The sequence below is a fragment of the Coregonus lavaretus genome (genome assembly GCF_964263955.1).
Source record: "Coregonus lavaretus genome assembly, chromosome: 20".
Classification (NCBI taxonomy): Eukaryota; Metazoa; Chordata; class Actinopteri; order Salmoniformes; family Salmonidae; genus Coregonus; species Coregonus lavaretus.
Window position 1 is genome coordinate 39,042,588 of NC_140007.1, and position 72,089 is coordinate 39,114,676.

General features: G+C 45.7%; 1 protein-coding gene across 1 annotated transcript; it reads right to left on the reverse strand.

Moving 5' to 3' along the window:
- Positions 1-2,543: 2,543 nt before the first annotated feature.
- On the reverse strand, positions 2,544-54,941 carry znf385a (zinc finger protein 385A; the record flags this gene model as incomplete). The annotated part of the gene is made up of 8 exons (XM_084185050.1): positions 2,544-3,831; positions 4,277-4,369; positions 4,605-4,789; positions 12,306-12,671; positions 25,572-25,755; positions 38,233-38,343; positions 52,500-52,648; positions 54,857-54,941. The coding sequence occupies 8 exons, from the start codon at positions 54,939-54,941 to the stop codon at positions 3,559-3,561; spliced, it is 1,446 nt and encodes a 481-aa protein (XP_084041176.1). The 3' UTR covers positions 2,544-3,558.
- Between the last annotated feature and the right edge of the window lie 17,148 nt (positions 54,942-72,089).

Here is a 72,089-nt window from a genome sequence, read left to right on the forward strand (position 1 = left end):
TAACTCTCTCCGCTCAAATTGCTCATTGCATCGCAATATCCGAACAAAGGTAAGACATTAGAGCACATTGCTTCTCAATGGAAGGGCAGTGTATATCTTCGTTAAGGATATGTTCATTAGGGCACAACGTTTCAAAACGTTTTGCAACAGAAATAAATGCAAGTTCAGGTAGTACCTCCTCCCTGTTCAGCTCTAGTCCGGAGCGTTTTCCTCTGTTTTGTGCCTTTCAAACACGACCCAGTACTGTAGTGTTATAGTAGTGTTCAGCAGGCTTCTCTTCCTCTGGTTCTCCACTCAGTTCAGTTAGCCTAGGTGGGCAGCACAGTTTCAGTCTCAGTCTCTGCACTCAGTACCTTATTCCCCGCTAAATATTCCACCCTTCTCTCTTCCACCCTTCTCTCTTCCACCCTTCTCTCTCCTACCCTTCTCTCTTCCACCCTTCTCTCTCCCACCCTTCTCTCACCCACCCTTCTCTCTTCCACCCTTCTCTCTTCCACCCTTCTCCCTCCCACCCTTCTCTCTCCCACCCTTCTCTCTTCCACCCTTCTCTCTTCCACCCTTCTCTCTCCCACCCTTCTCTCTCCCACCCTTCTCTCTTCCACCCTTCACTCTTCCACCCTTCTCTCTCCCACCCTTCTCTCTCCCATCCTTCTCTCTTCCACCCTTCTCTCCCACCCTTCTCTCTTCCACCCTTCACTCTTCCACCCTTCTCTCTCCCACCCTTCTCTCTTCCACCCTTCTCTCTCCCACCCTTCTCTCTTCCACCCTTCTCTCTCCCACCCTTCTCTCTTCCACCCTTCTCTCTTCCACCATTCTCCCTGAGTGTAGTTAGCAGCCATTCCCTCCTAGATAGAAAAATATTATTTGTTTGTTTTCTCCATAATTTGCATATCACTACTTTATTCTTGTGTAACTATGAAAATTAACCAACCAGGAAACCAAACAAACAACATTATTTATCAGTCATGGTAAAATAATATAAATAATATGCATTGCATGGCTTTCTGTTTGAAGACAGGAATTCAAAAATAAAGGAGGGTCTGGGCAGGGTTTCCCAGGCCGGCCCTAAATACAGTATGTGTGACCTTGCTATGCTGGGAGGTGGTCACTTCAGTGTCATCACTTCAGTGTCAGCTCTCTCTCTCTCTCTCTCTCTCTCTCTCTCTCTCTCTCTCTCTCTCTCTCTCTCTCTCTCTCTCTCTCTCTCTCTCTCTCTCTCTCTCTCTCTCTCTCTCTCTCTCTCTCTCTCTCTCTCTCTCTCTCTCTCTCTCTCTCTCTCTCTCTCTCTCTCTCTCTCTCTCTCTCTCTCTATATATATATATATATATATATATATATATATATATATATATATATAGGGGTTAGCTATAGAGGTTAGCTGTGATCCCTATAGAGGTTAGCTGTGATCCCTATAGAGGTTAGCTGTGATCCCTATAGAGGTTAGCTGTGATCCCTATAGAGGTTAGCTGTGATCCCTATAGAGGTTAGCTGTGATCCTTATAGGGGTTAGCTGTGATCCCTATAGAGGTTAGCTGTGATCCCTATAGAGGTTAGCTGTGATCCCTATAGAGGTTAGCTGTGATCCTTATAGGGTTAGCTGTGATCCCTATAGAGGTTAGCTGTGATCCCTATAGAGGTTAGCTGTGATCCCTATAGAGGTTAGCTGTGATCCCTATAGAGGTTAGCTGTGATCCCTATAGAGGTTAGCTGTGATCCTTATAGAGGTTGACACATCCTCCCCTACCCTGTGGTGAGAGTTAGCTGTGATCCTTATAGAGGTTGACACATCCTCCCCTACCCTGTGGTGAGAGTTAGCTGTGATCCTTATAGAGGTTGACACATCCTCCCCTACCCTGTGGTGAGAGTTAGCTGTGATCCTTATAGAGGTTGACACATCCTCCCCTACCCTGTGGTGAGAGTTAGCTGTGATCCTTATAGAGGTTGACACATCCTCCCCTACCCTGTGGTGAGAGTTAGCTGTGATCCTTATAGAGGTTGACACATTTTCCCTGCAGCCATCTTCGTTGTTACAGTCTATTTTCAAACAGCAGTGTGTCTCTGCCTCCTCCACAGTGCACCAGGGTTAATATCCCTCCCCTCCTCTCACCTAGCACTGCCACAGGAACGACAGGAGGGCACAGTACCCTGCAGTCATCTCCTCTCTCTCTCCACGCTGCTTTCTCTCCTCCACAAACTTTTCCTATTTTCTCCTGTGCCCGACCCCCACGCTTCACACACCGGGAAGAGACTGTCACAAGCCTGTTGTCACCCACAGTAATAATCTAACAAGGACCTCTAGGGCCACAAATGGGAGAAGGACCAAGGGTCACCTCTAATCAATGGGAGAAGGACCTAGGGTCACCTCTAACCAATGGGAGAAGGACCTAGGGTCACCTGTAACCAATTGGAGAAGCACCCAGGGCCAGGGCCACCAATATGAAGAGAACCTAGGGTTCACCACCAATGAGGAACAATGTTGCTTGCTCGCTTTGTTTGTGCCCCTGAGAACAGAAAGAGGAATTTACAGGATCGTGGAGTATTGCCACACTTATACATGGCTAGACACGTTTATTATTATAGCGAAGAAGAGGACCTCTGAAAGCAGCTAGTCTACTGTACTGACATAATGCAGTGACATTATCCTCTCTGTACTGACATAATGCAGTGACATTATCCTCTCTGTACTGACATAATGCAGTGACATTATCCTCTCTGTACTGACATAATGCAGTAACATTATCCTCTCTGTACTGACATAATGCAGTGACATTATCCTCTCTGTACTGACATTATTCTCTCTGTAATGACATACTGCAGTAACATTATTCTGGTGGGTTTGGAGGTGCATAGTACAGTAAGAACACTTGAGACCAGAATGATGAGGAAACCATATGTATACTGTGGCCCAGCACATACTGTACTTAAACAGTTAGCTGCAGTGGAGGGGTGTGTGTGTGTGTGCTATTGTTTTATAAGATCCGTCAGTGTCATTAGTTTGTTCCGTAGTTATATGCAATGATGGATCTCACAGTGTGTGGGGAGAGAGAGGTGAGAGATGAACAGGCATACTGGAGTCCATCCAATGCATACTGAGTATCTCTCCTTCTATTGCTCTCTCTCTCTCTCTCTCTCTCTCTCTCTCTCTCTCTCTCTCTCTCTCTCTCTCTCTCTCTCTCTCTCTCTCTCTCTCTCTCTCTCTCTCACTCTCTCTCTCTCTCTCTCTCTCTCTCTCTCTCTCTCTCTCACTCTCTCTCTCTCTCTCTCTCTCTCTCTCTCTCTCTCTCTCTCTATCCACTCACAGTCACAAGTCTCTGAGATGGAAGGAGAGTTTTAGGTCCGGGAAAAAGGAAAACGAGGGACATCACTTCATCATATCCTTCTTTCAGGTGCTCTCTTCCCTTTCTTGTCTTCTCATCTAGATGTTTTAACTTTTTATTTGTTTACCGATGATTTGTTTGTTTACCCTATACATTTTTGTTTGTTGTTTATATAGATTATTTCTTCACAGTGTGCTTTTGTCGTGGCTGCTCCTGACTGGCCAAGGTGGAGGAGGTGGAGTCAGTAAGGAGAGAAGAGGATTGGCACGTGGGAGGTGCGCATGGGCCCGGGGGCGGGTCTTAGGATGGCATGGCTGAGAGGCGGGCCCTGTAATAGGTGATGGTGGTGGTGATGCGGGTGGTGCTGTGCTGAAGATGCTGCTGCGGCGCGAAGCTGAGCCAATTGGTGGTGCGAGGAAGCGGCTGCGGCCATCGCCGCGGCAACAGCCAGGGGACTGGGCAAGAGCCCCGCCCCCAAACATTTGGAGAGATCCTTAGAGAAGGTCAGAGAGGACTGAGGGGAGAGAGAGAGCCAGAAAGAAAGAAAGAGAGAGAGAGAGAGAGAGAGAGAGAGAGAGAGAGAGAGAGAGAGAGAGAGAGAGAGAGAGAGAGAGAGAGAGAGAAAGAGAGGGAGGGCGAGACAGATAAAAAGTTTAGAGGCATACGGTGAACACGTAGCGCAAAACAAATATAGAAATATCATTTCAGTTTGGACCTCTTCGATCTGTCATAACACAGAGGATTCTAATCAAACTGTATGTCCAGCACATTCCAAAATGGAACTTCAGGGCATTAGTAATGAATCTACCATTGAGTACTACTGATTACACAGACAACAGCCTCCTCACTATCAGTGGTTAAACTAGTTAATCTGAGCAAGCCCCGGCAAGGGATAATCATTGGTTAAGCTATCCTTGGCACGGTAGAGGTCAGGTAAGTGATCAGAAGTGAAAGTTTACCGTGAGGTCAGCTCCCCTGTGCTTCTTGTGTCGGCTGAGAAGAGGGTTGGGTTTCCCTGCCACTCCGTCCCGGTGCCTTCGACTAGATATGTGCTGCAAGGAGGGAGAGAACAGAGAGCGATAGATAGGGTTAGACTGCAGTCAGACGATCCAGGACCGACACAGTCATATGACGACTGCGGGTGCACCATATTTCTTTCACCTATCCAATCCTCTCAGTTAGTGCATAATCTCACGCATGCACTAACGCACGCACGCACGCACACACACACACACACACACACACACACACACACACACACACACACACGCACTCCATCTTCCTCACCTGTTTGAGTTGCAGTTCAGAGTTGACTCGCACGTTGCAGATCTCACAGTGGAAAGTGCGTTCCTGAGTGTTGGGGTCCAGTGGTCCCCCTCCCAGCTCCCCCAGGGGTTTGGGGCCCAGCCGAGGGTAAGCCTTGATGGGACCCAGCCCACTGCGAGCCTCCAGGATAGTTTTGTGTTTGGTACCTACGCAAACAAGTTTTCTTTAATTGACTGAAAGAAAATGGTGTCTAACTATCCCATGAGGGATGGGTCAAGGCACAAAATAAAAATGCATTAATTCCTTTATTCACACACACATGCACACACACACAAACCATCAGTCTTTAGTCCAGGATGACATCAGCCCAACACTAACATAAGCTTAAACTGTTCTATTACCTCATCTATCAGCCAGAGCTCATTGAACTGTTCTATAAACCCATCTATCAGCCAGTGCTCATTGAACTGTTCTCTAACTCCATCTATCAGCCAGAGCTCATTGAACTGATCTATAACCCCATCTATCAGCCAGAGCTCATTAAACTGTTCTATAACCCCATATATCAGTCAGAGCTCATTAAACTGTTCTATAACCCCATCTATCAGCCAGAGCTCATTGATCTGTTCTATAACCCCATCTATCAGCCAGAGCTCATTGAACTGTTCTATAACCCCATATATCAGCCAGAGCTCATTGAACTGTTCTATAACCCCATTTATCAGCCAGAGCTCATTAAACTGTTCTATAACCCCATTTATCAGCCAGAGCTCATTAAACTGTTCTATAACCCCATCTATCAGCCAGAGCTCATTGAACTGTTCTATAACCCCATATATCAGCCAGAGCTCATTGAACTGTTCTATAACCCCATTTATCAGCCAGAGCTCATTAAACTGTTCTATAACCCCATCTATAGGCCAGAGCTCATTGAACTGTTCTATAACCCCATATATCAGCCAGAGCTCATTGAACTGTTCTATAACCCCATATATCAGCCAGAGCTCATCACCGTGTGTATCTGGGCTCCATCCCCTCATAATGGTGGAGAATATGACAATTCCAAATATCAAGATGTGTGAACTAGCTGCTAGAGAGCTCTCTGTACTGTACCACCATCTGAACCACAGGAGGTTGGTGGCACCTTAATTGGGGAGGACGGGCTCGTGGTAATGGCTGGAGCGTAATGGTATCAAATACATCAACATGGTTTCCATGGGTGTGATTCCATTCCATTGGCTCTGTTCTGGCCATTACTATGAGCCGTCCTCCCCTCAGCAGCCTCCTGTGATCTGAACTATCCTCTAACTCAGCACTGGTAGGCAGCAGAGCAGAGCACACAAAGCACATGTACAGTTAGTGAAATGGGATGGTGTAGGGTGAAGTTACCCCTAGACGCTGACATTGAGTCAGTTAGTCATTTCCCCCACTAATGGTTAAGGTAAGTACGAAAAAAAAATAATTGAAAAAAAAAATGTATGCACTGGATAAGAGCGTCTGCTAAATGACTAAAATGTAAATGTAAATGTAAGGATTGGGGAAGCTGTTCCTAGATCAGGAGTAGAATGGGACTAGGAGAGTCGTGTAGTGTGATATATTAACCACTAGAGGGCCACAGTGATATGGTAACGCTGTAGTCTACAGTAGTATAGTTATGGCTGCAACATGACATGGATCTCTCCACTGTTAGTTGACATTGGCATAGAACTGAAATATGTCTATAGATCTCTCTGTTCTCTTAGGGTAGCCAATTGAATGATCTGGGTTAGGGTTAGCTTTTCTGAGAGGTCATATGGATGGTAGTAATAATGTCTTAAAGGTGTCAACATCTAGAACGACATCTGTAAAACTGAAGTCAACTCGGTGCATTGGTCAACTGCTTTTGGTCTTCAAAGAATGGAAGACTACAGTGCAGTATGTTCTGTGATCTGCCTCGTGTGGTGAAATACCACTGTTATTCTCTTGTTCAAATGGTTTACATTACACACACAGACAGCACTGACCACGTTGTGACAAAATAGTTCCTTTCTAACTCATTTCATGAATGGCCAATTCAATGGGGGTTTTCTGTGAGGTCATTATATTCAGACGGTAGTAATAACGTGTAAAATCTAGAGGTTATTAGTCATGACATCACAATACAAAGGTAAAATCAAACTCAACGACATCTAGTCTTCAAAGAGTGAAAGCGCTGTCTGTTTTATATGCTCTCTCATGTGCTGAAATATGAGTGTCATTCCTTGTTCAAGTGGTGTGCATTGGATAGACTGACAGCGCAAACGTTGTTGTGCCAAAATAGTTCCTTTCTAACTAGTGTGTTAGAGAAAGAGCAGTCTGCTCAGTGTGCTCAGCGTTCTCAGTCTGCTCAGTGTGCTCAGTCTAAAAATATGGTTCCTTTATAACTAATTGCATGTTTTGTTCTTGGCTGAAAAATTATAGTCATGTCCTACCCTCCGTCTCCCCCCTTATCCCATCTCCTCCCCCTGATCCCAAAACCTCAATCAGCCCAGTTTGCACTTGGTCTGACCGTGTCACGCCCTGACCTTGAGAGCCCTGTTTTCTCTAGTTTGTTTGGTCAGGGTGTGAATTCTAGAGTTTGTATTTCTATGTTGACCGGGTGTGGTTCCCAATCAGAGGCAGCTGTCGATCGTTGTCTCTGATTGGGGATCATACTTAGGCAGCCATTTTTGCCTACCTTAGTTGTGGGATCTTGTTTCTGTTTTGGCTTGTGTTAGTGTAGCCTGTTGAACTTCACATTTGTTTGTATTTTGTTGTTTTGATTCTGTATTCAGTTAATAAAGGAATATGTACGCATACCACGCTGCACCTTGGTCTGATCCGTCTATCAATGAGCGTGACAGACCGAGAGTTTTTTATACGTCCCAAATGGCACCCTATTTCCTATATCGTGCTCTACTTTTGAACAGAGCCCTATGGGCCCAGGTCAAAAGTAGTGCACTATATAGGGAATAGGGTGCCATTTGGGGCACATTCTTTGACTTGTTCTCCCAAATCCCTGATCTTTGAGCAGTGAGTTATAGGTTACAGCAGGAGAACGTGGGGGAGGTCGGGGAGGTCGGGGAGGTGGGGAAGGTGGGGGATAAAGAAGGAGGAGGAGGGAGGTCTGGAATGACTGATTTCACTTGTGGCCAATAATGTGCACTTGGAGTGTTTTTTTTGCTGTCTTTGTTCTATTCTGGGCAAACGATAGATTAACCCTGTCTGGGTGTTCTCGTCCTGCGAGCCGAGCTGCTTGACTCACTGTTACAATTAAACACTACACAAACAGACAGGAGACGTCTCCAAACATGAAGAGAGACAATACACAGCGAGGAACTGTTGCATAAACGTATGATTGCGGTTAAACCCATAACCTTTCTTGTCACCCCTTCTCTCTCTTTGTTCGTAGCACTGATAGTCACACTGTGCATGTCTCTGTCAGTCTGTTTCTCCGTCTGTTTATCTGTCTGTCTGTGCAACATATGCTTTTATTTTTCAGAGTATTGTTTTGGGAATGAGAGATATTGCTTCCAGATTGTGAGTTGATTTGGACTGTTAATCTTCCCAGATTGAACTGCAGGCACTGTAGCTGTCACAGATGTGTGAATGTCTCTGTTGATCTCTGTTTGTTTTATATCTGTCTGTGTAACATATGGTCTTTGTGTGTGTTTGCATGGATGTACATAATTAATTAGTGCTTGTGCTGTAAGAAGAGAAGAGAGTGCAATCAACAAACAATCTGATTTGATTCCTTTAATATCTGTGTTTCCTGTCCCTAGAGCTCAATCAAACATCTATTTTTTGTGTGTCCTGTCCCTAGGGCTCAATCAAACATCTAATCTTTATGTTTCCTGTCCTTAGGGCTCAATCAAACATCTAATCTCTGTGTCCTGTCCCTAGGGCTCAACCAAACATTTGATCTCTGTGTTTCCTGTCCCTATGGCTCAATCAAACATCTAATCTCTGTGTGTCCTGTCCCTAGGGCTCAACCAAACATCTAGTCACTGTGTGTCCTGTTCCTAGGGGCTCAACCAAACATTTAATTTCTGTGTGTCCTGTCCCTAGGGACTCAATCAAACATCTCATCTCTGTGTCCTGTCCTTAGGGTCTCAACCAAACATCTAATCTCTGTGTGTCCTGTTCCTAGGGGCTCAACCAAACATTTAATTTCTGTGTTTCCTGTCCCTAGGGCTCAATCAAACATATAATATCGGTGTTTCCTGTCCCTAGGGCTCAATCAAACATCTAATCTCTGTGTTTCCTGTCCCTAGGGCTCAATCAAACATCTAATATCTGTGTCCTGTCCTTATGGCTCAATCAAACAGCCATTACAAAAAGCCTTCCAAAGGTTACTGTAATGAAGTCCCTGATGATGTTTCCATTGATCGACACTTAGTTATACATTAAGAAGCTTTTCATGTTTGTCTATCATCATGTCTGGCTGGCTGGCAGTCCAAGGCCATTCCCATTCCCATAGCAGCACTGCCTTACTGCTGTGGTGTGGTAATGGTGATGTGGAATACAGGGACTGGTGTGTGTGCATGCATGCATGCGTTCATGTGTGTGTGCATGTGAGTGTGACATGTGTCTGACATGAAACAGAACATAGAGCGAGTTAAGGGAAAGTTAACAGCGTCCCCAAGCCACAGATTCTGAGTAGAAGGTTAGGTGGTTTGGGCTTACCCAAAAGAGTGACAGAGTAAGTATTAAGGAGAGCGTAGGGCTCCCGAGTGGCGCAGCGGTCTAAGGCACTGCATCTCAGTGCTTGAGGCGTCACTACAGACCCCCTGGTTCGATTCCAGGCTGTATCACAACCGGCCGTGATTGGGAGTCCCATAGGGCGGCGCACAATTGGCCCAGCGTCGTCTGGGTTTGGCCGGTGTAGGCCGTCATTGTAAATAAGAATTTGTTCTTAACTGACTTGCCTAATTAAATAAAGGTAAAAAAAAAAAAAGGGTTTGTTTTCTTTGAAAGTTTGATTGAGCCTGGAGCGCCAGACTGGCAAGGTTAGCACTTTTGAGACTATTTTATTAATTGCATTGCACCAGACAAGCTCAATGAAGCACAGCCAAAGTATCTGGAAGAAAACAAATATGATTGGAACCCAAGTCTGGCCTCAAAACAGCCTTGTGGTTCTACAGGCTTAAAGACACACTCCTCCAGTGGTGCAGCATTACAAGGACCAGCATTAACAGGACCAGCATTAACAGGACCAGCATTAATAGGAACGGCATTAAGAGGACCAGCATTGAGAGGACCAGCATTAACAGGACCAGCATTAAGAGGACCAGCATTAACAGGACCAGCATTAACAGGACCAGCATTAAGATGACCAGCATTGAGAGGACCAGCATTAACAGGACTAGCATTAAGAGGTCCACCATTAACATGACCAGCATTAACAGGACCAGCATTAACAGGACCAGCATTAAGAGGACCAGCATTAACAGGACCAGCATTGACAGGACCAGCATTAATAGGACCAGCATTAACAGGACCAGCATTGAGAGGACCAGCATTAACAGGACCAGCATTAACAGGACTAGCATTAAGAGGTCCACCATTAACATGACCAGTATTAACAGGACCAGCATTAACATGACCAGCATTAAGAGGACCAGCATTAACAGGACCAGCATTAACAGGACCAGCATTAAGAGGACCAGCATTAACAGGACCAGCATTAACAGGACCATCATTAACAGGACCAGCATTAAGAGGACCAGCATTAACAGGACCAGCATTAACAGGACCATCATTAACAGGACTAGCATTAAGAGGTCCACCATTAACATGACCAGCATTAACAGGACCAGCATTAACAGGACCAGCATTAAGAGGACCAGCATTAACAGGACCAGCATTAACAGGACCAGCATTAACAGGACCAGCATTAAGAGGACCAGCATTAACAGGACCAGCATTTACAGGACCAGCATTAACAGGACCAGCATTAAGAGGACCAGCATTAACAGGACCAGCATTAAGAGGACCAGCATTGAGAAGACCAGCATTAACAGGACCAGCATTAAGAGGACCAGCATTAACAGGACCAGCATTAACAGGACCAGCATTGAGAGGACCAGCATTAACAGGACCAGCATTAGCAGGACTAGCATTAAGAGGTCCACCATTAACATGACCAGTATTAACAGGACCAGCATTAACATGACCAGCATTAAGAGGACCAGCATTAACAGGACCAGCATTAACAGGACCAGCATTAACAGGACCAGCATTAACAGGACCATCATTAACAGGACCAGCATTAAGAGGACCAGCATGAACAGGACCAGCATTAACAGGACCAGCATTAAGAGGACCAGTATTAACAGGACCAGCATTAACAGGACCAGCATTAACAGCACTAGCATTAAGAGGTCCACCATTAACATGACCAGCATTAACAGGACCAGCATTAAGAGGACCAGCATTAACAGGACCAGCATTAACAGGACCAGCATTAAGAGGACCAGCATTGAGAGGACCAGCATTAACAGGACTTTCTCTGCTGCTTATTGATGCTAAAGGCCTGAAGCAACAATGAACAGCTTTCCGCTGCACCCGCTAACCACCACAAGATACATCATGAATTTTTGAGTGGGAGACTCCTATATTTATATAATTCTTATCAAGGTGTTTTGGTACTGTAGACAAGACAGGAGAAATACACTACTCCAGGGCATGTTGGATCAAAGACTACACTAAAACCAGGGGGGAAGTTTCTGGTTGAAGAGAATGTTATGCTTGGCTAGAGTCTTAACGCCTTTTATTCATTTTTCCATCAACACTACCTTTGTGTTACTGGAGCACCATCATCTGTGTTTGAACTTGAAACACAGACACCTTTTGGGTTGTGCTGGATCAAATAAAAATGGTGTTGTTCTTTTTAGGGTGATGCAGGAAAGGCAGATGGGTAGAGGAGAACAGCCCTGAGTTTAAATAGTTTGTTTTCTTTTTTCCCTCTCATCTGGCCCTCCAGAAAGGCTAAATATCAAACACTTAAAGTGTTTGAAAGAAAACAAACACTATTTCAGCCCAGGTCTGTTGATAAGGAATTCAACATTCATGTGTTTCACAATTTTTTTTACCAAATTAAAAAATGGTATGTAAATGGTATGTTAAAGAAGGGTCCAGAAACAATTTTAGTGATTTCACTTTGTTTTGAGAAACGTACCCCACACTTACCGCAACGTTATATTGCTTTTTTTTTTACTCAAGTGATATATTTTCGTGTGGAAGCATGCACGTGCTTTCTCGTTCCATTGTGGTGATAAGAGAAATGAGAAAGCACGCGAATGGTCGCACACAGAAATGCATTGCTCGAGTCCAACAAAATGGAATATAATGTTGTGGAATTACACAATTTCATGTGTACAACATCTAAAGACCTGCATCACCATACTGAGAGATTATGCAGTTTCTAAAATGACTTATTTGGATGTTATTGGAGCCTTTGTTAATGTTTTCCGTGGCCCCCATACTGCAGAACGAGCAATGAGGAAGTCTATGGTGGGTGGGGTAAATTTCTCAAAACCAAGTGAAATTGCAAAAAAGGTATCTTTACCCTTCTATAACATGCTATTTACATAAATTTTTTTAGATTTGGTTTAAAAATAGTGAACCAGTCCTTTAAGTACTGACTATTCCAAGGACTGCCAAGTGTCCTCTCCTAGATTAGTGACCTGAGAGGGCCACCATGCCATACACTAAGCTACGTACCTTTGTTGTGAGCCTCCAGCTGTGAGAGGGAGTTGACGGACACTTTGCACAGTGAGCAGTAGAGGAGCTTCTTGGCCTTGTCCTCCTCTGTCTCTGGGCCGGCTGGGGCCCCGGGAGCCACATGGGCCACTGGAACACCACTCTGCTCAGGGTTGGTGGTGTCGAAACCCAGGGGAGAGTCAGAGGATGGGGGGAGCAGTGGAGAAGGGGTGAGGGTGGGGGTGGTCAGCATGGGACACACGGAGGGGGCAAGGCGGGAGTCGGGGGTAGGAGGGGTGGAGAGGGGAGGCAGGGGGGGTAGGGGCCCAGGCGGGTCCATGAGAGGCCCCGCATTTAACTGTGGTGGCAGAGGGGGGCGTGGTTCATCTAGAAAGGGAGAGAGTAAAAACATCATGTTGACAAAACATCTAAACAGACTTGTTTTTCTGAGGAAAAGCGTGGAACTAAAACAATGAAGTGTTTACAATAGACTTTCGATGATGCCTTTCAAGTATGTATGCGGTGAAGCAAAGTCAAATCCAAATGTTTCATTTTAACATGTAACCAACCACATCCCAACCCAACCCCTTCAACTACAACCCACTGGCTGGTTCAGAGATCACGCAAACCACATTTTAAGCTCATTTTAACTCACTAAAGTAAAGGACTCCAAAAGCAAAACACTGGCCTGGCATTAGGGGGAAGGATTTTAGTAGTCAGTATGACCTTACAATTGTGAAGTGTTACTATAGCAATAACACATGGGGATTGGAGGAAGCAGGCCTGAAACCAGGGACAGAGCCAATGCCGTATATATAATGGTATACTGTATAAACACATGACATATGCAGTATATAGTGAACATATGTATGTCTGGGGACAACACTGTAACTTCAACAGACATGTTTTCTCTTTTGAAGTGTCATAGACCCCTGATCTCATCTTATTGAAATGTTTCAGAGGAGAGGGAAGAAATAAGAAACACATTCTCCTCAAACAACAGGCAGTGGATGGATGTTTTGCTACTCAGCCAACAGGCAGTGGATGGATGTTTTACTACTCAGCCAACAGGCAGTGGATGGATGATTTACTACTCAGACAACAGGCAGTGGATGGATGTTTGACTCCTCAGCCAACAGGCAGTGGATGGATGTTTTTTCACCTGTTATATTTGGCTGAGAATGAGATGGAACAGGGAAAATGTGTTTGTTTTGAATAGGGGTGCCACGGAAAACATCCCAAGCACAACAGACACATAGAGACACACAGACACACACAGATGCACACACTCACAAACACGCACACACACACACTTTCTCTCGCTGTCTCCCACACACACACGTACAGCTAGCACACACATGTTTGCGTTCAGCCACTCTCATTATGCAATGGCTCTGGTATTCACCCGACCAGGCACTGGGTGGTGCTCTGTAAAGACCCCTTAAATTTGGGTGGGTGGGGTAGATTTCTGCCTGTCCCAATCAGTGGGGGCACCAGACCCCGCCCTCCCACACACACAACCACCGACCACAGGACACGGGCGTCAGGCAGAGGGGGAGTCGGATGGGACAGAAAGCCCAGAGGGATTGTGGGTCTTAAAGGGGCTAGAGCGGAGTATTTCTGGGAAAAACACAAATATTGACTTTAACTACTCAATTTCCTGTTAAGGATTTCACATCCTCCTCCTCCTCCTCCTCCTCCTCCTCCTCCTCCTCTTCCTCCTCCTCTGCTGTTGTCAGTGTGTCAAATGACATGACCAGTGGTCCAGCCATGAGGGTTTTATATATCCGTCTTGCGAGGCAGTATTGTGGTAGGCCATTTGAGATTATGTCTGAGTCCGAAACCACACCCTATTCCATTTCCAATAGTGCTCTGCCGTAGTCAAAGGTAGTGCACATAGGGAATATGGTGCCAATCCGGATGCAGACTGTATGGAACCTGATCATTGGATGATTGTTTTGTTACTGTATCTCCCTAAAGAGGTAGCCTACCTACCTTCTACATATAAACTGCATCGTATTTGATTCAGACGGCCAAATAAAAAAAGCTATTGTCTCTTCCGATGTATCAAACGATAAAGCTGTTGTTGAGTGCTCTCAATTCCACTGGTTTCCCAGGCAAATAGACGTTCTACATTGGAGGATCTTCCAGCTGCTCTGCATGCTGCCTCTCTGCCTGCCTGTCTGCCAGCTGTCTGCCTCTCTGCCTGCCTGTCTGTCTGTCTGTCTCTCTGCCTGTCTGACTGCCTGTTTGCCTGCCTGCCTGCCTGCCTGTCTACTGTCTGTCTGTCTGTCTGCCTGCCTGCCTGCCTGCCTGCCTGCCTGCCTGCCTGCCTGCCTGTCTGTCTGTCTGTCTGTCTGTCTGTCTGTCTGTCTGTCTGTCTGTCTGTCTGTCTGTCTGTCTGTCTGTCTGTCTGTCTGTCTGTCTGTCTGTCTGTCTGTCTGTCCGTCTGTCCGTCTGCCCGTCTGCCTGTCTGCCTGTCTGTCTGTCTGTCTGTCTGTCTGTCTGTCTGTCTGTCTGTCTGCCTGTCTACTGTCTGTCTGCCTGCCTGCCTGCCTGCCTGCCTGCCTGCCTGCCTGCCTTCCCTGCCTGCCTGCCTGTCTGTCTGTCTGTCTGTCTGTCTGTCTGCCTGTCTACTGTCTGCCTGCCTGCCTGCCTGCCTTCCCTGCCTGCCTGTCTGTCTGCCTGTCTACTGCCTGCCTGCCTGCCTGCCTGTCTGTCTGCCTGTCTGCCTGTCTGTCTGCCTGTCTACTGCCTGCCTGCCTGCCTGCCTGCCTGCCTGTCTGTCTGTCTGTCTGCCTGTCTACTGCCTGCCTGCCTGCCTGCCTGCCTGTCTGTCTGCCTGTCTGCCTCCCTGCCTGGCGTAAAGTACATGTATGTCTAACAGATGTGTGTCAAAACCATATTTCTTATTCAGTCAGTCTCACTGGCTTTCAGAAGCTCATAAAGAGTTGCTGCATCAAAGAGCACGGGTGAGTGGTGTGATGAGTGGTGTGTGGAGGGGTGTGAGGTGATGGGTGAGTGGTGTGATGAGTGGTATGTGGAGGGGTGTGAGGTGATGGGTGAGTGGAGTGTGTGTGTGTGTGTGTGGAGTGGTGTGGTGTGATGAGTGGTGTGTGGAGGGGTGTGGGGTGATGGTTGAGTGGTGTGATGAGTGGTGTGTGGAGGGGTGTGAGGTGATGGGTGAGTGGTGTGATGAGTGGTATGTGGAGGGGTGTGAGGTGATGGGTGAGTGGAGTGTGTGTGTGTGTGGAGTGGTGTGGTGTGATGAGTGGTGTGTGGAGGGGTGTGGGGTGATGGTTGAGTGGTGTGATGAGTGGTGTGTGGAGGGGTGTGAGGTGATGGGTGAGTGGTGTGATGAGTGGTATGTGGAGGGGTGTGAGGTGATGGGTGAGTGGAGTGTGTGTGTGTGTGTGTGTGTGGAGTGGTGTGGTGTGATGAGTGGTGTGTGGAGGGGTGTGGGGTGATGGTTGAGTGGTGTGATGAGTGGTATGTGGAGGGGTGTGAGGTGATGGGTGAGTGGTGTGATGAGTGGTATGTGGAGGGGTGTGAGGTGATGGGTGAGTGGAGTGTGTGTGTGTGTGTGTGTGGAGTGGTGTGGTGTGGTGTGGTGTGGTGTGATGAGTGGTGTGTGGAGGGGTGTGGGGTGATGGTTGAGTGGTGTAATGAGTGGTATGTGGAGGGGTGTGAGGTGATGGGTGAGTGGTGTGATGAGGGGTGTGGGGTGATGGGTGAGTGGTGTGATGACTGGTGTGTGGAGGGGTGTGGGGCGCACACACAAACACACACACACACACACACACACACACACACACACACACACACACTCCATCACAGTAGGTCAGTGCCAGTTAACAGGTGGGTGTGCTGGGGTCGGGTGTACCCCCAGTGTGTGGCTAGGTGTTCATTTAGGTACAGTGAGGGAAAAAAGTATTTGATCCCCTGCTGATTTTGTACGTTTGCCCACTTACAAAGGAATGTAATGGTAGGTTTATTAGAACAGTGAGAGACAGAATAACAACAAAAAAATCCAGAAAACGCATGTCAAAAATGTTATAAATTGATTTGCATTTTAATGAGGGAAATAAGTATTTGACCCCCTCTCAATCAGAAAGATTTCTGGCTCCCAGAAGTCTTTTATACAGGTAACGAGCTGAGATTTGGAGCACACTCCTAAAGGGAGTGCTCCTAATCTCAGCTTGTTACCTGTATAAAAGACACCTGTCCACAGAAGCAATCAATCAATCAGATTTCAAACTCTCCACCATGGCCAAGACCAAAGAGCTCTCCAAGGATGTCAGGGACAAGATTGTAGACCTACACAAGGCTGGAATGGGCTACAAGACCATCGCCAAGCAGCTTGGTGAGAAGGTGACAACAGTTGGTGCGATTATTCGCAAATGGAAGAAACACAAAATACTGTCAATCTCCCTCGGCCTGGGGCTCCATGCATGGAGTTGCAATGATCATGAGAACCGTGAGGAATCAGCCCAGAACTACACGGGGGGATCTTGTCAATGATCTCAAGGCAGCTGGGACCATAGTCACCAAGAAAACAATTGGTAAGACACTACGCTGTGAAGGACTGAAATCCTGCAGCGCCCGCAAGGTCCCCCTGCTCAAGAAAGCACATATACATGCCCGTCTGAAGTTTGCCAATGAACATCTGAATGATTCAGAGGAGAACTGGGTGAAAGTGTTGTGGTCAGATGAGACCAAAATGGAGCTCTTTGGCATCAACTCAACTCGCCATGTTTGGAGGAGGAGGAATGCTGCCTATGACCCCAAGAACACCATCCCCACCGTCAAACATGGAGGTGGAAACATTATGCTTTGGGGGGGGGTTTCTGCTAAGGGGACAGGACAACTTCAGCGCATCAAAGGGACGATGGACGGGGCCATGTACCCAAAAAAATATTGGGTGAGAACCTCCTTCCCTCAGCCAGGGCATTGAAAATGGGTCATGGATCGGTATTCCAGCATGACAATGACCCAAAACACACGGCCAAGGCAACAAAGGAGTGGCTCAAGAAGAAGCACATTAAGGTCCTGGAGTGGCCTAGCCAGTCTCCAGACCTTAATCCCATAGAAAATCTGTGGAGGGTGCTGAAGGTTTGAGTTGCCAAACGTCAGCCTCGAAACCTTAATGACTTGAAGAAGATCTGCAAAGCGGAGTGGGACAAAATCCCTCCTGAGTCCTGAGATGTGTGCAAACCTGGTGGCCAACTACAAGAAACGTCTGACCTCTGTGATTGCCAACAAGGGTTTTGCCACCAAGTACTAAGTCATGTTTTGCAGAGGGGTCAAATACTTATTTCCCTCATTAAAATGCAAATCAATTTATAACATTTTTGACATGAGTTTTTCTGGATTTTTGTTGTTGTTATTCTGTCTCTCACTGTTCAAATAAACCTAACATTAAAATTATAGACTGATCATTTCTTTGTCAGTGGGCAAACTTACAAAATCAGCAGGGGATCAAATACTTTTTTCCCTCACTGTAGGTTATAGGGGAGGAAGGGGGCCCCATCCAGCCCTCCTCTCTCCTCTCCCTGGCTGTGTCGGGGTTATAGGGGTAGGGTACCCCCTATGTATGGTCAGACGTTGGTGTTACAGGGATAGGCAGGGAGCCTGTGTCCTCCCAGCCCTCTCCTCTTTGGCTGCTTTGTGTGGTCAGGTTTTGTGGTTACAGGGGGAGGCAGGAGTGGTGTGTATCCCCTGTGTACTCTAACCCTCCAGCCCTCTTGTCCCTGGCCATCCTAAATGATTAATGAGTTTAGAAACCCAACTCTGTTCTAATGAACACTCAGCATTATACATTATGCTGCAGGATGCCATCTCTCCTCTTCTCTCTCCGCCTGGCCTCTGTCCCATCTCTGACTCAGACAAACAACACACACACACACAAACACAAACACACACACACACACTAACGGCCAGGGAGATGGCTGAGGTTCCAGTGTCACGAGAAAGAGTCTTGGTTGGAAAAAGTCATTATTTCACATGTATCTGCTTTCACATTTAGATCATGGCAGGCTTGTTTAGGCTCTCCTTCCCTCTGGAAGTCTCTCAGAGCCTCTGCTTAGCTGCAGCGTGTCCAGAAGAGAGCCTGCAGAATAATTCTGGGCGGGTGGTACACCAGCTACCATGAAGCCCTCGAAACCCTCTGAATCATCCTTGGAGAGCAGATCTGCCTGACATTTGCTAAATACCTGCAGAACACCCAGTTTGCAAACTGGCTCCCCCCAACCAGACTGCAGATAACTGGACGGGCAACCCACAACCGCCACAAACTGAACACCCCCATGACACGTACAGGTGCTATCAGAACTGTCCCATTTCATACTTCACCAAACTGATCAATGCATTTTTTTTTGTCATTTAGCAGACGCTCTTATCCAGAGCTCTCTGCTCCATTTAGAGCTCTGGGATCAGCTCTCTACTCCATTTAGAGCTCTGGTATCAGCTCTCTACTCCATTTAGAGCTCTGGTATCAGCTCTCTACTCCATTTAGAGCCCTGGGTTCAGCTCTCTATTTCATTTAGAGCTCTGGTATCAGCTCTCTACTCCATTTAGAGCCCTGGGATCAGCTTTCTACTCCATTTAGAGCTCTGGGATCAGCTCCCTACTCCATTTAGAGCCCTGGGATCAGTGTAGAGCAAGTCACAAGAAAGAGAAATAAACACCCATCAGACCCCTTCAGAATGTCCAGTCCTTCCCTCATGACAACATAACCTTATGGTTCCAGCGGTGGGTCAAAGACACAAAATAGATACATTGCACTCGGAAAGTATGCAGACCCCTTGACTTTTTCCACATTTTGATATGTTACAGCCTTATTCTAAAATTTATTAAATAGTATTTTTCCTCATCAATCTATACACAATACCCCATAATGATGAAGCAAACACAGGTTTTAAGATATTTTTCCAAATGTATATCCCCCCAATAAACGGAAATATGACATTTATATAAGTATTCAGACCCTTTACTCAGTACTTTGTTGAAGCACCTTTGGCAGTGATTACAGCCTCAGCACAGAGTCTTCTTGTGTATGATGCTGCGAGCTCGGTACACCTGTATTTGGGGAGTTTCTCCCATTCATCTCTGCAGATCCTCTCAAGTTCTGTCAGGTTGGATGGGGAGCGTCGCTGCACAGCTATCTTCAGGTCTCTCCAGAGATGTTTGATCTGGTTCAAGTCCGGGCTCTGGCTGGACCACTCAAGGACATTCAGAGACTTGTCCCAAAGCCACTCCTGTGTTGTCTTGGCTGTGTGCTTAGGGTCGTTGTCCTTTTGGACAGTCTGAGGTCCTGGGCGCTCTGGAGCAGGTTTTCATCAAGGATCTCTCTGTACTTTGCTCTGTTCATATTTCCCTCGATCCTGAATAGTCTCCCAGTCCCTGCCGCTGAAAAACATCCCCACAGCATGATGCTGCCACCACCATGCTTCACCGTAGTGATGTTGCCAGGTTTCCTCCAGACATGACGCTTGGCATTCAGGCCAAAGAGTTCGATCTTGGTTTCATCAGACCAGAGAATCTTGTTTCTCATGGTCTGAGAGTCCTTTAGGTGCCTTTTGGCAAACTCCAAGCGGGCTGTCATTTGCCTTTTACTGAGGAGTGGCTTCCGTTTGTCCACTCTACCATAAAGGCCTGATTGGTGGAGTGCTGCAGAGATGGTTGTCCTTCTGGAAGGTTCTCCCATCTCCACAGAGGAACTCTGGAGCTCTGTCAGAGTGACCATCAGGTTATTGGTTACCTCCCTGAGTTTGGCCGGGCGGGCAGTTCTAGGAAGAGTCTTGGTGGTTCCAAACTTCTTCCATTTAAAAATGATGGAAGCCACTGTGTTCTTGGGGACCTTCAATGCTGCAATAATGTTTTGGTACCCTTCCCCAGGCCTGTGCCTCGACACAATCCTGTCTCGGAGCTCTATGGACAAATTCCTTCAACCTCATGGCTCTGACATGCACTGTCAATTGTGGGACCTTATATAGACCGGTGTGTGCCTTTCCAAATCATGTCCAATCAATTGACTGTACCACAGGTGGACTCCAATCAAGTTGTAGAAACACCTCAAGGATGATCAATGGAAACTGGATGCACCTGAGCTCAATTTCGAGTCTCATAGCAAAGGGTCTGAACACTTATGTAAATAAGGTATTTCTGTTTTTATATCCCTCAATCATGTGTAGTGCTTACTATAGAATTTTTTATATATTTGCTAAAATTTCCAAAAATCAGTTTTTGCTTTGTCATTATGGGGTATTGTGTGTAGATTGATGAGTTGAAAAAACGATTCAATCCATGTTATAATAAGGCTGTAACGTAACAAAATGTGGAAAAAGTCAAGGGGTCTGAATACTTTCCAAATGCACTGTATGAAAACACACTTAGGATGAAGAAAAGCAGCCAAATCAGGTATGTTAAGCTCCTCCCCCTCAGTAGTTCTGATACTGTATGACTAGGCTGAGAGCTGGACTGGGCTGTGAGCTGGACTGGGCTGAGGGCTGGACGCTGTGTGACTTAAGGACTGCAGGCTACAGATCACTCTGTGAGGCAGAGAGGCGGCCATACTGCCCTCATAAACATTTTTCATTATTGTGGCGACACGAAACTGTATTGTGCTGGCTCTGATATTTCATTTTCACATTGTCATTTCAAGTATGGTTCCAGCAACTATGGTGGAATGCGTAGGCAGGCCAGTCCAGTACAGCTCAGTTTGGCTCGGCTCCATTTGGCCCAGTAGTGTGGAAATGGTATTAGTGTTCGGGTGTAGGTGGGACAAAGCCACAAGAAATATAAAAAAAGACATGAGGGGAGAAGAAAGGCAGCCAGACACACAATCTTGAGGTTAGGAGTTATAACACTGAATAATGTATTCTGGTCTCTGTCTTTGTCAATGTCTATGTTATTCTTTCAGCTTTGTTTGATGACACCTGCTCAGTGTTTCTATAGTAACACTGTCCGGTAAACAGTGTTCGGTATTTAGTAGAACCTTTTCAAATGCAACCGTGACCAGATTGAAAATGTGCTCCTGTTCTTTAATTCCTACTTGTTTTTGATCCAGGGAGGGATGGAGAGACAGACAGACAGAGTAAGAGTTGTGACAGTGAGGGAATGGAAAGTTCCAGGTGGTGAGACAGAGGAGATGGGCAGAGACTGAAGCAGAAAGAGAGAGAGAGAGAGAGAGAGAGAAACAGCCACACCCTCCACAGTGCCCTCTGTCCCTAACAGCCAATCTGTCACACCAACAACACTAAATTACGTTAGATTAAACTATTAAACTGAGATCAACTGTGATCTTTCCATACCGATAGATGTCATCCGACAGCTAACCTGTCTTATTCTCCTCCACACATCATCTCTCTCTCTCTCTCTCTCTCTCTCTCTCTCTCTCTCTCTCTCTCTCTCTCTCTCTCTCTCTCTCTCTCGTCCCAGATCTGTTTGTGCTGTCTTTCCAACTCCACATGTGACAATGACGATAGGAATGACATAGGAGTTGGCAAGACAGCACAAACAGATCTGGGACCAGACTACTAAAACAGGACAGACATTCTAGAAGCCTTTCGTTCTGATGATGGCACAAAGCATTACTAGTACAGACGATTCCTTCAAAGAAGTCAGAGAACTCAAGAGCATCATTTCAGGTCCAACAACACACACTGTTGTCCCCAGATCGACCTGCTTGTTGGCAGGGAATCTTTTCCGTGATGCAATGTGCTACTCTTGTGTCTTCGTGGCAAAGGTACTACTCTGCCGTCTCTGTTCAAAGGTCCTGTTCCAATACTGTACTGCTCAAAATGAGTCCTTACTTTCTTCCTTGTTCCCTTCCTAAAAATAATCCCTTATCTGAAATGATAGGCGAAATCAAGGGGTTTCCATAACACAGCTATCACCAATTCAGTGTCATGTCAGATCAGTGGTCACTTCAAGCGAGAAAGGAAGGAATGTATTTCTAAAGTATTTAAACTTGGAGCTAAGTTCTGCAAGAATGTAGCTCCCCTTTCTAAGTCCTTAGTGAGTCTCAGCCTCTCTCTGGCATATTTGTCATTTCAGGGTCAGTGGGACAGCAATGACAGAGGAGATCTGGACCTGAATGGAGTCTGTGGTGCTGATGCTGTGCTATTGTGGTGGGAATGTGAGAGGAGCAGACTACAGCCTTTAGCTAAGGTCAGATCACACACAGAGACAGGAGCCATAGAGGACCAGAACAACATACTTGAAAACCAATGTGATTGTTATTTCTTTTTATTTGTGAAGAGCTATTCATATCTCCCTCAGCTCGTAGTGGTCAGTTCATTTCCCAATTGACTGATAAGACTAAATGTAGTAGATCATGGATGAATTAGGTTGATTTCCACTGCATTGACTTGCCCTGACCCACATGAAATAAATACTACAGTTTACTATAGGATACTACAATACTTACTATAGAATTCTATAGTAAACTGTAGTATACTGTATAATACTATGCTACACACTGTAGTATCCCTCAATCATGTGTAGTGCTTACTATATAATGTTGTTGTATACTGTAGAATAGTACAGCAAATACTACAGTATTATCCGCCAAAAAAAAAAACACTAGTAAATACTACAGCAATGTCCTCAAAACACTACAGTCTGCCAAAAACACTACACTTTTTTAACTAGTAAATACTACAGTATTTAATTTGCCTATACCCTGCCCATTCTCTCTCTGTTCAGAACCCAGTCCTACCTACCTATCTACCTACCTACAGGTTATGGAACATTTGCTATTTTAGTATTTCTCCAGTAGATTTCCGGAAGGAGAAAGCCTCCAATTCTATGTCAAAGATTATAAAACACTATAGTAAATAATACGGTAATTTATGCAAAGATACTACAGTATATACTATAGTTTTCTTTTATTACAGTATTTATACCATAGTTAACTGTAAATACTACAATATACTACAGTATACTAAAATAAATACTACAGTATTAACTGTGATGTTTTTGCAGACTTTAATATTTTTCATGTGGGGAACCCTGTTACTACGTAGGTCATCCATAAATGTACTGTATTAGCATGTACAGCGAGGGAAAAAAGTATTTGATCCCCTGCTGATTTTGTACGTTTGCCCACTGACAAAGAAATGATCAGTCTATAATTTTAATGGTAGGTTTATTTGAACAGTGAGAGACAGAATACCAACAAAAAAATCCAGAAAATCGCATGTAAGAAATTTTATAAATTGATTTGCATTTTAATGAGGGAAATAAGTATTTGACCCCCTCTCAATCAGAAAGATTTCTGGCTCCCAGGTGTCTTTTATACAGGTAATGAGCTGAGATTAGGAGCACACTCTTAAAGGGAGTGCTCCTAATCTCAGTTTGTTACCTGTATAAAAGACACCTGTCCACAGAAGCAATCAATCAATCAGATTCCAAACTCTCCACCATGGCCAAGACCAAAGAGCTCTCCAAGGATGTCAGGGACAAGATTGTAGACCTACACAAGGCTGGAATGGGCTACAAGACCATCGCCAAGCAGCTTGGTGAGAAGGTAACAACAGTTGGTGCGATTATTTGCAAATGGAAGAAACACAAAAGACTGTCAATCTCCTTTGGCCTGGGGCTCCATGCAAGATCTCACCTCGTGGAGTTGCAATGATAATAAGAACGGTGAGGAATCAGCCCAGAACTACACGGGAGGATCTTGTCAATGATCTCAAGGCAGCTGGGACCATAGTCACGAAGAAAACAATTGGTAACACACCGTGAAGGACTGAAATCCTGCAGCGCCCGCAAGGTCCCCCTGCTCAAGAAAGCACATATACAGGGCCGTCTGAAGTTTGCCAATGAATATCTGAATGATTCAGAGGAGAACTGGGTGAAAGTGTTGTGGTCAGATGAGACCAAAATCGAGCTCTTTGGCATCAACTCAACTCGCCGTGTTTGGAGGAGGAGGAATGCTGCCTATGAACCCAAGAACACCATCCCCACCGTCAAACATGGAGGAGGAAACATTATGCTTTGGGGGTGTTTTTCTGCTAAGGGGACAGGACAACTTCACCGCATCAAAGGGACGATGGATGGGGCCATGTACCGTCAAATCTTGGGTGAGAACCTCCTTCCCTCAGCCAGGGCATTGAAAATGGGTCGTGGATGGGTATTCCAGCATGACAATCACCCAAAACACATGGCCAAGGCAACAAAGGAGTGGCTCAAGAAGCAGCACATTAAGGTCCTGGAGTGGCCTAGCCAGTCTCCAGACCTTAATCCCATAGAAAATCTGTGGAGGGAGCTGAAGATTCGAGTTGCCAAACGTCAGCCTCGAAACCTTAATGACTTGGAGAAGATCTGCAAAGAGGAGTGGAACAAAATCCCTCCTGAGATGTGTGCAAACCTGGTGGCCAACTACAAGAAACGTCTGACCTCTGTGATTGCCAACAAGGGTTTTGCCACCAAGTACTAAGTCATGTTTTGCAGAGGGGTCAAATACTTATTTCCCTCATTAAAATGCAAATCAATTTATGACATTTTTGACATGCGTTTTTCTGGATTTTTTTGTTGTTATTCTGTCTCTCACTGTTCAAATAAACCTACCATTAAAATTATAGACTGATCATGTCTTTGTCAGTGGGCAAACGTACAAAATCAGCAGGGGATCAAATACTTTTTTCCCTCACTGTATACACCCAACATCCTGTATTGAGTGCTGGTATTGTCTGTATACATCCTATATGTACAGTGGGGGGAAAAAGTATTTAGTCAGCCCCCAATTGTGCAAGTTCTCCCACTTAAAAAGATGAGAGAGGCCTGTCATTTTCATCATAGGTACACGTCAACTATGAAAGACAAAATGAGATTTTGTTTCTGGTGTCCTTTGACAGCTCTTTGGTCTTGGCCATAGTGGAGTTTGGAGTGTGACTGTTTGAGGTTGTGGACAGGTGTCTTTTATACTGATAACAAGTTCAAACAGGTGCCATTAATACAGGTAACGAGTGGAGGACAGAGGAGCCTCTTAAAGAAGAAGTTACAGGTCTGTGAGAGCCAGAAATCTTGCTTGTTTGTAGGTGACCAAATACTTATTTTCCACCATAATTTGCAAATAAATTCATAAAAAATCCTACAATGTGATTTTCTGGAGTTTTTTTTCTCATTTTGTCTGTCATAGTTGATGTGTACCTATTATGAAAATTACAGGCCTCTCTCATCTTTTTAAGTGGGAGAACTTGCACAATTGGTGGCTGACTAAATACTTTTTTTCCCCACTGTAAGTGCTAGGAGGTATTAGAGGTCTCTCTCCTCCATGGTTACCTGGGTTACAGGGGTCGCTGATGTCAGGGGCGGATGTAGGGAGTTCACCAGGGGGGGATGGGGAGGAGGTGGGGGGGACAGGTGTGCCCAACTTGTCACCCTCCTGGGGGCGACTCTTGGCGGTCTCGATGCCTTTGACTCTCCGGGCGTGGCGGTTGCCTTTGTAGTGGGCTTCTGCCTGGCTCTGGAGAGAGACAGGAGAGAGAGATAGAGAGTGAGAAAAAGAGAGAATGAGAGGGAAATAGAGAGAGAAAGAGAGAGACAGAGAGAGAGATGTGTGTGTGAATTTAGCTGTAATCACAAAAACAGGTGAATATAACATTATGGCAATGGATGGACACAGACAGGTTGGAAAACAGTGGCTCTGTACACAATACTGACACATTGATATAGAACACCTGGATACACACACGCACGAAGGCGCACACACACACACACACACACACACACACACAGTTTCGGTGTCCGGTATGTTATTCAATCTGCACCAGGAATAGGAGACGGGATGCCAGGCTGCAGACAGGCTTACAGTAGATAAAGAGGAGAGGAATACTGTGACAGGTGATCTGACCACTGATCAGGAAACAATATGAGGCAGTAGTCTTGTCTGTTTTCCCTAACATTACCACCTTACACCAGGCCCTAATCCAGGCCTCAGTCCCCTTGTGCCTCTTCTCCTCTGACTCCTCCACAGTCAGAGATTACCCAGCTTCAGCTTTCATGACTGCAGGCTCCAGTCATGTCATTATCCCAGACATTATGAGAGACATGCCTACAGTAGGGGAATGAACTACAGGTCAGGGCCAGAGATGATGCCATCGCGCATGCACACACACACACACACACACGCACACGCACACACACACGCACACACACACCTACCCTTGGACCTCCTCGTCTCAAAAGGATACCAGGCTACAGCTGCTCCAAAGAGGGTCAAGTCACCCTATAGGCTTAGAAAAACTCTGCCTGTCCACCCACCCCTCACCACCAAAGATACTGCCCACTATTTTGAGAAATATTTACTGCTATATGTGTCTGTCTGTCTCAGCTCAGTATGTTGATTGGCTAGTTTATGTCTGTCTGTCTATCTGTCTCATGTGTTGTTTGGATGGTCAGATTGCCCTCTGCCTGGCTAGGCCTTTAGACACCAGGGGAGATATTTCTAGACTGGCAACCATAGGAGCCGCAGGAGCTGTCACCCATAGTCTACATCCTCATTATGGCCGGCTGCTGCAACAGTGCTGTGCTTCACACACACACACACACACACACACACACACACACACACACACACACACACACACACACACACACACACACACACACACACAACCTCATTGCCCGTCTGCCGTGAGCCTCTGTGAGCACTTCAAACAGATCATCTGGCAGCTAACAGGCTGAAAATGACCTGCCTAAAGCCTCTGGAATGGTGTGTGTGTGTGTGTGTGTGTGTGTGTATAGATTGGCAGGCGAATAATTATTGTATCAAGATGATGATTATTATTAAGTAGGGGGCTTATCGTGTGTCGCTCTTTAAAAACAGGGCTGGAGAGCTGCTGACAGCTGCAACAGACAGGTGACGAGAGGGATCACATCACACCACATCACAACACATCACCGGCTAGCTAGGAGCTCAGCCCATGGGCTCAGGCCTGGGATAGATAGGCTCGGCAGGGAAGGAGAGGAGGTGCTAGGGGAGGAGAGAGAGAGAGGAGAGGGGCGGGAGGTGAGAGGGGAGGGGAGAGAGGAGAGGGGCGGGAGGTGAGAGGGGAGGGGAGAGAGGAGAGGGGCGGGAGGTGAGAGGGGAGGGGAGAGAGGAGAGGGGCGGGAGGTGAAAGGGTAGGGGAGAGGGGGGGCCTTGCTGGAGTGGAGGGGGGATGGTGGCTTGGACATGGCTGGATGGACAGCAGGAGGGATGGCTATGTGGTTGGGATGGCTGAGGATAGACAGGCTTGACGGGGGAGGAGAGGGGAGAGACGGCCTTGGCTGGATGGCTGGACCGCAGGGGGTGGCTCCGTGGTTGGGATGGCTGGGGACAGACGGAGAGGTGAGAGGGGAGAAGGGGGCCCCAGGCTGGTGCTCCTGTGGTTTGGATGGCGCTGGCACTGAGATGAGGTACATGTAGGAACGAAGGGAGATTTATGGCTCCATGGTGGAGCAGAACAGTAATGGAGGAATGTGCGCACACACACACACACACACACACACACACACACACACACACACACACACACACACAGGCACACAGGCACACAGGCACACACACAAACACACACAGGCACACACTGTCCATTTGTAGCTTGTTTTTGTCCAGGTCCAGGAATGGCTAAAGGATTGCAATATTTACCTGGAGCTAACCTTGCAGATAGCATTACTGGGTGATCTGAATAGTCATAGTCAATCGATCAATAATATAATAATACTTTTAGCAAAAATGTTTATTTTTAATTCACAATCTGTAGAAACAATGAGAATAGAAAGGTTCAGAACTTTTGTAAAACACCACAGTACAGTTGAAATATATATGGCAAATAGAAATCCTATATGGATGGTGTTAAGAGATAGATGGGAGGTGTTGAATGGAGTTGAAGGATGGGACTAATAACAACTAACAACAAAATAATAACAAGATAACTAATAATGTAAGCATACTGTGTCCATAATAAGTATATAGGTTGTATGTTGGGAGCTTTTGGGAAAGAGCACAGTTAGAAAGATATGGCATATAGAAGCAAACCAGATGGACATCATGAAAATGATCGGAGAGGTTGAGAGTAGAAGAAGTTCAGGAGAAAAAAACAAACAAAATTAAATTATTGTAAAATTGACTGTGTCCATAAAATGTAGATAGTAAGTATAAGCTGGAAGTAGAGGCCTAAGCATTGTTGTTCACTAGTTTACCCCAAGTAGGGAAAGGATGGCGGGGTTGGAAAGTAATAAAGGGGAATATATACACTGCTCAAAAAAATAAAGGGAACACTTAAACAACACAATGTAACTCCAAGTCAATCACACTTCTGTGAAATCAAACTGTCCACTTAGGAAGCAACACCGATTGACAATAAATGTCACATGCTGTTGTGCAAATGGAATAGACAACAGGTGGAAATTATAGGCAATTAGCAAGACACCCCCAATAAAGGACTGGTTTTGCAGGTGGTGACCACAGACCACTTCTCAGTTCCTATGCTTCCTGGCTGATGTTTTGGTCACTTTTGAATGCTGGCGGTGCTTTCACTCTAGTGGTAGCATGAGACGGAGTCTACAACCCACACAAGTGGCTCAGGTAGTGCAGCTCATCCAGGATGGCACATCAATGCGAGCTGTGGCAAGAAGGTTTGCTGTGTCTGTCAGCGTAGTGTCCAGAGCATGGAGGCGCTACCAGGAGACAGGCCAGTACATCAGGAGACGTGGAGGAGGCCGTAGGAGGGCAACAACCCAGCAGCAGGACTGCTACCTCCGCCTTTGTGCAAGGAGGAGCAGGTGGAGCACTGCCAGAGCCCTGCAAAATGACCTCCAGCAGGCCACAAATGTGCATGTGTCTGCTCAAACGGTCAGAAACAGACTCCATGAGGGTGGTATGAGGGCCCGACGTCCACAGGTGGGGGTTGTGCTTACAGCCCAACACCGTGCAGGACGTTTGGCATTTGCCAGAGAACACCAAGATTGGCAAATTCGCCACTGGCGCCCTGTGTTCTTCACAGATGAAAGCTGGTTCACACTGAGCACATGTGACAGACGTGACAGAGTCTGGAGACGCCGTGGAGAACATTCTGCTGCCTGCAACATCCTCCAGCATGACCGGGTTTGGCGGTGGGTCAGTCATGGTGTGGGGTGGCATTTATTTGTGGGGCCGCACAGCCCTCCATGTGCTCGCCAGAGGTAGCCTGACTGCCATTAGGTACCGAGATGTGATCCTCAGACCCCTTGTGAGACCATATGCTGGTGCGGTTGGCCCTGGGTTCCTCCTAATGCAAGACAATGCTAGACCTCATGTGGCTGGAGTGTGTCAGCAGTTCCTGCAAGAGGAAGGCATTGATGCCATGGACTGGCCCGCCCGTTCCCCAGACCTGAATCCAATTGAGCACATCTGGGACATCATGTCTCGCTCCATCCACCAACGCCACGTTGCACCACAGACAGTCCAGGAGTTGGCAGATGCTTTAGTCCAGGTCTGGGAGGAGATCCCTCAGGAGACCATCCGCCACCTCATCAGGAGCATGCCCAGGCGTTGTAGGGAGGTCATACAGGCACGTGGAGGCCACACACACTACTGAGCTTCATTTTGACTTGTTTTAAGGACATTACATCAAAGTTGGATCAGCCTGTAGTGTGGTTTTCCACTTTAATTTTGAGGGTGACTTCAAATCCAGACCTCCATGGGTTGATAAATTTGATTTCCATTGATAATTTTTGTGTGATTTTGTTGTCAGCACATTCAACTATGTAAAGAAAAAAGTATTTAATAAGATTATTTCATTCATTCAGATCTAGGATGTGTTATTTTAGTGTTCCCTTTATTTTTTTGAGCAGTGTATATAAAAAACATGGGGGATTGGAAGTGATGCAGACAATTACATTGATGGAAGTTACAATCTATCTGCAATATTAAGCTGATCTACCCCCTCAAAAAATTTAATAAAATAAAAATACAAAAATAAAACACACACACAGGCACACACACACACACACACACACAAAACACAAACACACACTCACGCACAGGCACACACACACAAACACAAACACACACACACACGCACAGGCACACACACACACACACACGCACACACACACACACACACACACGGCGATGGAGTCTTTCTTAACCTCTACAGGAGCTGATGTGTTTCTGGATGGAAAGATAGAGGGGGCTGAAAGACAATGAAGGAAGAGAGAAAGAGGGGGATGGGTGGTTGGCAGAGGTTATGGGATAGAAACAGGGCTGCTAAAAGAGATACAGAGACAAGGGCATGAAAGGAAAAAGAGAAAGAGAGAGCAGAGCAACACAGAACTGCATGTCTTATCAACAGCTAAGATAGAAACAACCTGTGATAGAGAGAAGTTATTGTGATCTTCACGTATCTTAAAGCATACTGAGAGGAGAGCTGTGGCACAAGATCACTCATTACAGTACAGCTGCAACTCCAGATGAGCATAGAGAGAGGAGAGAGGGAGGGAGGGAGGGAGGGACGGAGTGAGGGAGAGAGAGAGGAAGGAGGAGTGGCCGGACCTACTTGGTCATGCTGCAGCACTGAGTGTCGTTGACCAATGCAGCGTAACACCAGCCAGTGAAATCCCTCCTGTCCTGCAGCAACTCACAGCAAGGTTATACACACACACACACGAACACACACATCACCCCTTCTCTCCCTCTCTCTCTCTTTGCTCCCCTCTAAACCCCTTTCTCCTCGCCCCCCTCTCTCTTCTCTTCCTTTACCCAGAGTGCAACAGGGCTGTCAGAGAGCAGGACCATAATCCTGGCCCTTGACCAATGCATTTTATGATAAGTAGTGGCAGCCAATTTGAGGCTTTCCGCACTGTAAATAATGCTGTGTGAAGAGAAAGAGAGAGAGTGCGAGAGAGAGAGAGAGAGAGAGAGAGAGAGAGAGAGAGAGAGAGAGAGAGAGAGAGAGAGAGAGAGAGAGAGAGAGAGAGAGAGAGAGAGAGAAGAGTGGAATATGAATATATGAATGAAGCAATAAAGCATGAAATTACTTGGCTGACTTGAGCATGGATTGGATGAGGGGATGACGAAGCACCATATCTACTGATGGTGATATGGTAATATGGTCAGAGGCCATTTGTCTGATTAAAAGTGAGGCTTTATCTAAGAGATAAAGACTGAGAACTAGCTTCCATTTGACCTACTGTACTATCTTGCTGGAAAAAGCTCTAGTCCTTGGTTAAAGCACAGTGCTAACCTATTTTCCATAGCGTAATATACTGTGTTGTGTGTCATACAGCACTAGCGTTCTATGCTGCAGAAACAGAAGATGGTCTCCTGCCCTATGGGCCCTTCTGGCTCGGACAAGGCTGCTATCCATGACAGATTCATAGTGTGTTACAGTATGTAAACCAGGACCTGTCTGTGTTGTCAGATCCATCCTGTTGTCAGAGCAGCTTACCGATCACTGCACCTGTACACAGCCCATCTGAAATTAGCCCACCCAACTACCTCATCCCCATATTGTTATTTATTTTGCTCATTTGCACCCCAGTATCTCTATTTGCACATCATCTTCTGCACATCTATCACTCCAGTGTTAATACTAAATTGTAATTATTTTGCACTATGGCCTACTTATTGCCTTACCTCCATAACTTACTACATTTGCACACACTGTATACGTTTTTGTTTATCCTATATGTAACTCTGTGTTGTTGTTGTTTTTATCGCACTGCTTTGCTTTATCTTGGCCAGGTCGCAGTTGTAAATGAGAACTTGTTCTCAACTGGCTTACCTGGTTAAATAAAGGTGAAATAAAAAAATAAAAAATAAAACGTTTCTCTAGCTTAGGAACTTAGCTCAGGCAGGAGTAGACGCCGGAACGCTCTCATACAATGACAGACAGCCTGTGACACTGCTGTTTGGACTGTAATAAGGCCCTGCCCTGTGACACTGCTGTTTGGACTGTAATAAGGCCCTGCCCTGTGACACTGCTGTTTGGACTGTAGTAAGGCCCTGCTCTGTGGCGTGGCGCTGCTGTTTGGACTGTAGTAAGGCCCTGCTCTGTGACACTGCTGTTTGGACTGTAGTAAGGCCCTGCTCTGTGACACTGCTGTTTGGACTGTAATAAGGCCCTGCCCTGTGACACTGCTGTTTGGACTGTAGTAAGGCCCTGCCCTGTGGCGTGGCGCTGCTGTTTGGACTGTAATAAGGCCCTGCCCTGTGGCGTGGCGCTGCTGTTTGGACTGTAATAAGGCCCTGACCTGTGACACTGCTGTTTGGACTGTAATAAGGCCCTGCCCTGTGACACTGCTGTTTGGACTGTAGTAAGGCCCTGACCTGTGACACTGCTGTTTGGACTGTAATAAGGCCCTGCCCTGTGGCGTGGCGCTGCTGTTTGGACTGTAATAAGGCCCTGCCCTGTGGCGTGGCGCTGCTGTTTGGACTGTAGTAAGGCCCTGCCCTGTGGCACTGCTGTTTGGACTGTAGTAAGGCCCTGCCCTGTGACACTGCTGTTTGGACTGTAGTAAGGCCCTGCCCTGTGACACTGCTGTTTGGACTGTAGTAAGGCCCTGCCCTGTGGCGTGGCGCTGCTGTTTGGACTGTAATAAGGCCCTGCCTTGTGACACTGCTGTTTGAACTGTAGTAAGGCCCTGCTCTGTGACACTGCTGTTTGGACTGTAATAAGGCCCTGCCCTGTGGCGTGGCGCTGCTGTTTGGACTGTAATAAGGCCCTGCCCTGTGGCGTGGCGCTGCTGTTTGGACTGTAATAAGGCCCTGCCCTGTGACACTGCTGTTTGAACTGTAGTAAGGCCCTGCCCTGTGACACTGCTGTTTGGACTGTAGTAAGGCCCTGCTCTGTGACACTGCTGTTTGGACTGTAGTAAGGCCCTGCCCTGTGACACTGCTGTTTGGACTGTAATAAGGCCCTGCCCTGTGACACTGCTGTTTGGACTGTAGTAAGGCCCTGCCCTGTGGCGCTGCTGTTTGGACTGTAGTAAGGCCCTGCCCTGTGGCACTGCTGTTTGGACTGTAGTAAGGCCCTGCCCTGTGGCGTGGCGCTGCTGTTTGGACTGTAGTAAGGCCCTGCCCTGTGACACTGCTGTTTGGACTGTAATAAGGCCCTGCCCCGTGGCGTGGCGCTGCTGCTTGGACCACAGCAAGGCCATTCCCCTGCTTGGAATAAAAAAATGTGTTAGCTGTGACAGTAACGGCAGAATGAAGCTGTGTTATATTATGGTCTGAGAGCCTGTGTGTCTCTGTGTGCCTGGCTGCAGGCGAGTGTAGTGTAGTGTAGGGTAGTGTAGGGTAGTGTGGGGTAGTGCAGTGTAGTGTAGGGTAGTGTAAGGTAGTGTAGGGTAGTGTAGGGTAGTGTAGTCTAGTGCAGTGTAGTGTAGTGCAGGGTAGTGTAGGGTAGTGTAGTGTAGGGTAAGGTAGTGTAGTGTAGGGTAGTGTAGGGTAGTGTAGGGTAAGGTAGTGTAGTGTAGTGTAGGGTAGTGTAGGGTAGTGTAGGGTAGTGTAGGGTAGTGTAGTGTAGGGTAGTGTAGTGTAGTGTAGTGTAGTGTAGTGTAGTGTAGTGTAGTGCAGGGTAGTGTAGGGTAGGGTAGTGTAGTGTAGGGTAGGGTAGGGTAGGGTAGTGTAGGTTAGTGTAGGGTAAGGTAGTGTAGTGTAGTGTAGGGTAGTGTAGTGTAGGGTAGTGTAGTCTAGTGCAGTGTAGTGTAGTGCAGGGTAGTGTAGGGTAGTGTAGTGTAGGGTAGTGTAGTGTAGGGTAGCGTAGTGTAGGGTAGTGTAGTGTAGGTTAGTGTAGTGTAGGGCAGCGTAGTGTAGGGTAGTGTAGGGCAGGGTAGGTAGTGTAGTGTAGGGTAGTGTAGGCTAGTGTAGGGTAGTGTAGTTTAGGGTAGTGTAGTGTAGGGTAGCGTAGTGTAGGGTAGTGTAGGGGTAGTGTAGGGTAGGGTAGGGTAGTGTAGGGTAGTGTAGTGTAGGGTAGTGTAGTGTAGGGTAGCGTAGTGTAGGGTAGTGTAGGGGTAGTGTAGTGTAGGGTAGTGTAGTGTAGGGTAGGGTAGTGTAGGGTAGTGTAGGGTAGTTTAGGGTAAGGTAGTGTAGTGTAGGGTAGTGTAGTCTAGTGTAGGGTAGTGTAGGGTAGTGTAGTGTAGTGTAGGGTAGTGTAGTCCAGTGCAGTGTAGTGTAGTGCAGGGTAGTGTAGGGTAGTGCAGGGTAGTGTAGGGTAGTGTAGGGTAGTGTAGGGTAGTGCAGTGTAGTGTAGTGCAGGGTAGTGTAGGGGTAGTGTAGGGTAGTGCAGTGTAGTGCAGTGTAGTGTAGTGTAGGGTAGTGTAGGGGAGCTTTGAGGGGAACGGCACCTCCGTACCTTCAGGCTCTGATCAGTCCCTACACCCAAATGAGGGCATTGCGTTCATCCACCTCTGGCCTGCTGGCCCCCCTACCTCTGCGGAAGCACAGTTCCCGCTCAGCCCAGTCAAAACTGTTCACTGCTCTGGCACCCCAATGGTGGAACAAGCTCCCTCACGACGCCAGGACAGCGGAGTCACTCACCACCTTCCGGAGACACTTGAAACCCCACCTCTTTAAGGAATACCTGGGATAGGATAAAATAATCCTTCTACCCCCCCCCTTACCCCACCCCACAAAATAAAAATAAATAAATAAATAAATACATATTGTAAAGTGGTTATCCCACTGGCTATAAGGTGAATGCACCAATTTGTAAGTCGCTCTGGATAAGAGCGTCTGCTAAATGATGTAAATGTAAATGTAAATGTAGGGTAGTGCGGTGCAGTGTAGTGTAGGGTAGTGTAGGGTAGTGTAGGGTAGTGTAGGGTAGTGTAGTGTAGGGTAGTGTAGGGTAGTGAAGTGTAGTGTAGTGTAGTGTAGGGTAGTGTAGGGTAGTGTAGGGTAGGGTAGTGCGGTGCAGTGTAGTCTACTGTAGTCTAGTGCAGTGTAGGGTAGTGTAGGGTAGTGTAGGGTAGTGTAGGGTAGGGTAGTGTAGGGTAGTGCAGTGTAGGGTAGTGTAGGGTAGTGCAGTGTAGTGTAGTGTAGGGTAGTGTAGGGTAGTGTAGGGTAGTGTAGGGTAGTGCAGTGTAGTGTAGGGTAGTGTAGGGTAGTGTAGTGTAGGGTAGGGTAGTGTAGGGTAGTGTAGGGTAGTGTAGTGTAGTGTAGGGTAGTGTAGGGTAGTGTAGTGTAGGGTAGGGTAGTGTAGGTTAGTGTAGGGTAGTGCAGTGTAGTGTAGTGTAGTGTAGTGTAGGGTAGTGTAGGGTAGTGTAGTCTAGTGTAGTCTAGTGCAGTGTAGGGTAGTGTAGGGTAGTGTAGGGTAGTGTAGGGTAGGGTAGGGTAGTGCAGTGCAGTGTAGTCTAGTGTAGTCTAGTGCAGTGTAGGGTAGTGTAGGGTAGTGTAGGGTAGTGTAGGGTAGGGTAGTGTAGGGTAGTGTAGGGTAGTGAAGTGTAGTGTAGTGTAGTGTAGGGTAGTGTAGGGTAGTGCAGTGCAGTGTAGTCTAGTGTAGTCTAGTGCAGTGCAGTGTAGGGTAGTGTAGTGTAGTGTAGTGGGTGGGGAGCTATGTAGAGGGTGGGACTGAGGGTCAGTGGGGTGCTGAAATCCTTCCCAGGTCCATTTCAGAGCTAGCTGGGTGTTGGGGGTCATAGATGTTTATTGGTCGGTATGTGTCAATATTTACCAGCATGTTTATGTGTCAGACCTGATTGGGTCACATACTGGGCTATAAACAGTGAGCTTATAACCTGCATGGACCCTGGGCCCTCGCGGCAGCAGGAGCGGGAAAATATTTATGTGGAAGGCATCAGCAAATGACAGACATATTATATATGGCTCTGGAAGACATGTAACTCGTGTAGGCTACATACTTCGATCTTGTCTGTTTAGATAAGGAAGAGGCCAAATGTAATGTCAAACATGTGTATGTATATTTATTTCCAGAATACCATTCCACTCGGTCAGGGCGGATACTCAAAACGAATTTGACCGGGTCAACCATAATATGTTTTAAAATCTGTATCTAATAGTCTGTGAAATTGTCAAGAAAAGAAACCTAGTTGGCGATGCCACAGGATACTATGCCAATAACAGCCAAGGTCCAATACTCTGCTGTAGGCCAACAGACTAAAGGGACTGTCTACTAATGTATACATTGATAGTGTGATTTGCTACAGTAAGATAAAGAGAGAGCTTCTAAAGCATTCAGAGAATGTTGGTGATACGAGACATTCAAACTTCCCCCTCCATTTTGCTTTTCAAAAACCATATATTGCATACATACATTCATGCATGCATTCATGCACATTGCATTACAACATTACACATCTAGATAAACCTATCCCCTATGTTTTGCTTTTCAAAAACCACATATTGCATGGAGCCATACTGTATGTGCATGGCATTAAAAACAAGTGGAGATAAACTCTACCATATGGTTTGACAGATGAAAATGCAGTTTTTAGCAGAGTGGATTAATCACATTAATCAGACTATAGAAGAGAAGGCGGTCTAAAAACCTGCTGCTGCACTTATTTCTGGAGAGATTTCAAGTCTGTCCCAAATGGCACCCTATCTCCTATGGGCACTGGTCCAAAGTAGTGCACTTTATAGGAAATAGGGTGCAATTTTTTTAAACGTTTAATATTTTAGCAGACGCTCTCATCCAGAATGACTTACAGGAGCAATTGCTCAAGGGCACATAGACAGGTTTTATCCCCCACATTGTTGGCTCTGGGATTCAAACCATCTACCTTTCAGTTACTAGCCTAACACTCTAACCGCTAGGCTACCTGCCACCCTAGACTTCAACGTCATGGTATGCTTATGTGAAATTAGTTTCCATACCCCTAAGAACATCCTAAATCAACTTTCCCATGTTGATCTGGGAGAGAGAAAATCCCTTTGAAATGTGGAGGAAAATCCTATTTCATGCTCTCAGCTTGCTGTCTCTTTGCCAGGCCGTCATTGTAAATAAGAATTTGTTCTTCTTAATTGACTCGCCTGGATAAATAAAGGTTAAATAAAACAATTGCCTAGCAACACTCTCAGGCTGTAACTGCAGTACTGTACTGTAGACCTGAGTTCAAATACTATTTGAAATCATTTAAAATAGTTGATCTGTGCTTGATTGACCTTACCTGTTGCATTGGAACCAATAGAAAAGTCCCCAAAATATAAAAATCCTGCCCATCTTGCATGCCAGGCAGGCTACAGCAAACACACCTATTTCTGCTATACTACATCTCACACTCACAACTCTCACTTGGGCTCCATAAGCCAGATTCCAACAAGGCATCCACTGCTAAACCACAACATAGCACAAACAGACTCAAACAGAAGTACCAAACACTACAGAAACACAAATAGACACCTCCATGGTGTCACCACTTTCTTCCCGGAGAGATAAACAAAGAGATAAAGAATACCAAAGAGAAAGAGAGCCTTCTAAACAGAGTGCATATAGTGGTAGGAGCTGTCCTTTATGGTGGGTTGTGGTAGGAGCTGTCCTGTATGATGGGTTGTGGTAGGAGCTGTCCTGTATGGTGGGTTGTGGTAGGAGCTGTCCTGTATGGTGGGTTGTGGTAGGAGCTGTCCTGTATGGTGGGTTGTGGTAGGAGCTGTCCTGTATGGTGGGTTGTGGTAGGAGCTGTCCTGTATGGTGGGTTGTGGTAGGAGCTGTCCTGTATGGTGGGTTGTGGTAGGAGCTGTAAGGGATTTTCACTCTATACTGAGCCAAACAAAACTGTACTGAACTGGCCTGGTTACACATACACCATAGCAGCTCGAACTGTGCAGATTCGGTACAGTTTGGTTTGGGTCAGCAAGATAGTGTTCAAAAGATAAGAGTGGTACGGTATGGTAAGCATGGTGTCAGAAGTGCTATAGTGTGCTGTACCAAAGAGTTCAAGGTATCTGGCAGACGTTACAGGGTTAGGGTTAGAGTTAGAGGGAGTGTGGTGGGTGGTGGTAGGAGCTGTTCTGTACCTCAGAGTTGAAGCGTATCTGGCAGACGTTACAGGAGATGATGGGCCTCTTGGTCTTCACCAGCTGAACGCCAAAGGTATGGTTGATCACCGCCTTCTGCACTGGGTCCATCTGAGAGAGAGCGAGAGGGATGGAGGGAGGAAGAGAGAGAGAGAGGGAGAAGAAAGGAGAATGATGAAACAGGGAAATGATGTATAGGCTACTGAACATCCTTGTCTAGCCCAGTGTCTAGTCCAGTGTCTAGCCCAGTGTCTAGCCCAGTGTCTAGTCCAGTGTCTAGCCCAGTGTCTAGCCCAGTGTCTAGTCCAGTGTCTAGCCCAGTGTCTAGCCCAGTGTCTAGCCCAGTGTCTAGCCCAGTGTCTAGCCCAGTATCTAGCCCAGTGTTTAGCCCAGTGTCTAGCCCAGTGTCTAGCCCAGTGTCTAGTCCAGTGTCTAGTCCAGTGTCTAGCCCAGTGTCTAGTCCAGTGTCTAGCCCAGTGTCTAGTCCAGTGTCTAGTCCAGTGTCTAGCCCAGTGTCTAGTCCAGTGTCTAGACCAGTGTCTAGTCCAGTGTCTAGTCCAGTGTCTAGTCCAGTGTCTATCCCAGTGTGTAGTCCAGTGTCTAGTCCAGTGTCTAGCCCAGTGTCTAGCCCAGTGTCTAGCCCAGTGTCTAGCCCAGTGTGTAGCCCAGTGTCTAGTCCAGTGTCTAGTCCAACCGGCCAATTGATCATAGTGATGTAGGGCAGTCGGTGAGCACCATGTGACCTCCAAAACGTCATTTTCCCTGGCACCACCTAGCACAGAACTGAGAGAGCTCAGAACACATCTGTACCATCAGGCCCACCTGAGGCGCCCTGCTCAAGTGCCTGAGGGAAACGAACGAAAAATCTGTGCACACTGGCGTTCGTTCCTGAGTACTACTCTAGACTATTTTTAGAGCAGTGTTAACCCTAGCCTAACCCTGTTAACCTAACCGTGTTAACCTGACCCTGTTAACCTGACCCTGTTAACCTAACCCTGTTAACCTGACCCTACCCTAACCCTGTTAACCTGACCCTAACCTAACCATGTTTACCTAACCCTGTTAACCTAACCCTTTTAACCTAATCCTGTTAACCTAACCTATAACACCATTAACAGCAAGTTCAACAATTTTATAGGTCTGTGTGTTTCTCTCTGTGTGTGTGTGTCTTGTGTCTTGTGTGTGTCTGTGTGTGTGTGTGTGTGTGTGTGTGTGTGTGTGTGTGTGTGTGTGTGTGTCTGTGTGTATGTCTGTGTTTGTGTGTGTGTGTGTGTATGTCTGTGTTTGTGTTTGTGTGTCTCTGTGTATGTCTTATGTGTGTGTGTCTGTGTATGTCTTGTGTGTGTGTCTGTGTGTGTGTGGGAAGCAGCCAAGCAGACCTAAGCAGTACTTGACAACTGTTAAAGTGCCACAGCTGTCATTGTATATATGTTATGGTAGAGTAGTGTGTAATAATGTGTTGTATTGTAGATATGTTATGGTAGAGTAGCGTGTTATAATGTGTTATATTGTAGATATGTTATGGTAGAGTAGCGTGTTATAATGTGTTGTATTGTAGATATGTTATGGTAGAGTAGTGTGTAATAATGTGTTATATTGTAGATATGTTATGGTAGAGTAGTGTATAATAATGTGTTGTATTGTAGATATGGTATGGTAGAGTAGTGTGTAATAATGTGTTGTATTGTAGATATGTTATGGTAGAGTAGTGTGTAATAATGTGTTGTATTGTAGATATGTTATGGTAGAGTAGTGTATAATAATGTGTTGTATTGTAGATATGTTATGGTAGAGTAGTGTATAATAATGTGTTGTATTGTAGATATGTTATGGTAGAGTAGTGTGTAATAATGTGTTGTATTGTAGATATGTTATGGTAGAGTAGTGTATAATAATGTGTTGTATTGTAGATATGGTATGGTAGAGTAGTGTGTAATAATGTGTTGTATTGTAGATATGTTATGGTAGAGTAGTGTATAATAATGTGTTGTATTGTAGATATGTTATGGTAGAGTAGTGTATAATAATGTGTTATATTGTAGATATGTTATGGTAGAGTAGTGTATAATAATGTGTTGTATTGTAGATATGTTATGGTAGAGTAGTGTGTAATAATGTGTTGTATTGTAGATATGTAGTGGTAGAGTAGTGTGTAATAATGTGTTATATTGTAGATATGTTATGGTAGAGTAGCGTGTTTTAATGTGTTGTATTGTAGATATGTTATGGTAGAGTAGTGTATAATAATGTGTTGTATTGTAGATATGTTATGGTAGAGTAGCGTGTTTTAATGTGTTGTATTGTAGATATGTTATGGTAGAGTAGTGTATAATAATGTGTTGTATTGTAGATATGTATGGTAGAGTAGTGTGTAATAATGTGTTGTATTGTAGATATGTTATGGTAGAGTAGTGTGTAATAATGTGTTGTATTGTAGATATGTTATGGTAGAGTAGTGTGTAATAATGTGTTATATTGTAGATATGTTATGGTAGAGTAGTGTGTAATAATGTGTTGTATTGTAGATATGTAGTGGTAGAGTAGTGTATAATAATGTGTTGTATTGTAGATATGTTATGGTAGAGTAGTGTGTTATAATGTGTTGTATTGTAGATATGTTATGGTAGAGTAGTGTATAATAATGTGTTGTATTGTAGATATGTTATGGTAGAGTAGTGTGTAATAATGTGTTGTATTGTAGATATGTTATGGTAGAGTAGTGTGTAATAATGTGTTGTATTGTAGATATGTTATGGTAGAGTAGTGTGTTATAATGTGTTGTATTGTAGATATGTTATGGTAGAGTAGTGTATAATAATGTGTTGTATTGTAGATATGTTATGGTAGAGTAGTGTGTAATAATGTGTTGTATTGTAGATATGTTATGGTAGAGTAGTGTGTAATAATGTGTTGTATTGTAGATATGTTATGGTAGAGTAGTGTATAATAATGTGTTATATTGTAGATATGTTATGGTAGAGTAGTGTGTAATAATGTGTTGTATTGTAGATATGTAGTGGTAGAGTAGTGTGTAATAATGTGTTATATTGTAGATATGTTATGTTATGGTAGAGTAGTGTGTTATAATGTGTTGTATTGTAGATATGTTATGGTAGAGTAGTGTATAATAATGTGTTGTATTGTAGATATGTTATGGTAGAGTAGTGTGTAATAATGTGTTGTATTGTAGATATGTTATGGTAGAGTAGTGTGTAATAATGTGTTGTATTGTAGATATGTTATGGTAGAGTAGTGTATAATAATGTGTTATATTGTAGATATGTTATGGTAGAGTAGTGTGTAATAATGTGTTGTATTGTAGATATGTAGTGGTAGAGTAGTGTGTAATAATGTGTTATATTGTAGATATGTTATGGTAGAGTAGTGTGTTATAATGTGTTGTATTGTAGATATGTTATGGTAGAGTAGTGTATAATAATGTGTTGTATTGTAGATATGTTATGGTAGAGTAGTGTATAATAATGTGTTGTATTGTAGATGTGTTATGGTAGAGTAGTGTATAATAATGTGTTGTATTGTAGATATGTTATGGTAGAGTAGTGTGTAATAATGTGTTATATTGTAGATATGTTATGGTAGAGTAGCGTGTAATAATGTGTTGTATTGTAGATATGTTATGGTAGAGTAGTGTGTAATAATGTGTTGTATTGTAGATATGTTATGGTAGAGTAGTGTGTAATAATGTGTTATATTGTAGATATGTTATGGTAGAGTAGTGTATAATAATGTGTTGTATTGTAGATATGTTATGGTAGAGTAGTGTGTAATAATGTGTTGTATTGTAGATATGTTATGGTAGAGTAGTGTATAATAATGTGTTGTATTGTAGATATGTTATGGTAGAGTAGTGTATAATAATGTGTTGTATTGTAGATATGTTATGGTAGAGTAGTGTATAATAATGTGTTGTATTGTAGATATGTTATGGTAGAGTAGCGTGTTTTAATGTGTTGTATTGTAGATATGTTATGGTAGAGTAGTGTATAATAATGTGTTGTATTGTAGATATGTTATGGTAGAGTAGCGTGTGATAATGTGTTGTATTGTAGATATGTTATGGTAGAGTTGCGTGTAATAATGTGTTGTGTAATGCATTGTTTTATTGTATGTAACTGTTATTAGAACCCAGGAAGAGTAGCTACTGCCTTGGCTAACGGTGATCCGGAATAAAAAATACAACAAAATAGTAGAGAAGAAGATTGGCCAGCGTCATTTTACGGCATGCAATCGAAAATGTAGTAGAAAATGAGGTAGTGCTTCCCTGTTTCAATCCGTTTTCTTCTGTCTGGTGCCTAATAAACACTTCAATGGTTTGAAAGTTATGTGGGCTGGTGCAGCTGCTTTGTGAGGGCCTGACCGCACGCTAATTGTTTCAGCTGGGGTGTCTATCATGAGGATGTTAGGCCAATAAGGCCCCTCAGTATAAATGGAACTGACCAGCTTTAGCACCAGGACAACGCTGTGCAGGAGGATAAGAACCTAGTTAAACCAAAGTCCCAGGCACAAAGCGAAAGGAAAGTCAGTCAGCCTGTCCTGTGAACTGAACACAGTCCACAACCCTTATCTGAACTGTAATGTATTCTTGGGCTCATGTTTAATTGACAGCATTAGCAGATGATACATTGCTGGTGTGGATTTCGACTAGGCAGAGCCAACAGTCTGGCACTCAGTTTTGTGCAGCCTACGCTAGCATTGGCAGGCAGCTTCACTGGACAAAATACAACTTTATTAGACCGTTTTGAATGACATTTCCATTCCTTGACATGTCCTGGTAAAAATACATTTTAAACCTTGAGTTACTCAGACAGTTACTGAGACATAAATCTCTCTCAACTCTACTGTAAAAAACAGACTCATTTTAGATTATAAATGTAGATGATAACCATACGTTTCTTCTCATTGTCTTACGGCCAGAGCGAGCCATGTCTAAAAATTGCTTAAGTTGGCTGGAGAGCCGGCCCGAGGGGAGAGGCTGAAATGAATACGCTCTTGGAAATCTGCACTCGGATTTTAACCAGGCAACCAAAAACTAAACAGATAAAGGAACAGAGAGAGAGAAGGCTGAGACAGGGAGCAGGGTGACAGCACAGACAGAAACCATCTGTAGAGAGAGGAGAGGAGAGGAGAGGAGAGGAGAGGAGAGGAGAGGAGAGGAGAGGAGAGGAGAGGAGAGGAGAGGAGAGGAGAGGAGAGGAGAGGAGAGGAGAGGAGAGGAGAGGAGAGGAGAGGAGAGGAGAGGAGATGAGAGGATCAGGCTCAGCGCCGGACATCCTGACATCTCACATTCTTATCTCTTCTGGCCCTCTTCCTCCTCTTTCTCCCTCCCCCTCAACCCCACTCTTCCAATTTCCCAGAACTCATCTCTCATCTCTCAAAGCATTTTCTGGTGCTGCTGTCCACATGGAAACACAGGAAGAGAGGATGGATCACGGCCAGTAATGCTGGACTATGATGACATAGTGTTCATGGACCTCCTGATTATAGCTATCCCCTGCAGCCAGCTTGGTCATTGCTCAAATGTTGTTTGAATCCATATGTAACCCTCACACATGAACAAAGCTGTTGTCAGTGTTTGTGTGCGTGTTTGTGTGTGTGTGTGTCCAGTTTAATGAGAGCGGAACAGAACAGTACTGGGGGGTTGAGTCACTGAATTCCTCCAGAGTCCAGGCCAGTATTTTGGGTGGCGCTCCACTTCTCTTCACTACGCCTGGGTGGATATACTGTCAAACAGTGCTCAAGCCAACAGGTCCTTCTCAGTCACTGCTCCCCTGCCCACCACTGCCCTCTGATCTCCAGTAAAACGTTTGTCCAGAAAGAGAGTGTTCCTCTCTGGCAGCGCTACAGTGGCAAGCAGGGTCCGTCTGTGAAATGTATTTTAAGGTATGCTATGCAACCGGGCACTGGCCCTGTGCTGAGGATAAGTACCTTCATACTGCAGCAGGTGAAAGGAAGGAGACATGCAGTCTGGCTGATTCTACTCCTAACTCCCTCCTCGTTTCAACACACACACACCACAGGAGGTTGGTGGCACCTTAAGTGGGGAGGATGGGCTCGTGGTAATGTCTGGAGCGGAATAGGTGGAATGGCATCAAATACATCAAACACATGGTTTCCAGGTGTTTGATGCCATTCCATTTGCTCTGTTCCAGCCATTATTATGAGCCGTCCTCCCCTCAGCAGCCTCCACTGATACACACACACACACACACACATACACACACACACGCACACACACACACAACATAAAGGGGCATCCTTCACTCACTCAAACACAGCACAAGTCAACAGACCAACACACCTCTCTTCTCCTAATAGTGTGTTTTAAAGGGACAATCAGCAGTATAATTAATTCTTAACTTATTAATGCCTCATGAGCTTAGTTTAACTGTCGTACCCCATCAGAACCCAAAATATAAACTTGTTTTACGCCAATGTATGTATATACAAAGTAAACGTAAACAATCACTGTATAGCCTCAAAACATGGTTAAAATTATCATTTTGATATCATGAATGGTCAATCCATGCATCCATATCTCTGTCTATGAATTTGAGCGTGATTACATTTCTCCAGCCCCACCTCTCATCTTTTTACTAAAACAGTGGTGGTGAGTAAGCTTTGTTATTGTTTCAACTGCTGATTGGTCCTTCAACAGAAACCAGAATCACAACAGTGTCTGTGAAACAGCCCAAACACCGACATACCACACATCTCTCAAACACACAGCACTAAACAACTGCATGCACCACAAAGAAAGAGCCAAAGAGCCAAGCTTTTTTCTCACTTTTCTCTCTCTCTCTTTTGACTTCTCTCTCTCTACTTCTTTTCTCTCTCTCTCTCTTGACTTCTCTCTCCACTTCTTTTCTCTCTCTCTCTTTCTTAACTTCTCTCGCTCCACTTATTTTCTCTCTCTCTCTCTTTCTTTCTCTCTCTCATCCTCCTTCTCTCTATCTCGCTCTCTCCCCTCTCTCTCTGAAGTGTGCGTCTATCATTGCCCTAAAATATGAAATGTTTCAGCCGTGGCGCTAAACTAAAATTCCTGAGGTACAACTATACACTTCTCTGTTTCATGCTGTGGCAACAGGAGCAACAACTCTACCATGCCTGATGAAACATCCTTTGAAGCCCAACATGTGTGTGTATGTGTTTGCATGTGTGCCTGCCGGCGTGCGAGTGTGTGAGTCCTGCCCAGATTTAGAGTCCCTCAATATGAAATCACTCCCCTCTGTCCCATATTTCTCTGCATTCAACACTACTGCTGGTTCTGGTGCTGGTTCTGGTACTGTACTCACCCTCTTCTCCTGCTCTGAGTCGGCTGGATATTTAAGCTGCATGGTTCCGCCGGCGTGTATCTCTATGTGTGTGTTTGTGTCTCTGTCTCCGCGTGGCGTGTGAGACTGAGGCAGTGTGTCTGTCTCTTCGCTCTGGTATAAGCTCAGTAGTTAATGTATCTAGTGGTGCTTTCCATCTATCTATCTTTCTCCTCTTCCCTTCTCTTTTCCCCCCTCTATTGTGTCTCTATGTAGCTGCAGTGTTTGAAGTAGTAGTTTTTGCCATAAGGAACTTCTCTGTTCTTTCTCTACTGACACATCACCTAGCTAGCAAGTGTCTACTCCTCAGCGCTCTCTCTCTCTCTCTCTCTCTCTCTCTCTCTCTCTCTCTCTCTCGTCCCTCCCTCTCTCTCTCTCTCTCTCTCTCTCTCTCTCTCTCTCTCTCTCTCTCTCTCTCTCTCTCTCTCTCTCTCTCTCTCTCTCTCTCTCTCTCTCTCTCTCTCTCTCTCTCTCTCTCTCTCTCTCTCTCTCTCTCTCTCTCTCTCTCTCTCTCGTCCCTCCCTCCCTCCCTTCAAACAACGTTCTCTAATACTGTAGCCCCAGGTGCTCTCTATCTATCTGTGTCTACACTGTCGAAAGTCTCATCTCACACGGTACATGTAATCCTTCCCCACTTCAGAGACCTTCTGATGAATAATCCATCAAAGGACCCTGAAACAGTTCAATAGTCGAAGACCATGATTTAGCACTTATGTAAATGAAGTGGAATGCTATCCATTTGACAGTAATGTGGTGGAGTCCTTCCATTTGGGGTTAGGACACTATGGGCCCTGGTCAAAAGTAGTGCACTATAAAGGAAATAGGGTGCATTTGGGATGCACACTAGATGAGTTCTGATGTGTGTAATGAGATTTCTCAGAGTGTGATCGTCCTTAACATGGCCATGTGTTTACAACAGTTGGTGGTGAGTAGCGCAGGATGGGGTGCATCTGGACAGATTGTAGGAGTTTGCATGTGATGGAGAGAGAGTGTGTGTGTGTGTGTGTGAGAGTGAGTGAGTGAGTGTGTGTTTGTGTTGTGTGTGTGTGTGTGTGTGTGTGTGTGTGTGTGTGTGTGTGTGTGTGTGTGTGTGTGTGTGTGTGTGTGTGTGTGTGTGTGTGTGTGTGTGTGTGTGTGTGTGTGTGAGTGAGTGAGTGAGTGAGAGAGAGGAGGTGCAGGTGGGGGCTGCAGCAGGTAAGAATCAACAAGTCTGCACATGGCTCTCATGATCAGACAGCTTTATTGGAAATTCCTGAATCTGCCGCCTGAGCGAGACAAGAGTGTGTGTGTGTGCGTGTGTGCGTGTGTGTGTGTGTGTGTGTGTGTGTGTGTGTGTGTGTGTGTGTGTGTGTGTGTGTGTGTGTGCGCGTGGTGCATACGTAGGTGTGTGTGTATGTGTGTGTGTGTGTGCGCACCCACCTACCTCGGTCTACCCCAGCCTTTAACCCAGTACCACCAGTAGCAGCTGCTGCTGATAAATGCTGCAGTCTAGCTCGTCAGTGTCTCAGGGCACATTGGGCCAGACAGACACACAGCCAGGTGGAGAACAAATCACATTATAGAGAGACATTCAAGCTACAGGGCTTTAGGAGAAGACAGTCAGGTAGACTATTTAATAACAGAGACTGTGAAGAAGTGCATTTTAATTTAGCCTTCAGCTATCTCCTGAGACATATTGAGATCCTGCTTGAGTTACCAGGACGAAGAGCAATAAAAACATCAAATATACCTGCTTATGTAGTAAACTAAGGTAGTAAACCACCTATAGGCTACTGCACCATTACTGGAAGGCTTAAGGTGTGGTATCTCTCTCCCTAAATGTGACACTATCTCTCAACTCTCAAAGTAACCACTAAAAGGAATTTACTACTAACTAATGTCATGCTTTTCGTTTAAAGAGTCTCTATAATACAGTGATTGGGGACACTGCTTCGGCTGGGAAGTTAAATGGGTGTCCTGACTCTCTGTGGTCACTAAAGATCCCATGGCACTTATCGTAAGAGTAGGGGTGTTAACCCCAGTGTCCTGACTAAATTCCCAATCTGGCCCTCATACCATCATTGCCACCTAATCATCCCCAGCTTGCAATTGGCTCTTTCATCCCCCTCCTCTCCCCTGTAACTATTCCTCAGGTCGTTGCTGTAAATGATAATGTCTATTCAGTCAACTTACCTGGTTAAATCAATAAAACAGGCCTAAACATTGCAGCTATGATGACAGTCGGACAGTCACCAAGGATAGTTTTTTAGAAGTCAACCACATGATTGTTTGATTAACATGGTAGGGCTGTCATTGCGAAACAAATATATAACGACCACAACAAACTGTTTTCTACTGATCTGAACCAAAATACATTTGAATTGTACAGATATAGAACTTACAGTTAGTTGAATTGTAAACAACTGTCTCCTTTCACTGCTCCTGAAAACATGTCTCTCTCTCGTTGAGCCTGTATGAACTGTTGTGATATACTGGGCTATATGTATGTACAGGCCAAGACGGGCCCTTTTCTACGCAACTAGAAGCCTCTTTGGCAGAAACAACAACACACGTATTGCACTGCCATAGACACACTGTAAAACCAAATCAGTTCAACTACTTCTAGCCAACATTCTAGACCCCACAGACTCCAGTCCCAACGGTTCCAAATAAAATACCTGTTTATTACTTGTGTGAGCGAATCCTCGTCAATGTCACTGTCTGTCAGCACAATGCCGTAATCCGTTTTTAATGGTCCCTAATATGTAGTTGGTAAGGTCAGGTTGTCCTCTCCAAGCCTCTGCAACATCACCATCTACTGGTCAGCAGCAGTAAAACTACTGGACTCTGACTGCAACCTACACTATGCAGACTTTTAACATCAATAGATCCCACTGGAAAAATATCAACCGCACTAAATAGGAGCACTGGGAACTGTGAGTCAACAGGGTTTTTCACAGTCCTGAGCTGCATGGAGCCAAACTGAACTGAGCTGGCCTGTGAGATGTAAATATCAGAACCTGAACAGTATGGTTCGGGTCTACACGACACTGTGAAAAGAGCTAAAGACCTAACTACAGTACGAGAGAGTCTGGGTTTGATTTCAGAAAAACATGTCAGATCTGTTAAGAAACCGGAAACTAAGATGTCTGTAACTCTGTCAGTCAGTCAGTCCTATTCTAAACTCAGCAAAAAAAGAAACGTCCTCTCACTGTCAACTGCGTTTATTTTCAGCAAACTTAACAATGTGTCCCTGAACAAAGGGGGGGTCAAAAGTAACAGTCAGTATCTGGTGTGGCCACCAGCTGCATTAAGTACTGCAGTGCATCTCCTCCTCATGGACTGCACTAGATTTGCCAGTTCTTGCTGTGAGATACCCCTCTCTTCCACCAACGCACCTGCAAGTTTCCGGACATTTCTGTGGGGAATGGCCCTAGGCCTCACCCTCTGATCCAACAGGTCCCAGACGTGCTCAATGGGATTGAGATTCGGGCTCTTCGCTGGCCATGGCAGGACACTGACATTCCTGTCTTGCAGGAAATCACGCACAGAATGAGCAGTATGGCTGGTGGCATTGTCATGCTGGAGGGTCATGTCAGGATGAGCCTGCAGGAAGGGTACCACATGAGGGAGGGGGATGTCTTCCCTGTAACTCACAGCGTTGAGATTGCCTTCAATGACACAAGCTCAGTCCGATGATGCTGTGACACTCCGCCCAAGACCATGACGTACCCTCCACCTCCAAATCAATCCCGCTCCAGAGTACAGGCCTTCGACGATAAACGCGAATCCGACCATCACCCCTGGTGAGACAAAACCATGACTAGTCAGTGAAGAGCACTTTTTGCCAGTCCTGTCTGGTCCAGCGACGGTGGGTTTTTGCCCATAGGCGACGTTGTTGCAATGAAGATCTGTGAAGTTATTTCGATTTTTACGAATTATCTTTGAAAGACTGTGAGTGTCAGCAGTGTCCAGCTGTTTGGAAACTATGGGGCCTGTTAAAGTCAATGGGTAGTCAAATAAAATGGTTAAGGGTCTGTATCACCCCCTGCACTTATAGCCAAGTCACATGCCATACTTCCAATTGGCAAAAAGTGGTAGTGTTCTTTATGCTATGTCATGTCCCAACACTATACCATGTTGCTATGTTATGTCCCGTGTAGCTCAGTTGGTAGAGCGTGGCGCTTGCAACGCCAGGGTTGTGGGTTCGTTTCCCACGGGGGGCCAGTATGAAAATGTATACACTCACTAACTGTAAGTCTGCTAAATGACTAAAATGTAACACTATACTATGTTGCTATGCTATGTCCCAACACTATACTATGTTGCTACGCTATATCCCAAATCTATATTATGTTGCCACGCTATGTCCCAACACTATGTTATGTTGCTATGCTATGTCCCAACACTATACTATGTTGCTATGCTGTGTCCCAACACTATACTATGTTGCTATGCTGTGTCCCAACACTATACTATGTTGCTATGCTATGTCCCAACACTATACTATGTTGCTAAGCTATGTCCCAACACTATACTATGTTGCTATGCTATGTCCCATAACTATACTATGTTGCTTTGCTATGTCCCATAACTATACTATGTTGCTTTGCTATGTCCCAACACTATACTATGTTGCTATGCTATGTCCCAACACTATACTATGTTGCTATGCTATGTCCCATAACTATACTATGTTGCTTTGCTATGTCCCATAACTAAACTATGTTGCTATGCTATGTCCCAACACTATACTATGTTGCTATTCTATGTCCCATAACTATACTATGTTGCTATGCTATGTCCCAACACTATACTATGTTGCTATGCTATGTCCCAACACTATACTATGTTGCTATGCTATGTTCCATAACTATACTATGTTGCTTTGCTATGTCCCATAACTATACTATGTTGCTATGCTATGTCCCAACACTATACTATGTTGCTACGCTATGTCCCAAATCTATACTATGTTGCTACGCTATGTCCCAACACTATGTTATGTTGCTACGCTACAGTATATCCCAAGCCAGCTGGAGAGCCAAGTATACAGAGAGAGTTGACAAACAAACAGAGTAAAAGTCAGCTGGTGTGAGAGGGACCTTATTACCCCACATAAAGACTACGGCCCATAGTTTATTCACAAAGAGTCTCAGAGTACTGATACAGGATCAGTTTCCCCTTTTAGATCATAATGAATATGATTATATTGACAGGGGGAGACGATCCTAGATCAGCACTCTTACTCTGAAAAGCTTTATGAATAAGGGCCGTGATATGGGATGTGTTTAATCTTTTAGATCATAATAAATAATCTTACTCTGTTTGAGATGCTTTTTTAGTACGTTCCCAATCAGTCTAGAACAGTAGAACAATCCTCTTCTATTCATTCTGCTGAACAACAGAACACACTGTACTGTTTATAATGCATTTCCTAACCTGCCATCGTGAGAATAAAATACACAGCAATGTTGAGTAATATGCTGAGTGTGGTGATATGCTAAATATCCTCCTAATCAAAATGATAGCCCACAACTCACAGCCCGGAGTTTGAATAGTATACCTTCTCTTTCAAATGCTTTAGCTGAGCTTGATTGAGTTTGAGAAATGTCTAGGAGCAACAAAGACTCAGCCGCGAAGTGGTAGGCCACACAAGCTCACAGAACGGGACTGTCGAGTGCTGAAGTGCGTAGCACATAAAAATTGTCTGTCCTGAGTTGCAACACTCACTAGCGAGTTCCAAACTGCCTCTGGAAGCAACGTCAGCACAAGAACTGATCGTCGGGAGCTTCATGAAATGGGTTTCAATGGCCGAGCAACCGCACACAAGCCTAAGATCACCTTGCGCAATGCCAAGCGTTGGCTGTAGTGGTGTAAAGCTCGCTGCCATTGGACTCTGGAGCAGTGGAAACGTGTGCTCTGGCGTGATGAATCACGCTTCACCCTCTCGTAGTCTGACGGACGAATCTGGGTTTGGCGGATGCCAGGAGAACTTTATCTGCCCCAATTCATAGTGGCAACTGTAAAGTTTGGTGGAGGAGGAATAATGGTCTGGGGCTGTTCATGGTTCGTGCTAGGCCCCTTAGTTCCAGTGAAGGGAAATCTTAACGCTACAGCATACAATTACATTCTAGACGATTCTGTGCTTCCAACTTTGTGGCAACAATTTGGGGAAGGCCCTTTCCTGTTTCAGCATGACAATGCCCCTGTGCACAAAGCGAGGTCCATACAGAAAAGGTTTGTCGAGATCGCTGTGGAAGAACTTGACTGGCCTGCTCAGAGCCCTGACTTCAACCCCATTGAACACCTTTGGGATGAATTGGAACGCCCGACCTCACTAATGCGCTTGTGGCTGAATGGAAGCAAGTCCCTGCAGCAATGTTCCAACATCTAGTGGAAAGCCTTCCCAGAAGAGTGGAGGCTGTTATGGCAGCAAAGGGGGGACCAACTCCATATTAATGGCCATGATTTTGGAATGAGCTGTTGGACGAGCAGGTGTCCACATTCTGTTGGTCATGTAGTGTGTGTGTGTGGGTGTGTTTGTGTGTGTGTGTGTGTGTGTGTGTGTGTGTGTGTGTGTGTGTGTGTGTGTGTGTGTGTGTGTGTGTGTGTGTGTGTGTTGAAGTCTAAGTACAGCACTATAAAGGAAGCTACTCTTCAGTCAAGTTAGTTTGAAAGGTAGTTAACAGGGTAGTTTCCTGATCTTAAGGGATCTGGTAGTTCAGTGTGAGCCAGTCCATACAGTACAGTACAGTACATACATGTGTACATGTTGTGTTTTGAGTGTCGGTGTGGAGTGTGTGTGTGGTGTGTGTGTGTGTGCATGTGTATCTGCGTATTCTGTGTTAGTATCTGTTGAGTGTGTGTTTGTGTGTGAATGCTGTGTTCATGTGTTGAGTATGTATCAAGTGTGTGTAGTGTGTGTGTACTCACGATGTTGTATACAGTACTCACAGTGTTGAAGTTGTGAAACAGGCCCATGCTGTGTTGTGGTGGAGCTGTGTCCATGGGGAACTGGAGGAAGGGCTTCATATCCAGGTGTGGCTGGATCATAGTGGGGGTCCGCAGGAACGCAGGCACCACCCCTGCACGGTGAATACCTCCTACAGAGAGGGCGAGAGAAGAGAGGGAGGGACATGGTCAAAATACATTCAGTGAATAGTACAGGCAGTAGGCTCTTGTATGTCCTTGAAAGTGTCCTTGGAACCTTTCTCCCAAACATGGTGAGAATCTCCATCAACTGCAGCAAAGAAAATAGTGGGCTACAATAATTCACTCACTATCGTAGAATTAGGGGCAACACGTCACATCGTAGATTTTTAGACATTAGGGATTGTCCTCTAACACCTTTCCAGTGGAAAAAGTGGAAAGAGAAACGAAGCCAGCATATCTTGTGAGGACAAGTCAGTGTTTCATTTGAAGAGGCTGCCAGTGTCAGGCAGTGGTTATGAAACATCTTCTGTCTACATCATTGTTCCTATATATCTCTCTCTGTGGCTCTTCCCACCTCTTCCTCTCACCACCCCCACCCCAACCCCCTTCCTCTCTGACCCCCTCCTCACCCCCTTCCTCACCCCCCCAACCCCCTTCCTCTCTGCCCCCCTCCTCACCCCCTTCCTCACCCCCCCAACCCCCTTCCTCTCTGCCCCCCTCCTCACCCCCTTCCTCACCCCCCCAACCCCCTTCCTCTCTGCTGCATTCTCTGCCTCTCTCTTTCTCTGCCTCTCTTTCTCTGCCTCTCTCTTTCTCTGCCTTTCTCTCTCTACCTCTCTCTTTCCCTGTCTCTCTCTCTCTCTCTCTGTCTCTCTCTCTCTCTGCCTTTCTCCTTCTCTGCCTCTCTCTTTCTCTGCCTCTCTCTTTCTCTGCCTCTCTCTTTCTCTGCCTTTCTCTCTCTGCCTCTCTCTTTCCCTGTCTCTCTCTCTCTCTGCCTCTCTCCTTCTCTGCCTCTCTCCTTCTCTGCCTCTCTCCTTCTCTGCCTCTCTCTTTCCCTGCCTCTCTCCTTCTCTGCCTCTCTCTTTCTCTGCCTCTCTCTTTCTCTGGCTCTCTCTTTCTCTGCCTCCTCTCTCTGCCTCTCTATTTCCCTGTCTCTCTCTCTCTCTGCCTCTCTCCTTCTCTGCCTCTCTCCTTCTCTGCCTCTCTCTTTCTCTGCCTTTCTCTCTCTGCCTCTCTCTTTCCCTGTCTCTCTCTCTCTCTGCCTCTCTTTCTCTGCCTCTCTCCTTCTCTGCCTCTCTCTTTCTCTGCCTCTCTCTCTGCCTCTCCCTTTCTCTGCCTCTCTCTCTCTCTCTCTCTGCCTCTCCCTTTCTCTGCCTCTCTCTCTCTCTGCCTCTCTCTTTCTCTGCCTCTCTCTCTCTCTGCCTCTCTCTCTGCCTCTCCCTTTCTCTGCCTCTCTCTCTCTCTCTGCCTCTCCCTTTCTCTGCCTCTCTCTCTCTCTGCCTCTCTCTTTCTCTGCCTATCTCTCTCTAACTCGCTTTCTCTGCCTCTCTCTTTCTCTGCCTCTCTCTTTCTCTGCCTCTCTCTCTCTGCCTCTCTCTCTGCCTCTCCCTTTCTCTGCCTCTCTCTCTCTCTCTCTGCCTCTCTTTCTCTGCCTCTCTCTCTCTTTATCTCTTTCTCGCTCTGCCTCTCTCTCTCTCTGCCTCTCTCTCTCTGCCTCTCTCTCTCTGCCTCTCTCTCTGCCTCACTTTTTCTCTGCCTCTCTCTTCTCTGCCTCTCTCTCTCTGCCTCTCTCTCTGCCTCGCTCTCTCTCTGCCTCTCTCTTTCGCTGCCTCTCTCTCTGCCTCTCTCTATCCCTCTCTTTCTCTGCCTCTCTCTTTCTCTGCCTCTCTCTCTCTGCCTCTCTCTGCCCCTCTCTTTCTCTGCCTCTCTCTTCCTCTGCCTCTCTCTTTCTCTGCCTCTCTCTCTCTGCCTCTCTCCACTTCTCTGCTTTTCTCCAAAGGTTTGTGATGTTATTTAGATTAATTTCAGCTGCATTGGAAGAGCAGCCCAAAGTGGCTTCTGTCTGTTGAGGAGAATGTGATGTGATGGGATGTTAAGCCCAGGCTTCTCAGCAGCAGCTGTCTCCCAATTAGAGGACAGGGTTAGAGAGAGGGAAGGGAGAGAGAGAAAGTGGCAGAGAGAGAGGGAGGGAGAAAGAAGGAGAGAAAAAGAGAGATGGGAAGGGAGTGAAAGCTGCAGAGAGAGAGTGAGAGAAAGTGGCAGAGAGCAAGAGAAAGTGAGAGCGAGAGATTAGTGTAAAAGAGTTGGGGCTCATTTGAGAAGGACTTTGTGAGACTTTGGGAATGTGCTGTCTCAGCCAAAGCCCAGCTGCTGCTTGCCTCTGCTCTCTGCTCCCTGTCCACCTGGGCGCTCGGTGCATCTGTAAACCCCAGGGCTGAGCTGAGCTGCTGAGGCCTGCCTCATTGCCTCTCATTAGGCATGCATGGCTGTTCTCTAACACACACACAGAACAGCAACAAACACACACCTGCGTGCACACGCACACACACTTAAAATCACTCAAGCACTCACATTCAGACAGAGTTTTCTCCATGAGTTACTGGTGTTAGAGACACAATCAGTCTCTCGCTGGTGGTAGATACTGCTGGTGCTCCCATAATCATCCTCTTCACTGAGTCTCTCAGTGAGCACAACAGAGCACAACTCTCTCCCATTGAGAAACTAACTCTCATGTCCTCTCATCACACAGCCAGCTAGCCAGTTCTCATGGCAGATAGCGTCTGAGCCATGTCCTGCTCTGTAGATCCACTCAGTTGACCTGTATGTGTTCTCTCCAGTAATTCCACACACAGTGACTCTACAGGACAATGATACAAGGAGGAGCGGTGTTCCTTATGACTGATGCAGCCAACCCCTCCTCGGTGCCCAGGCTGCTCTGCTATAGAACAACACAACTAATACTGTAGCCTGGTGACATCATCACTCATGTCACTACACTGGGCTGCATACTGATTCGTGAGTGCGTGCATGTGTATTCTATACATGCACTATTTGTGTGCTGTGTGTGTGGCCTGTCTCCGGAGACTGAGGGTTGAGTCAGTGATTTAGTGGAGTTTCAAGTTATGTGTTCTGCTGTTCACTGTTTACTGCACTGGAAGATGGTAGACAACAAATGCTTAAAGAGGCAGTGCAGTTTTAATGATGTTTCCACACTATGAGGTCGATATAACACTCTGAAATTGTGAAAATTATGATAATGCCCTTTTTGGGTAAGAGTGTGAAAAAAATGTAAGCCTGTTCAGGTGGGATGGAACTTTTGGCCCACATCATGATGTCACAATGTGATTTGATTATAATAGACCAATGACTGTTCATCTGGGTAAGGGGGTGGGCTCTAGACCATGCTATCAGCCAATCAGGTCGGTGTATGTAAATATCTTCAAATTTGTTTCCTAACCCCCACATGATCAGACTGAGCATTTAAAGGGCCAAAGGAGGCTCAGGGAAATCAATTATAAAAAAATATATCTGGGAGTTATTTTCATTAAATTAACACAGTTATTAGACAGACATACAGTGATGATTTAAAAATACAATTACAAAGACTGCATGGGGGCTTTAAGGTGGGATGAGAAGTGGATGGATATGAGGCCTATGGGGAATCAGCCAGGTCGCTCAAGAAATCCGAGCTCCGGCTCCGAAGGATGCGTGTTCAATCCCATTAATAGCCCCTAGTTTTTTAGCTTGTTGCTTTAACCCTCTCCCAAACCTTAAACCTTTGGAATGAATGCCTAAACTTAACCTTTGAAATTTGAAGTTTATGGACAAACGTTGGATTCTGAAGTGAGACTGTGAGAGCTTGTTGGGGGAATAGTGTCTACGCAATAGGAAGTACAGTGTTCCAGGGGAGAGCAGGGGACAGTTGCCCTTGGAGCAAAGAGACTTCCTATTCCCAGTCACAGACAGACAGACACACAGAGAGAGAGAGAGAGAGAGAGAGAGAGAGAGAGAGAGAGAGAGAGAGAGAGAGAGAGAGAGAGAGAGAGAGAGAGAGAGAGAGAGAGAGAGAGAGAGAGAGATGCGGGGACACACACAACACCACAGCCAGCGTGTGTAAATCAGAGTGTGTCTGCTTCCTGACCCCAGTGTATAATTACCCCATTAAATTAAAGCTAGCTTTGGAGGCAAATGCACATGGTAAATCACACTGTCAGTGTGTGTGTGTTTGTGACAGAAAGGGGTGTGTGTGTGTGGGACAGAGAGAGAGCGCAAGAGATGAGAGGGCGGGAGCAGCCTTTTGGATGTCGTTAAATCCTGAACACGCCAGGAATCCATGCCATGCTCTGAGGCCGTAATCAGGCCTCTCAAACACTGCCACGCCACCAACGGGCCTGCCTTTACAGCTAATAACACTACACTACATGGCCTGTGGTGGTACACACATCAGCCATCTTAAACTGTCCGCAACGCACGGGTCGCAACACACAGGTCGCAACACACACTGACACAAACACACACAGACACACACAGACACACACATACATACACACACAGACACACACAGACACACAGCGATAAGAGAGTCACAGAGAGGATGAAGTAGAAAGAATACCATTACCAGGAGAAAGAGAGTGGTTCTGCAGAAAGTTTAGAAGAAGAGGTGGTGTTGTTGTTGTTGGTGTATTGACCATGTCAGTTTGACAGTGAGGAGGGGGTGAGGATGGGGAAAGGGGGGTGATTACAGTTTTTTCCAATTGCTAACACACTAAATGACATGCACAGCACAATTATTTAAACTGACACACAGAGAGCAAAACCTCTCAAGTCTCCAAAAGTCTAAACACATTTTCTGCTTTACACATATTTTGCAATTCAAAATGGCACTTTTTAAATGCACTGCACACGGTTCTCTGCATAAGACACAACAATCTGACATAAAGTCACATGTTTGCCATTTCAAAACACTGCCATTCAAATGACACTACATGAGCTAATTGGCCAATACATGTGCCACCTGGCCAAACACCTCAATGGTTAATTGGTACCACTTCAATCAGGTGAGCACCTTTTGTTTTACAACAACAATGGAAGACGTTGCAGAGACAGGAAGAGGAAGAGGAAGAGGGAGGGTGAGAATGAGAGGGGGAGGAAGAGTGAGAGGTAGGGGTAGAGCTGGTAGAGGAGTTCATGGCCAAAGAAGACAACAACTTTCAAATGAAATCAGAGCAACCTTAGTTGATCATGTCATCAACCATGGGCTGACAATGCGAGAGGCTGGACAGAAAGTGCACTTGAGCCGTTTTACTGTCGCCTGTGTCATCCGGACATTTAGACTGGAGTACAGGTATGTAACCAACATTTATTTCACACTATGTAGTACACCCCATGTCATAGTGTATCAGTTGGGTGAAACCTGTTTACTTCATGAATGGCTGATGTCATACACTAACTGCACAAGTTTCCTGTACAATTTACTCTACTGTGGGGGAAATATCTTTAGGCTGCATTGTCCAAGCCCTATATTTGTGTTTTTTTGTTTTTCTAAAGGACTGAGAGACGCAACCATAGTCTCCTGTAGCTCAGTTGGTAGAGCATGGCGCTTACAACGCCAGGGTTGTGGGTTTGTTTCCCACGGGGGGCCAGTATGAAAATATATGCACTCACTAACTGTAAGTCGCTCTGGATAGGAGCGTCTGCTAAATGACTAAAATTGTCACGCCCTGGCTCTGGGGACACTGTTATGTTGAGCCAGGGTGTGTAATTCTATGTTTGTATTTCTATGTTGGCCTGAGTGACTCCCAATCAGAGGCAACGAGTGTCAGCTGGTTGTCTCTGATTGGGAGCCATATTTAACTGTCTGTCTTTCACTTTGTGTTTGTGGTTTCTTGTTCCGTGTTGGTTCGTGTTGTAACCAGGGACGTCACGTTTTCGTTTTGTTGGTTTTGTTCGTGTGTTCATTCATTTAATAAAATGTTCGCATTCAACGCTGCGCCTTGGTCCTCCTCTGTAGATGACGATCGTGACAGAAGAAACCACCAAGATGTGACCAAGCAGCGTGTCCAGGAGCCATCGCCAGGGAGATCCCTAACAGAGCTCCTTCGCCTCCTCGACTGGGTCAAGCCGAGTGAGGAAGAGAAGGGCTTGACATTGTGGCAGAAGGGCGAAAGGCTGGCGAGGGACATGGAGACCTGGTCCACGGGTAGGGGAGACGCCCAGAAATTTTTTAGGGGGGGGCTAACGCCGTGGACGACGGGCCAGCAGGAGACCGCGGCAGAGCGGCCCAGCGGATTGGCAGAGGAGGCCGCCAGGTTACGGGGGCCACTGGTCGAAGAGGGGGTGGAAGATGTAGAGGCACGGCGAGAGGTACTGGCGTGTGTTGCCAGTCCGGTCCGGCCTGTTCCTGATCCCCACGTAGGGCCAGTGGTGTGTGTTCCCAGTACGGTCCGGCCTGTTCCTGCCACTCGCACCAAGTCTACGGTGCGCGTCGCCAGCCCAGTCCGGCCCATTCCTGCTCCCCGCACCAAGTCTGTGGTGCGTTTCGTCAGCCCTGTCCGGCCCGTTCCTGCTCTCCGCACCAAGTCTGTGGTGCGCGTCGCCAGCCCAGTCCGGCCCGTTCCTGCTCCCCGCACCAAGTCTGTGGTGCGTTTCGTCAGCCCTGTCCGGCCCGTTCCTGCTCTCCGCACCAAGTCTGTGGTGCGCGTCGCCAGCCCAGTCCGGCCCATTCCTGCTCCCCGCACCAAGTCTGTGGTGCGTATCGTCAGCCCTGTCCGGCCCGCTCCTGCTCCCCACACCAAGCCAGTGGTGTGCGTCGTCAGTCCAGCACGGCCCGTGCCTGTTCCCCACACCAAGCCAGTGGTGTGCGTCGTCAGTCCGGCACGGCCCGTGCCTGTTCCACTGGTGCCTGGTCCGGCACCGGTCAGATGCGTTACGCCGGAGCTAGAGCAATCCGCTCCATCAGTGTGCAGTCCAGCTCCGGCCAGCGGGGCCAGACCGGACCAGGGGTACTTTGGGGGGGTTGTAGAGGGAGTGGGGATCAGGCCCGGAGCCGGATCCGCCGCCAAGGCGGAGTGCCCACCCGGTCCCTCCCCTGTGGTATTTAGTTGGCGCGGTCGGAGTCCGCGCCTTTAGGGGGGGGTACTGTCACGCCCTGGCTCTGGGGACACTGTTATGTTGAGCCAGGGTGTGTAATTCTATGTTTGTATTTCTATGTTGGCCTGAGTGACTCCCAATCAGAGGCAACGAGTGTCAGCTGGTTGTCTCTGATTGGGAGCCATATTTAACTGTCTGTCTTTCACTTTGTGTTTGTGGTTTCTTGTTCCGTGTTGGTTCGTGTTGTAACCAGGGACGTCACGTTTTCGTTTTGTTGGTTTTGTTCGTGTGTTCATTCATTTAATAAAATGTTCGCATTCAACGCTGCGCCTTGGTCCTCCTCTGTAGATGACGATCGTGACAAAAATGTAAATGTAACCATGGTGGAGGATGGGGCCAAATGTTCACCGGGGTACAGGAAGCTGCCATTGTAAACTTGGTTTTGGAAAATAATTAAATCAGATTACGAGAAATTCAAAGCCACATCATCCAAGACAACACCATATTCAGCAACATTCAACGAGTCAGTCTGTCCACATTGGCTCGCATTCTCAAGCGAAACCAAATCAGAATGAAACAACTTTATAAGGTGCCGTTTGAGAGAAACTCTCAAAGAAACAAAGAGGTCAGACGAGCATATGTGGATGTAAGTACAATATTGACAGCAGTGCACTACACGCAACATTGTTTCCCAGTGTACTGGATAACACCATATTGACTGCTTTTGTTCTTTGTTTTCAGGGAGTACTGGAAATGGATGCTCATGCAATCCCACATGAGTTCATCTTTATAGATGAGGCTGGGTTCAACCTAGCAAAGACCAGAAGAAGGGGGAGAAACGTCATTGGCCACAGAGCCATTATAGATGTTCCTGGCCAACGTGGTGGGAACATCACAATGTGCGCTGCCATCTCCAATACGCATGGTGTCCTCCACCGTCATGCCAACCTTGGACCATACAACACAGCCCATATTCTCACATTTCTGGACAGACTCCACAACATTCTCATACCACCAGAGCGTATGAATGATGCAGACCATCTGCGTTGTAGTATGGGACAACGTGAGCTTTCATCATGCAGCCCCAGTCCAAAACCGGTTTTCTGACCACCCACCATTTCTTGTGCAATACCTCCCACCATACTCACCATTTCTGAACCCCCTAGAATAGTTATTTTCGGCATGGCGGTGGAAGGTATACGACCGGCAGCCCTTTGTGCGCATGCCTCTTGTGCAGGCTATGGAAGAGGCATGTGATGAGATTGATGTGGGTGCGATTCAGGGATGGATAAGGCACTCAAGGCGCTTCTTCCCTCGATGTCTGGCAAGGGAAGATATTGCCTGTGATGTGGACGAGGCGTTGTGGCCAGACCCAGCTGTGCGGCAAGATGCTGCCTAATTATTTTTCTTGCCTCTTTTTTTCTATATATTTTTTCTGAAATTTTCTTTTTCAGTTTACTGTTTTTTGTGAGCATATTTTTGTTCAGTCCAATGTAAATATATCTGCTGTGCATATGTTGCACTGACTTGTTTGGTGAAAAAAATTAAAAATAATTGTTTCAACAGCATGTGTGTGTATCTGCAAATATTTCTGTGCATGTGAACAATCTGAAGAATTTTCTACAATTTGAACTATTTTAGTATTATGGCAAAGCATACTAAAGATGAGAGTGCTTTTCATTATGCCCAACAGTGTGTAGTTGGTTAGACAAACATCTGGTAACTGTAAGGTCCGTCAGTCGAGCAGTGAATTTCAAACACAGATTCAAACACAGATTCAACCACAAAAAAAAAGAGATATACCCCCAGTTTTGCCTTGAAGAATGGGCAAAAATCCCAGTGTCTAGATGTGCCAAGCTTATAGAGACATACCCCAAGAGACTTGCAGCTGTAATTGCTGCAAAAGGTGGCTCTACAAAGTATTGACATTGGGGGGGGTGAATAGTTATGCACGCTCAAGTTTTCTGTTTTTTTTGTCTTATTTCTTGTTTGTTTCACAATAAAAAATATTTTGCATCTTCATAGTGGTAGGCATGTTGTGTAAATCAAATGATACAAAGTCCCAAAAGTCCCTATTTTCATTCCAGATAGTAAGGCAACAAAATAGGAAAAATGCCAAGGGGGGTGAATACTTTCGCAAGCCACTGTACTGGTACAGGTTGTCCCAAGGAACTGAACTTCCCATACTGGTACAGATGTCCCGAGACAGTTGGCAGAGGTGGTCCAGTAGAGAGAAAGGTGGGGAGAAGGGGGCATAGGGCCCAGCTCCCCACTCCACTAGGGCCCAGCTCCCCCCTCCACTAGGGCCCAGCTCCCCCCTCCACTAGGGCCCAGTTCCCCCCTCCACTAGGGCCCAGCTCCCCCTCCACTAGGGCCCAGCTCCCCCCTCCACTAGGGCCCAGTTCCCCCCTCCACTAGGGCCCAGCTCCCCCTCCACTAGGGCCCAGCTCCCCCCTCCAGTAAAGCCCAGCTCCCCCTCCACTAGGGCCCAGCTCCCCCTCCACTAGGGCCCAGCTCCCCCTCCACTAGGGCCTAGCTCCCCCTCCATTAGAGCCCAGCTCCCCCCTCCACTAGGGGCCAGCTCCACCCTCCACTAGGGGCCAGCTCCACCCTCCACTAGGGGCCAGCTCCACCCTCCACTAGGGGCCAGCTCCACCATCCAGTAGGGGCCAGCTCCACCATCCACTAGGGGCCAGCTCCACCATCCACTAGGGGCCAGCTCCACCCTCCGCTAGGGGCCAGCTCCCCCCTGCACTAGGGGCCAGCTCCCCCCTGCACTAGGGGCCAGCTCCCCCCTCCATTAGGGGCCAGCTCCACCCTCCATTAGGGGCCAGCTCCACCCTCCACTAGGGGCCAGCTCCACCCTCCACTAGGGGCCAGCTCCACCCTCCACTAGGGGCCAGCTCTCCCCTCCACTAGGATCAGCTCCCCCCTGCACTAGGGGCAAGCTCACCCCTGCACTAGGGGCCAGCTCCACCCTCCACTAGGGGCCAGCTCCACCCTCCACTAGGGGGCAGCTCCACCCTCCACTAGGGGCCAGCTCCCCCCTGCACTAGGGGCCAGCTCCCCCTGCACTAGGGGCCAGCTCCCCCCTGCACTAGGGGCCAGCTCCCCCCTGCACTAGGGGCCAGCTCCACCCTCCACTAGGGGCCAGCTCCACCCTCCACTAGGGGCCAGCTCCACCCTCCATTAGGGCCCAGCTCCCCCCTCTACTAGGGGCCAGCTCCCCTCTCCACTAGGGCCAGCCCCCCCCCCCCCAGATGAGCCAGATAGCGTGAAATCTGATGGAATAAATATTATCTGTGAAAACGCTGACAAGCACAGTATTAAGTGAAGCTAAGCCTTCTAATAGTGTTTTTATGTGTGTGGTTATGATGATGATGATGATGATGATGATGATGATGATACAGTTCCTTCAGAAAGTATTCACACCCCTTGACTTTTTCCAAATGTTGTTGTTTACAGCCTGAATTTAAAATGGATTAAATTTAGATTTTTTTTGTCACTGGCCTACACACAATGTCCCATAATGTCAAAGCAGAATTATGTTTTTCGAAATGTTTACTAATTGATTAAAAATGAAAAGCTGAAATGTCTTGAGTCAATAAGTATTCAACCCCTTTGTTACGCCAAGCCTAAACAAGTTCAGGAGTAAAAAATGGCTTAACAAGTCACATAAGTTGTGTGCAATAATGATGTTTAACATGACTTTTGAATGACTACCTCATCTCTGTACCCCACATATACAATAATCTGTAAGGTCCGTCAGTCGAGCAGTGCATTTCAAACACAGATTCAACCTCAAAGACCAAGGGAGTTTTCCAATGCCTCATTAAGAATATAAAAAAGGAGACACTGAATATCCCTTAGAGCAGGGTGATGTTATTAATTACACTTTGGATGGTGTATCAATACAGCCAGTCACTGCAAAGATACAGGCATCCTTCCTAACACAGTTTCTGGAGAGGAAGGAAACCATTCAGGGATTTCACCATGAGTCCAATGGTGACTTAAAAACAGTTAGAGTTTAATGGCTGTGATAGGAGAAAACTGAGGATGTATCAACAACATTGAAGTTACTACACAATACTAACCTAATTGACATCGTGAAAAGAAGGAAGCTTGTACATAATAAAATTCAGAAACATGCATCCTGTTTGCAAGAAGGCACTGAAGTAATACTGCAACAAATGTGGCAAAGCAATTCACTTTTTGTCCTGAATACAAAGTGTTATGTATGGGGCAAATCCAAAGCAACACATTACTGAGTACCACTCTCCATATTTTCAAGCATAGTGGTGGCTGCATCATGTTATGGGTATGCTTGTAATCGTTAAGGACCGGAGAGTTTTTCAGAATAAAAAAGAAACGTAATGGATCTAAGCATAGGCAAAAAAAAAACCTGGTTCAGTCTGCTTTACACCAGACACTGGGAGATGAATTCACCTTTCAGAAGGACAATAACATAAAACACAAGGCCAAATATACACTGGAGTTGCTTACTAAGAAGACAGTGAATATTCCTGAGTGGCTGAGTTACAGTTTTGACTTAAATCTACTAGAAAATCTATGGCAAGACCTGAAAATGGTTGTCTAGCAAGGATCAACAATCAATTTGACAGAGCTTGAAGAATTTTGAAAATAATAATGGGCAGATGTTGCACAATCAAGGTGTGGAAAGCTCTTAGAGACTTACCCAGAAAGACTCACAGCTGTAATCGCTGCCAAAGGTGCTTCTACAAAGTATTGAATCAGGGGTGTGAATAAATGACCTATTTCTACATTTCATTTTCAATACATTTGCAAACATTTCTAAAATCATGTTTTCACTTTGTCATGATGGGGTATTTTGTGTAATAAATGTAATCAAAATTGAATTCAGGCGGTAATACAACAAAATGTGGAATACTGTAAGTCAAGGGGTATGAATACTTTCTGAAGGCACTGTACATAAAGCCCAGGGCAACGCTTTCACAGGATATATAGCTGATGTGGCCAAGTCCTCTCAATGCATACAGTACATCGATAAGATAAATCAACATCACAGTGAGTGATGTGGTTCGAGCATGATGTTTTAGAAGTAAATATGGTATCTGATGTTTTTATGACTTTCTAGCCAAGCTAGACAACTAAAATGAACAGATGACACCTTTTGATAACAGATATTATGATGTAGTTCTCTCTCTCTCCCTCTCCTTCTCTCTCTCTCTCATCCCTCTAGCCTATCATTCAGGGACAAGGCTCTGTACACAGCTGTGACCAAGGCTGCAGTCAGAAATGGCCAATTCATTTAGCCAGTAGAGGCTTGCTGAGTGTTTGATAACCACAGGGACAGGGTCTGGCCCAGTACAAATGGCACCATATCCCCTATTATTTTGTAGTTCACTAAATAGGGATAGGGTGCCATTTGGGATGCAATGAAAGTCTGGCCCAGAGCCACTCAGTATTCCCCTCTCAACTGGAGGCTCGGCAGAGAGGGGGCAGAGGGGAGGGAGGAAGAGCAGGGGGTAAGGCTGTGACGGTCATGGAATTTTTGGATTTCCTCCGCTGCAGACTGCATGTGCTGCCAAAGAAATATAATTAATAGAACGGGCATCTCCATTCAAGTTAATAGTGTCATAATGGGAGAAACAGTCTTTTCACGGCACTTCGATACGGAAGTGACTTTTTCGTAGCAGGTTAGGAGAACTTACGCAGCAGGTTAGGAGAAGTAACGTAGCAGGTTCGGAAACTTCTGTTAAGGTTAGGAAAAAGGTTAGGGTTAGTGAAAATGCTCTCCTAACCTGCTACGAAAATCACTTTGTATCGAAATTGTCACGCCCTGGCTCTGGGGACTCTTAAATGTTGAGCCAGGGTGTGGAGTTTCTATGTGTTATTTTCTATGTTGTGTTCTAGTTCGTGTTTTCTATGTTGGCCAGGGTGGTTCCCAATCAGAGGCAGCTGATTCTCGTTGTCTCTGATTGGGAACCATACTTAGGCAGCCTTTTGGCACTAGTTTATTGTGGGATCTTGTTCCGGAAGGTTTGTGTATTTAACCTAGGACTTCACGTATCGTTTATTGTTTTGGTTCGTTGTGTGTACACTAATAAAAGTATGTACGCCTATCACGCTGCGCCTTGGTCCGCTTCATCATGTGTCAACGATCGTGACAGAAATGGCGTGAAAAGAGTGTGTCCTGGCATAATGGGTGGACTCGCGGCCATTGCGAGTGTACCCATAGGAGCAAAGCAGGAAGTAAAAGCAGGAAGTAAAAGCAGGAAGTGTACCCATCAATATGTGATGTGATTTGTTGATTCAACTCAACCGAGCCACATCAGTTAACATAATTTGAATTAACAATCTACTTTACCATGGAAATTATTGCATCATAATAGCAGGCAGCCATAGATGTGGTAAAGAGGTCAATGGAAAGCAGACCATGGGGGATAGAAGAAGGACGCCGGATTGGCGCACATTCAACAAATCTGCTTCTTGACACACTGCTCGCTTAACCCTTGAAGCCAGCCGCACCAATGTGTCGGAGGAAACACCATACAAGTGGCGACCGAATTCAGCGTGCATGTGCCCTGCCCGCCACAAGGAGTCGCTAGAGCGCGATGGGACAAGGACATCCCGGCCGGCCAAACCCTCCCCTAACCCGGACGACGCTGGGCCAATTGTCAGAGCTATCAGAGCTCTGGCAACATGAACTGACATGTTGTCCACCCAATCAAAGGATCAAAGAATTAATCTAATACTGAAAGCATAAGCCACAGCTAGCACTGCAGTGTATAAAATGTTGTGAGTAGTTAACTCAAAGAGAGAGAAAGACAATAGTTGAAGAATGAAGACGCGAGAGAGAGAGAGAGAGAGAGAGAGAGAGAGAGAGAGAGCTAGCTATGTTTCATATTTATTTCACTTACTTAGCTAGCGAATGCAGCTAGCTAGTTTAGCCTACTCACACCCTGCTCAAACAGAGAGGGATGCTATGTTACCTAGCTGGCTATGGCTATCCAACACTGGAACTCTTCCAAGTCAAGATAAGCCTTTGGTTTTATTAATTCATTGCCACCGGGTCCCGTCGGTGTAACTGCTAAACTGCTTGCTAACTGTACCCTGTACTGCATGATTGTAGCGGGTTTACTAACGTGGTAGTTTTAGTTACTATGTTGACTTGACGTTAGTTAATATGTTGACAACGATGTAGGCTCTGTGTAGCGGTTAGCGGTTATGATATGAAGGTTTGGCTTGGAAAGATTGTTTCAATTGGTCACAGACAGCTTATATGTTGTCCACTGAAGTCCACAAGCGAAGGGATCATTGTATAATTGTATAATTGTATAATTCGCGTAGATGCGAGAAGGAATTATACAATGATCAAAGGGATCATGCTGTTTGTATGTGGCTGCTGTGCAAGTGAACTGTGTTTGTGTGTGATCAGGGGTTTATGCATTCTGCCGATTCTGTTGAAAAACGTTTCTTAAATGGAAGCAAACTGAATGAAACGGGGATAAACATACCTGAATATGTCCAATAGAAACTCTCGTTTGCAACTGTTGAACTAATGATTACACCCTAGATCAGCTAGATGCAGGCAAGAGTGTGCAAGGTGGCATTGAATGTCTCAATGTCTGTCACCTTGATTACTCACATTTCTCTCGACTTTCATTCATAGGCTAGGTTGTAGCAACCTCATGATGAGTTTAGGGAAAATTAGAGTATCATGTAGTAGCCTAAATCTATTGATGTTACATTGAGCTGGGTGAAGGGAATATGAATGACAGTCATCAAATATCATATAATAATAGAAGTAAGGCCATGCTCATTTAAAAAAAAATAGCGTCCTCATCTTAAACGGCCACTGCCAGAAACAGACTCAACCACAAAAATTCCCAGCTGTCCCATCTGGTTATTTTATTTTCATGATGGTCGGTTACGTGGTTATACTGTAATTGTGCCAGCCCTAGCGGGGGGGTCACCCACCCCCATCACCTGAACACAACAGTCGACATAACTATCACACAGGCCAAATATAATATCACACAGGCACAGGCATACACTAGAGATGGGTGCATGTACTCAAGTACTCGATTCAAGGTTTGTATTCGTGAAATTATGTTACGTTTAATTTTCAGTGCGGTATCAGCACAATGCCACAACCTGTAATTAGAAAAAACGTTTGCATACTACAAAAAGTTTTGCCTTCAGTCCTATTTCGTGCTAACATGCGAGTACTCAAAATTATTTCCATGATAGTACTCGAACACAGACGTTCTTTCAAATGGTCATCCCTACACACATACAGGTCAGTGAGTTCACACACACACTCCGAGACTCACTCACATACAAATACTTCTACTTTACTACTACTAAAATACTACTAAATGCTACTCCTCCAGATTAATGCTTGCCTTAAAAATATTGCGTAATGTGCAAGTGGCAGTCTCGTGAAAAGGGAAATTCCTTCCTTCCTCCCTCCGTCTAAATCTAAATCTCTTTTTACTACATTTTTGCCCTGAAAGAGAACGCCGCACCTTCAGTCCACTGACATTATTAATTACTACTATATGTAAGAATAAGGACAGAGCATTATGGGTACTGTAGTACATCATGCCACACTACACTGTAATTCCAGGACAAGCTGCAGTAGCTACAACCTCAGCAACTTGCTCTCTCCCTAGCAAATCAAAATTGGTTCCGTGAAAGTTCCCAGAACATTTGTTAGGTCGCGGCAAATGTCCTCATAATACAAAAACTATCCAGTCGTGCTGATAATTCTAGAATGTTTGTATAAAACATTCGCCTGATGTTGCAAGAACGTTCCTAGAACACATTTAATCTGTTCTTTAAAGGTTCACAGAATGCTTCATTAGGTTGTGGGAACAATCTGGTGAGAACATTGTGGGGACATCACAAAATATAGGTCAAATCATGATGTCAGTGATTTTCAGGTCGGAAAATCAGAGTTCTAGAAAGATTACAGAGTTTCCGACTTTGAATTCCGAGTTGGATGAAGATTCAAAACAATTTTTCCCAGTCACATCTCGTTTTATTCCGAGTTCCTAGTTGTCTTGAACACACTGAAGTCAGAAGTCTGAGATTTCCGAGTTCCCAGTTGTTTTGAACACGGCATTAGTCTCAGCGGAGGGAGGGAGAAAGCAGCAGAGGGTCTGCCCTCCACGGTCCTGCTCTCTGCTTCATTTCAGAGAGGGGAGGGGACACAGTCTTACACCTGATGGCGAAACTCGAGTCGCACCGCATCCACATCTGCCTCAAGCACAAATCCATGTTGTTCCTATGACCAGAGAAAGTGCAATATTCCTTGATATTAAAAAAGACACGAGGAGCTGCTAATAATAATAAAAATGCAGGGATATCGATACACTTGGCTACTCATTCATTGCAGCTGCAGCACGAGGGGAAGTAGAGAGAAGCCGTTTTATATTTTGTAATAGTGTTGAATAAAAACAGTGTTGACAGTGCTGAATAAAAACGTTAACATAAACTCACTCATAAAAACAGCAGCTCTTTGCTGTATTCTTTGACAGTCTCTCTCTGGTCATGGTTTTATAAATGTTATGAAATATCACGTAGGCTAGTATTAAACTTTGCTGTTGCCGGGGTCGTGGAAGCTATAGGCACGGTGATTGGAGCTATCCCATTGGCCAGCCCAGTAGACGCACTCGATTTAGCCATAAATCTCCTGGTCTGCCGGGTAGGTGGAGTTTGTATTTTCAGACAAATGAAATCGTTCAAAATGGGAACCCTTTGCCTACCCGTTGCACAGGTCTTCTGAATCAAGTGCACCTACAGCCAACAGCGAAACACGACTAAAAAGGGAGCGCAAGAAATGTTGGTGATCGACTAGGAATGCTTTGAAGATTGACCAGTCGATTGTGATCGACCGGTTGGTGACCACTGTTCTACAATGTTTCTTTTAGGGTGCAAAAAACATTCACCTGATGTTGCAAGAACGTTACTAGAACACATTTAAAGAAGCATTCTATACCACACCTCCACACATTTGACCTTAAATATAACATTTTCTTAATATGTTTGAAATGTTCTGAGGACCTCCAAGACAAGGTCAAATGTATATTGTGTGAATATCAATGGAAAATTATGTTAAACCTAAAACAAATATGCTGTGAACTTCATAACAACTGACTTATTTGGAAATTGTGGAACATTGTGCAACAATGTGGGAATGTTCTGTTTAACCTATGTGAATATCAAAATAATATTACTTCAACATCCCAGACAACTCCCATAACTTAATTCAATATTCACCACACAGTACACACATACAGCACACAGTCAATACAAACTAACTCATCTGATCTACTATGATAGATTCAGCAGCTGGACGATTTTTTCTTTGAGTCAAGAACTGCAACGCTGCTGGGTTTTTCCACGCTCAACAGTTTCCCATGTGTATCAAGAATGGTCCACCACCCAAAGCACATCCAGCCAATTTGACACAACTGTAGGATGCATTGGAATCAACATGGGCCAGCATCTCTGTGGAACACACCTTGTAGAGTCTATGCCCAGACGAATTGGGGCTGTTCTTAGGGCAAAGGGGGGTGCAACTCAATATTAGGAATGTGTTCCTAATGTTTGTACACTCAGTGTATCACTCTCTATTATGCGTGGGAATACTTTGGAATGGATTTCCAAAATTAAAATCTCTTGGAGCTGATAGCCTGGTGTTTTTACAGCGAAGTCACTCACCACCTTCCGGAGACACTTGAAACCCCACCTCTACCAGGGATAGGATAAAGTAATCCTTCTACCCCCCCTTACCCCACCCCAAAGAAAGAAAAAAAAACATATTGTAAAGTGGTTATCCCACTGGCTATAAGGTGAATGCACCAATCTGTAAGTGGCTCTGGATAAGAGCGTCTGCTAAATGACGTAAATGTAATGTAAATGTTTTATGTCCAACAATTATTTTTTAAAGCATACTTTTGTTTGGCTCAGAAAACTTGGAGGGCCAAATAAAATCACCTGGGGGCCGCCAGTTGGGGAACCCTGTACTACAGTATTATACAAAGTGGACAAAAAGAAACTCAGTGCTCCTTTGAGCCATTCCGGCTCGTGCAAGGCGACTTACTTACACTAGCTTGCTGAACCGTACTGTTTATTTTCCAGTGACCATGATGGATGTGTAACCAGGCCAGCGCAGTAGGCTACAACTCGGCTTGGCTCAGGAGAGTGAAAGGTTATTAGTAGGTAAACTCTACCTACCCAGGGTCAACCATGACTCACACCCAACTAACGGACAAAACAAAACACTACAACGACTACAACTGACCACTAGGGTGCACTGCTGTGTCCATCCCACGTCACATTCTAAAGCATGGATGGGCAAATCCAGTCCTCAGGGGCCGGAGTGGTTTCACACTTTGTCCCAATCCCTAGTCAACACAGCTGATTAAACTAACTGCATTCTAAACTGAAGATCACGATTAGTTGATTATTGGAGTCAGATGTGTTAGATGGGGCTGGTGCAAGATTGTGACACCAATCAGGCCCCCGTGGACCGGAGTTGCCCATCCCTGTTCTAAAGCATGGTCTGTGTCCCAAATGGTCCTATTTCCCAGATGTAGTGCCCATAGGGCCCTGCTCAAAAGTAGTGCACTGTATACAGGGAATAGGGTGCCAGACTTGCTCTTCAAGAGATTCATTTTTATACAGCAGTGAACATTTATTCAAGTTAAAATACATACAGTAGGTGCTAAAACTTTATTTAAATCTATAATTTCTAATCAGGGTATGATAATTGTAATTCCACACATCCTGTCTTCTTCCGTTAATATGTGTACAAGGTAGAGTTGCTAGAATCTCTTTGATGCAGTGCCACTGCTGCAGAACGTTTAATGGAAGGATTATGCAGAAAGGAATGGAATGCTAAAAGCTGGCTCTTAGTCTTAGTTAGTGGTGTGTGTGTGTGTGTGTGTGTGTGTGTGTGTGTGTGTGTGTGTGTGTGTGTGTGTGTGTGTGTGTGTGTGTGTGTGTGTGTGTGTGTGTGTGTGTGTGTGTGTGTGTGTGTGAAGTATTTGGTTGAACTGTGGTTGGCAGAAAAACATTCCTGGCTTCCACATGGTAATGCATTTTATGTCTGTGTGAAATAGCATTCAATCAAACACTACATCAAGGGAACAATGTCGACCAAGTCTACTTGACATTTGAGGACTTGTTGTTGACACCAACCCTTGACTCTGAGGCTGTTCTAATATGTGTAAGAAGTTATTATTTCTGATCAGGCGGTGCCATTGTTAATTGTCGCTTAAGGAGATAAATAAAGTTGTATCAAATGGATTTGAATAAAGCACATTTTACACATTCCTCTGTTCTGTCCCTCTCTTACCCCTCTTACAACCAGGGGGGAGATCAGATGTCGTTGGGTAACTGGATTAGACCCTAGCCACTTCAACACCAAGTGTACCCTTCCAAATTATCATCACATACTCACTGGCACACCAATATAGACACACACCCTACACAGAGCCTATTTTCAGCCAGGAGACCTTCAGAGCG